General features: G+C 35.6%; 1 protein-coding gene across 1 annotated transcript; it reads left to right on the top strand.

The window, feature by feature from the left end:
• The first annotated feature begins 23,815 nt into the window (after positions 1–23,815).
• ZPLD1 (zona pellucida like domain containing 1) lies at positions 23,816–58,260 on the top strand. The gene is made up of 10 exons (XM_077117575.1): positions 23,816–23,921; positions 34,787–35,007; positions 37,837–38,018; positions 39,390–39,462; positions 43,218–43,315; positions 44,647–44,727; positions 49,450–49,621; positions 50,831–50,939; positions 57,675–57,704; positions 58,085–58,260. The coding sequence occupies exons 1-10, from the start codon at positions 23,816–23,818 to the stop codon at positions 58,258–58,260; spliced, it is 1,248 nt and encodes a 415-aa protein (XP_076973690.1).
• The last annotated feature ends 13,829 nt before the right edge of the window (positions 58,261–72,089 follow it).

The following is a 72,089-nucleotide window of genomic DNA, read 5'->3' as shown; positions in this document are numbered from 1 at the left end:
AGCTTTTGACTTACAGTTTTTGCCTCTCTTTTTATCCTTTTAGTTACCCTTACTTATAATCTTTATTTCTTTATTCTCTTCCGTACCTCTCTCTCCTGTCTTTTCCTTTCCACCTGCAGTATTTCTTGTAGGTCAGGTCTTTCCTTTATTAACTCTCTCAGTTTCTGTTTATCTCTGACTATTTAAAATTCTCCCTCATTTTTGAAGGACAGTTTTGCTGGATAAAGAATTCTTAGCTCACAGTTTTTTTTAAAGTACCTTAATTTTATCATTAAGGTACTTAATGATACCATAAGTATATATGATATGTATGATAAAATATATCACGCCACTGCCTTCTTGCCTCCATGGATTCTTATGAGATACTGGCACTTAGTCTTATTGAGAATCCCTTGTTTGTGACAAATCACTTTTCTCCTGCTGCTTTTGGAAATTGTCTCTTTATCTTTAGCATTTGACATTCTGATTAGTATGTTTCTCAGAGTAGGTCTATCAGGGTTTATTTGGTTTGGCGTATGTTGTGCTTCTTGGACATTATGTTTACATCTTTCATAAGAGTTGGGAAATTTTCAGCAATTATTTATTCAAATATTCTTTCTACTTCTCTTCTCCTGGGACACTCATGACTTGCATATTTGTGTACTTCATGCTATCATCCAATTCCCTGAGACCCTGGTCACTTTTTTCCCATTCTCTTTCTATCTGTTTTTCTGTTGGTGAGATTTTGATTGCCCTATCTTCTAGCTCACTGATTCTTCTGCCTGTTCAAGTCTGCTGTTGTATGCCACCAATGTACTTTTTAAATTTTTCTTTTCTTTTTTTAATTTTTTTATTTATAATATGACATATATACAAAGCAAAGAAAAAAAAAAACCCAGTAATTTTCAACGTACACTTCAACAAATAGTTGAACAGATCCCAGAGCTTACCATGGACTACCATTCCATTATCTCAGATTTTCCCTCCTGGCTGCTACACAACACTGGAGGCTGGAGATAATACTAATATAGTGATTCAGCAGCCACACTCATTTGTTAAATCTCATTTTCTCTGTTATACCTACATGGTACAAGCCATTCAGGGATGAAAATCTTGCTAGTGTACTTTTAATCTCTTCTATTGTGCCTTACATTCCTATAAATTCTGTAATGCTTCTTTTCATACTTTCAAATTCTTCTTTTGCTCACCCAGTGTCTTAATATCTTTTATATCTTTATCCATGTATTGCTTCATGTCCTTAAGTTGATTTAGCAGATTTGTTTGAACTTTGATTAGTTGTTCCAACTTTGTGTCTCTTCTGAGGTGTTAGATTGTTCCTCTGAGTGGGCCATATCTTCCACTCTCTTAATATGGCTTGTAATTTTTGATGATGTCTAGTGTCTCTCTCTCTAGAGTTTTATTGCTTATTGGCTTAATGTTACAAATTTTCTTTGACACTTCATTCAACTTATTCTGGCCCTTTAGAATTTCCAGTGTTTAACTGATCAGATATTTTCAGCCTTCTTCACCTGATTCTTACTTGGGTATGTGGTACAATTTTTAAGTTTGCACTATTTGTACAATTTTTTCACCTCCCAGGAGAAATCTTCCTTTCCTATCTTCATTCTCTGGAATCTTGACCTGTTATGTGTGTTTTTGCTTGCCTCTTTCCATCTTTTGTGCTCTCCTTTCATTGCCTAAGGTTGCTTTTACCTGGAAGTCAAATTCTGGAAAGATGGTTTCCATGGAAAAGGCTTTCCCAAGTCAGTGTATCCCAGAAAAAACATGGCCAGGGATTATGTCATAACAGAGCAGTTCCCAAAAACCCATGTGATGGCTCCCTGAAGCTGCGCTTTACTGGCCTGCTAAACAGCTGGTGCTTGTCAGCAACCTGTTCCCCTTAGAGGAGTCCTGTGCCTTAAAACCTCTGCTGCCTTTGCACCTTTCAGGGGCAGAGTGGAAACAGTGGCTGTGGCGATCCCTGTCTGGGGCAGGGTAAAACAGCTGTTCAGAGCTAAGACCCAGAAATCTAAATTTACCAATCAAAAGCCATGATCAGTACTTAGCTGGGCCCCTGTCCCCCACTCTTGGGAGCTTCCACATCCCTCTCTGTCTGCAGCAGCCACCAGGAACCAGACCTGAGGCAGCCTGCTTCGAGAGTGGGGAATGGCTAACAGCACTCACAGTTATTTACCACTATTTCTCAGTCTCTTTGTCCTGCTCTTGCCTGGATGCTATACAAGGCATTTCTGGTCTCTGGAGTCCAAGAACAGTCGTTTCAGACAATTTCTGCCTGTACATTAGCTGTTTTTGGAGGAGAATTAAGTCCTGTAGCTTTCTACTTCTCCAGCTTCTCTGAAAGTTCTCCAATATAATTCAATATTGAGTAATTACTGCAAACTTGAGTTCTTTCAGCATTATTCATGTGGGTGGTTTATTCTCAAACACTGTTTTTCTCTCATTTGCTTCTTTTGTGAGGCCAATCAAAACATGTTTGTAGGTAGGAGACTCAGCCCATGCACACCATGTTGCTACCTTGCTCTAAATCAGGGGCTTTCAAACTTTTGACCATGGCTCAAAGCAAGACATTTTACATTTTGATCTAGTAGACATACACACATACACAGCATACATACATTTTACAAAACAGGACATACACAGTGTTCTCCAATGTTGTTCATTCCATTCCATCCTAGCCTATCTTTTCCTATTATATCTCATGAAAAATACTGTTCTTGAACTATTAAACTAATAATAGTTTAATATTCGTAATAATGATTGAAAAACATTATTCTATTCCAAATCTATGAATTTCAATAGAGCTTTTAGGTGTATAGCATCTTCCTAAGGGGGTTGGTAAAAATCTCCAGGGGTGTGAAGATAGTTTGAATCAAAGCTATTCTTTGTTCCACTCCACTCTTTTGATTTGTTTTCAGTGAAGAGAAGTAATGTGTTTGGATTTTTCAAATATCACATGTAGGAGAAACATAGGTTTACTTTATATTTTTAAAGATCTAAGTCTTATGCTTCTTCATGTTTCATTTAAATTTTATCATTTTTGAGGAACTGTGCAACAAATAAACCATGCCAAATGCTCATAACTTTTTTGTCAATTAATTATGCAATGCTGATGAAATCTTTTATGTAAATCTTTAGGCCAGAGATATTTTTGCCATGGTCCATCTTGATTTTCATATTGTTCTTGAGAAGAATATTTACCAAAATATAGTGAAATAAATTATGAAGAGGTGAGATTTCCATGTCTACTAGAATTCATGTTCAAATTTTCCAAAGGCATTAATTTGCTAGTCACATGGCAACATTATCTGTTATCTCAACTTAAAAAATATGTCCTTTTTCCCACCTCCATTTTACCTCCAAGGTCATTTTACCCTTTACTAGGACCTACTGCTAGTCCAGTTTACCCTGCTTAATATCACTCACACCCATTTCTTGCATTTGAATGGTGCTTCAGATTCCAGAGACCATTTTCATTAATGATATAGGAACTGAAGGCATGTCTAGAGTTATACCTTATATTCCCAACTCTGGCTAAAGTAGTCTATCATTTTGTTAGGATTGTATTCATCTCACTAGAGACACAAGAGCTCATAAGCTATCTTCTTAAGAAATGATAACTTTCCACCCCCCATAATTCTCATTTTCCAGTGTCTTGGCATTGTAGAAATGTAAGGTTGATTTCTGCCTCCTTTCCACTGATCTTACCAGATAAAAGATGGAATGTTCCTGCAGTCTATTTATAGTTACTTAGTCTCTTGGATCATGTAGGTCTTTATTTTATAGATAATAAGACAGTCCCAGATAGGTAAAGTGATTATTCCAGGTACCACAGTTAGAAAAGACTATCTGTAGGTCACCTATTTTTGAATTTTTACTATAATTTTAAATACACAAAAATTTAAATAATAGTATAACCGCAAACATTTTGCTATATTCCCTCCACCTTATTTTCTGAAAATTTTTAAAACAGAAATGCTAAAGCTACTAAACATTTAGAGTTAATGCTTATTTCTTTCCTTTTATCACTGATTTTCAGAGTAAGGAGTTGGTTTAATGATCACCTTTGGTAATGAATGCTTTTATTTTAATACATAAAAATAGAAGCAGTTTTTATGATGCTAATTGACATATGGGTTTAAATATAGGCACTTAAAATTTTATATTCTCCATGATTTCAATATTGATTTATAAGCAATGCATTTTTGAATAAATGCTAATTGACCTGACTGGCTAAAACTTTGGTGGATCTGATTTTATGATGTCCAAAAATATCATTCTTTGTGGATTCAATTCTGTTGTTAGCAAAGAGCTAAGTTAGTAGTATTAGAAATTATTTCAGTAGTTGCTTTTTGTATCTTCTTTTTTATTATCTCTAAAAGGCATGTAAGTACCCGAAAATTATTTAGCCACTTGGCATCAATTCTTACATTTGAAAACAAAGGTGGCTCTGTTTGCTTCAATTTATTTCTCAGAGTGCTGTCATGAAAGTTAATATTCCAGCTCCCCAAAGAGTTCAATAAAACAATTTTAAAAATCATGAGCATTAATTAGAACATGGTTGAAAATGCATTTGAGGCTGAATAAATGCCAGTATAAATTACGAGTAGCCTATTTTATTTTGTGACAGAGCTTCTGAAAGGCCTTTGAGGAAACAAAAATATAGAAGCAAGGAGAAAGAAATTAAAGTTCAAAATAAATATCAACTTGCATTTTTCAGGTAATTTTAATTTTACCATTTTTGTGTGTATGGAAGGATAGAATCATCCCAAAATGGAATAGCTAATGCTTTTCTTTAATACTATAGAGGTTCGGTGCTGAGGACCCTTGCTGATTTTATTTCTTTTATAATGATGAAAAACAGATATGAAGGTATTTTGAGTGCCGCATTTGCCATCTCACTAACTGCCATGGATAAGGCAAGGAGGCAAGGAAAGATCTCTGAAGTCTGCTAATATAGTTAAGTTCCACATTCTGATAAGGGAGGTAATTTTAGAAAGAAAGCCCAAGGAAATTTACCACTATTTTCTCCTACCATTAAAACATCATGGATTCACAGATTTTTGTTTATTTATCTATTTATATAGCTGGAAGTCATCTCAGTTATCTTCTAGTGCAATACTTCATTCATACATGAGGTATGTGTGAGTGCATGTGGTATAAATGTCATACTATATGAATTACAGAGACAACAAAATACCTTAATAAACTTCTGAAAGGAAGCTGATGGGAAGTCCAGTCTGTAATTTATGATGGTAAAGCAATTTTTTTGCTAGGAAATCTTTCATTATCCCAAGGTCATAAAGATATTCTTCTATATGATCTTCTAGATATTTTGTTGATAATGTAATTAGTATGAAGTTGAAGTTTTTTCCTTTGGATTAAACAAATTTTGAGGGTAGAAATATATTCTGTGCATTTAGTGAAGGCAGTTCAAAAAGGCATTTAACTTGGAAAAATTCAACTATTTATTCTTGAGGAAAAGAAAGAGAGAAATTCAATTAATTTAAATAGCACAAATAGTTTTCCCAAAATTTCAATAAGTTTTTAAATAACTCTATGTGAATGTGAGAGGAACAACATCAGACAGATTTCCTTCAGTTTTAAATTTTCTTGTGCAGTATAAGCACATGGAATATGATCGAATGTTTAAAGCCATGACTTCATTTAACTGATTTCTGAAGGCAAGTAAATTACTTAGTCTTTGTTTAGCGTGAGTTTTTTGATGTCCCACATTGAATTATGGCAAAATATATTCAATAGCTTTTAAGAATTAAGATTCAATTAAAAAGAGTGATGTCATCAATATGATGACATAAAGCACCTTGAAAAAGCCTCCCCAGAGGTCAGCAAATAAAAGGACAGATCCCTCTTGCTTAGAACTCTGGAGTATGGTAGAATCTGGAAAAGGACTACACAAAGCTGAATTGAAGAAAAAGAAAAATATCAGGTAGGAAATTTCTGTTCTGAACCCACCAATCCATTCAACTCCTCCTCACCCAGTCCTGCACAGATTTGAAATCATGCAGAGGCAGTAGTCCAGGTTCCTTCCACGACAGACTTCAGGGGCACTCACAGCAGCAAGTTAGAATCTTATGCTTATCTAGGCACAGGAATCCAAGTCTTCAGAGACCCAGGCAGAGCACAAACTTCTATATTGTGCTGCACACAAAACCTCTGCCCCCACAGAAAGTTTAGAGAGACCACGGCAAGACCGTTGGCAAGAGGTGTGCTCACTCAATCCAGTTTCTGTTTGCTTGACCACCTAAACACAAAATGGACTTCTCTGGAGTGACCCACCTTTCTCAATTGCCCCACATACTGCCCTGGGACCAGATACTTTAGTAGGAAAGAAACTGGAGGTAGAAAATAAAGGGTATGGGTAAACTGAACTACTGTAAGACAAAAGGTTCCCAGAACTGAAAAGTGTAAGGAAAATGGAGCACTGAGTGAGGGAGAGAATTTAAACAAATCATAGGAGCTAGGGAGAAAATTCTGCACCATCAGAACAGATCAAGATTCTCAGAGAAGAATCAGAGGAAAAGAAATGTGCTCCTGGAGGTGAGACAATTGCATAAAAAGTGAGTCTTAAATATTGTACCACACATCCAGGGCAAGAAACAGAAGAGCTAAGAAAATCTGAACAGTTGAAATGGGCTATTGTAAAAGTATAAATAAGTTGGACTATGTGTCAAATAAAAGCCCAACACAAATCCAATAAACAATAAAACCTAGACAAGAGGGAGAGAGTGACCTTCACAGTTAATTCATCAAAATAATCAGACGCCTTGATGTCGGGAAAAATTATGTCATACTAAGAAACAGGAAGATATGGCTCAGGCAAGGGAACAAATTAAAATTTCAGAGGAGACACAAAATTTGTAACATCTAATCAAAAAAGTTCAAATAAATTTCTCAAATCAAATTAAGGATATGAAGGAAAACACAGGTAAAGAACTAAAGGAACTTAAGAAGAAAATGTGTGTGCATAAAAAAGACTCTGAAAGTATAAACAGAAACATAACACAAATTATGGGGATGAATGGCACAATAGACAAGATAAAAAATGCACTAGAGGTATACACCAGCAGATTTGAACAGACAGATGAAAGTATCAGTGAACAGAAGACAGAATACTCTTTTCTCTATTTAGAGAAAAAAATAGAAAAACTGAGCAGGATTTCAGGGACTTCAGTGGCAGCGTGAAACACACAAACACATGCATCATGGGTGTCCCAGAAGAAGAGAAGGGAAAGGGGGCAGAGAGAATATTTGAAGAGATAATGGCTGAAAATTTACAGATTCTTCTGAAAGATGTAAATACATATGTTCAAGAAGCACAACATACTCCAAACCAAATAACCCCCAACAGAAATTCTCCAAGAATATACTAATCAGAATGTCAAATGCCAAAGATTAAGAGACAATTCTGAAAGCAACAAGAGAAGAGTTATTCATTGCATGCAAGGGATCCTCAATAAGACTAAGTGCCAATTTCTCATCAGAATCCATGCAGGCAAGAAGGCAGTGGTATGATATATTTAAGATACTGAAAAAGAAAAACCATGAGCCAAGAGCTCTTTATCTGGCAAAATTATCCTTCAAAAATGAGGGAGAGATTAAAATATTGACAGATAAACAGAAACTTTTGAGAGAGCTCCTGAACAAAAGAGATGCCATATAAGAATTACCAAAGGAAATTCTGCAAATTGGAAGGAAAATATAGCAGAGAGTGGCTTGGAATATTGTGAAAAAATAAAGATCATCAGTAGGGTAACTAAAAAGACACATGCAAAACCCAATATTACTGTATCTTCAATATATCACTATTTAATTCTTATTGGAGTTAAAATACAATTGAACAAGAAAAAAGGCATATTTCTAGATAAAGGGTGTGCAAAATATAAAGTGGTAAAGTGTGATAAAAGCACAAAAAAGAGGGGAACAGAGATATGCGGGAGCAGAGAAAGTGTATGCTATTGAAGCTAAGTTGGCATCTTTTCAGATTAGTAGGTTGTAGATGTAGGTTATGTCATATAACCCCCAAGGTAACCACAAAGATTTTATTTTAAAAATATATAGAAAGAGTAATGACAAAGTAATCAGCCAGATGTATTACAAAAGATCAACTATGCAAAAAGGAAGATTGCAATAAAGGAAAAGGCAGAAGAGAAAAAAATGACGTAAAAACCAAATGACAAAATGTCTAAAGTAATACTGCCTTTACAGTAATAATACCTAATGGTAATAGATTAAGGTCCCCAATCAAAAGATGCAGATAAATGGATAAAAAAGCGTGATCCAGCTATATATTGTTTACAAGAGACTCGCCTTAGATGCGAGGACATAAATAACTTGAAAGTGAAAAGATGTAAAAGATATTTCTGCAAATAGTAACCAAAAGCAGATCTGGAGTAGCTACACTAATATCAGATGAAAATACCCTTTAAGTCAAAAGATGTTATAAAAGAAAAAGAAAGACACTATACATTAATAAAAGAGTCAAACCACCAAGAAGAAATAGCAACCATAAATATTTATGCACTTAACCATGATGTCCCAAAATACATAAAGTAATCACTGGCAGAGCTGGAGGGAAAAATAGACACCACTACAATAACAGTTGGAGATTTCAATAAACCATGATGAGACAATAGTTAGAGTGTCTAGACAAGAGATCAATAAGGAGAGAACTTGAATAATATGATAAATGAATGAGACCTAACATACATGTCTAGAACATTACGTCTCAGCACTGCAGGATACACATTCTGCTCAAGTGCACCTTGATCATTCTCCAGAATACACAAAGTTTGGATCACAGATAATTCTTAATAAGTATAAAAAGATTGAAATTATACAAAATATCTGCCATGATCATAATGGAATGAATCTGTAAATCAATACAGGTGGGGACTGGAAAATTCACATATATATGTATACAAGTTAAATAACATACTCAATCAGTGGTTCAAAGAAGAAATTGCAAGAGAAATCAGTAAACATCTCGAGATGAATGAAAATGAGACCGCAGCATATCAAACTTGTGGGCCAAACAATGCTGAGGGAGAAATTTATAGCCTTAAGTGCTTATGCCAAAAAAGAAGAGAGTTAAAGTCAAATACCTAACTGCACACCTGGAAAACCTATAAAAAGGAAAGCAAACTAATCTCAAGGCAAGCAGAAGGAAAAAAAAATGACAAAGATTAGAATAGAAATAAATGAAATTGGGGATAAAAAACAATAGAAAGAATTTAAAAAACTAAAGCTTGGATAGTTGAAAAGATGGAAAATCATTGGCAAGCCCTTATCTTAAACTGACAAAAGGAAAAAGAGAGAAAATGCAAATAAAATCAGAAATGAGATGGGGGGACATTATGACTGACACCAAAGAAAGAAATAAAAATGGTCGTAAGAGAATACTGTGAACAATTGCATGCAAACAAATTAGACAACCTAGGTGAAATGGAAAAATTCCAGACACCTGAACAAGCTACACTGATTCTAAGAAAAATAAAAGATCTCAACAGAACAATTACAAGAAAGAGAGATCAAATCAGTCAACAAAAACCTCCCAACAAAGAAGAAACCAGGACCAGATGATTTTGCAGGTGAATTCTACAATCATAGCAGAAGAATTATTACCAATTCAGCTTAAGTCTTCCAAAAAATGGAAGAGGAGGGAACATGATCTTATTCTATGAAGCCAACATCACCTTAATACCAAAGCCAGGTAAAGATATCATAAGAAAAGAAAATCACAGACCAATTCCTTTTATGAATATATATGCAAAAATCTTCAACAAAATACCTCCAAATTAAATTCCTCAGCCCATTAGAAGGATTAAACTCCATGATCCAGGGGGTTTCATCTCCAGTATGCAAGAGTGGATCAACATAAGAAAATCAATTTATGTAATACACCACATTAGCAAAAGGAAGAGGAAAACACATAATCATCTCGATTGATGCAGAAAAGACATTTGACAAAATGCATCACACTTTCTTGACAGAAGCACTTCAAAAAATAGAAATAGAAGGAAACTTCCTCGATATGATAAGGGCATATGTGAAAACCCACAGATAACATATTGATGAAAGACCAAGCTTTCCTTTTAAGAGCTGGAATAAGACAAAGATGCCCACTCTCACCGCTGTCATTCAACATTGTACTGGAAGTTCCAGCCACAGCACTTAAGCAAAAAGAAAAAAGGAAAAAAAAGACATTCAGCTTTTAAGGGAAGAAGTAAAACATTTACTATTTACAGAAGATATGATCTCATATATAGAAAGAAAATCTGCAATAATTCTACTAGAGCTAATAAAGAAAATCAGCAAAGTGGCAGGTTACAAGATCAACACACAAATATCAGTAGTGTTCTATACACTGGCAATGAGCAGTTTGAGGAGGAAATGAGAAAGAAAATTCCATTTACAATAGCAACTATAAGAACCAAATATTAGGAATACATCTAACTAAAGGTGTAAAGGTCTTGTTCACAGAAAATTACAAAACATTGTTAAAAGAAATTAAAGGATACCTAAATAAATGGAAAAACATTCTTTGTTCATGGATTGCACTACTAAATATTGTTAAGGTGTCATTTCTACCTAAAACAATTTACAGATTCAATGCAATCCCAATCAAATTCCATAGCCTTCATGGCAGAAAAGGAAAAGCCATTTATCAAATTTATTTGGAAGGATACCTGGCCCCAGATAGCCAAAAACATCTTGAAAAATTAGAACAAACTCGGAGGACTCATACTTCCTGACTTTAAAGTTAATTACAAACTTATAGTAGTCAAAGCTGCATGATAATCGCACAAGGAGAGATGTATTGACCAATGTAATCTAATTGATTGAGTTTGAAAATAAACCCTCACATCTATGGACAATTGATTTTTGATAAAGCTGTCAAGTCCACTCAATTGGAAAAGAGAAGTCTTTTCAGCAAATGGTGCTGGAAGAACTGGAGATCCGAAAGAAAAGAATGAAGGAGTCCCCCTGTTTCAAAACATAAAGAAAGTTAACTCAAAATGTATCAAAGACCTAAATATAGGAAGCAGGACTATAAAACTGCTAGAAGAAAATATAATGAAACATCTGCAGGCACTTGTCTAAGGCAATGATTTCTTAGACTTTATACCCAAAGTACAACAAAAGCAACAAAAGAAAAAATAGATAAATGGGACCTTCTCAAAATGAAAACTTTTGCACATCAAAGGAGTTGGTGATGAAAATGAATAAAAGAGCCTACTCAATGGGAGAAAATATTTGGAAACCAGATATCTGAAAATGCTTTAAAATCCAGAATATATAAAGAAGTCCTACAACTCAACAATAGAAAGACAAAACTCAATTAAAAAATGGTCAAATGACTTGGATAGACATTTCTCCAAAGAGGATATACAAATGGCTAAAAACTACATGAAAAGATGCTCAACATCACTAGCTGTAAGGGAAATGCAAATCAAACCACAGTGAAATACCATTTCACACCCACTAGAATGACTAATATGAAAGAAAACAAAACTGCAAGTGTTGGAGATGATGTGGAGAAATAGGAATATAAAATGGTGTACCCACTGTGGAAGACAGTTGGCAGTTCCTCCAAAAGCTAAGTATAGAATTACTGTATGACTCAGCAATCCCTCTACTAGGTATATATCAAAAATAATTGAAATCAAGGAGTTGATCAGATATTTGAACACTGATGTTCATACTGGCATTATTCACAATTGCAAAAAGATGAAGCAACCCAATCATCCATCAACCAATGAACGGATAAACACAATGCGACATATACATAAAATGGAATATTTTTCAGCTGTAAAAGTGTTAAAGCTCCTGATACGTGTGACAACATAGATGAACCTTGAAGACATTTTATTCAGTGAAATAAGCCAGGCACAAAAAGACAAATATTGTATGATTTCCCTGATATGAAATAATTTGAATAAGCAATCTCATAGTTAAAATCAAGAATATTGGTGTCCAGGCACTGTGCTGAGTATAGAGAATGAGGAGTTAATGCTTAATTTGAACAGAGTTTCTATTTAGGTTGAGTCTAAAGTTTTGGAAATGGATAGTGGTTGTTCTAGTTTGCTAGCTGCCCGAATGCAACATACCAGAGACGGATTGGCTTTTAATAAAAGGGAATTTATTTTGTTAGTTCTTCAGAGGAAAGGCAGCTAACTTTCATCTGAGGTTCTTTCTTACGTGGGAAGGCTCAGGGTAATCTCTGCTGTCCTTCTCTCCAGGCCTCTGGGTTCCAACAACTTTCCCCAGGGTGATTTTTTTTCTGCATCTCCAAAGGCCTGGGCTGAGCTACAAGTGCTGAGATGAGAGATACTGAGCTGCTTGGGCTGTGCTATGTTGGACTCTCTCATTTAAGCACCAGCCAATTAAATCAAACATCATTCATTGCAGCAGGAACGCCTCCTAGCTGACTGCAGATGTAATGAGCAACAGATGAGGTTCAGGTACCATTGGATCATGTCCACAGCAACAGAACTAGGTACCATCACCTGGCCAAGTTGACACCTGAATCTAACTACCACAGTGGTGATAGTAGTACATTATTGGGAGTGTAATTAACAGCAATTAATTAGATATGTGAATGTGGTTAAAAGTAGAAATTTTGGGTCATACGTGCATTGCTGGAATAAAAATTAAAAGATAAAACATAAGACTCTATAACACAGTGAACCCTACTGTAAAGGATGGACTATAATTAATAGTGCAAGTATAAAAATATTGTTTCATGAATGTTAACAAATATAACGTAATACAAGTTTTTAATAGGACAGTATATGGAAAATAATACACTGAATGTAACCTATGGACTATACTTAAAGGTACAATTTTAATATTCTTTCATCAATTGTAACAAAGGTTCCATACAACTGCAAAATGTCAACGATAGGGTCGTATATAGGAACACTGTATGTTTTTAAATGATTTTTCTGAAAACGTACAACTTCTGTAATTAAAATAAATAATATTCAATTAAAGCTATAAATTCCCAAACATAGCTAGTCCTTAAGTTTTAAGTTTAAATTATTTTTCTCTGTAAGTTTAGTTGACTTTAAAAATCATATTAAATAATCTGTAAGTCATGTTTGATCGTGCATGCAGAAGTAGTTAATTGAGGTATGGAAGAGGAAATCAAATATACTAAATTTATAAAAGGCAGTTTAATATGTTAGTAGGAATTTAACTAATTTGCCATAACATACAAACCATCTCAAGTATTTAATGTTTAATATAAAAAAATAATTCTATTAATTTGACTAGTCTTCTATTTTCCTAAACATCTCAATAATATACATATTCTTGGTAGGATTTCAATTTTATATAAACAGTCTAAATTGATTACTTAGTTATGCATTTTAAGTCAGAATGAAAAACTCACCTTATTTAAACAGGTCACATTCTCTTAATCATTTAAGTTACTTAAAGTGCCAAAATAAATAGAATCTTTAACACAAAAAGTTAATTCCCTAGTTTTCATTTTATGAAAAACTTTTATGCCTAAATATTCCTGGGACTAAGAGATGCTATGCAAATAGGAAAACAGTTATCTTCTAAACTGACTGTGATTGCTTAATAACCAGCAGTTTTGACCAGGACACTGGATAAATTCTTATTTTATGATCATAATGCAAAATAACCCTATTGATGTTCTATGCAAGAATGTGATAGCTAGAGAAGGTTGATCTCGTTGATCCAGTCCACATCATTCACCTAGCCTGTATGACTCATGTATGTCTCCTACACTGAAGTCATATACAAAATTCTTCTCCCTGGCAACTCTTAATACGCTACTCTCAATATTTGATCTTTCATTTCTCAACTCTTAAGCTATTTGCATGTATTTTCATCCAGTTTTAAATATTTCTTAATTTGACTGAATCATGCTGTGCTGGTTTGAATCTGTTGGGTGCCCCAGAAAAGCCAAGTTTTTTAGGCCTCATTCCATTTTGCTGGGTGCGAGCCTTTTGATTGTTTCCATAGAGATGTGATCCACCCAATTGTGGGTGACAGCTTTTGATTAGATGGTTTCCGTGGAGATGTGTCTCCATCCATTCAAGGTGGGGTTGCTTACCGGAGCCCTTTAAGAGGGAAACATTTTGGAAAAAGCTCTAGAGCCCACACAGTCAGAGGCCTTTGGAGATGAAGAGGGAAAACACCCCTGGGGTAGCTTCATGAAACAGGAAGCTTGGAGAGAAAGCTAGCAGTCATCGCCATGTTCACCATGTGCCTTTCTAGCTGAAAGAGAAACCCTGAGCATCACTGGCCTTCTTGAACCAAGATATCTTTCCCTAGATGCCTTATATTGGACATTTTCATAGCCTTGCTTTAATTTGGAAATTTTCATGGCCTTAGAAGTGTAAACTTGAAACTTCATAAATTCCCCTTTTTAAAAGCCATTCTGTTTCTGGTATGTTGCATTCCAGCAGTTTGCAAACAAGAATGCATGCATTTCCTCATATTCTTCTAGTGTGATAGTATCACACAATCCTCACAGAGGTAGAACGGTATCTGAGCAGTAGGATTTTCTGAATTACAAGAGATTAAAAGGATATGACAATCAAATGCAATGATAAACCTTTGCATTTAGTCATGTTATCTGTTTAGTATCTTTGTTTGAATCTGATATTGGTGGTGAAAAACTGAATAATATGTTTCTGGTGGAAAAGTTTGATATAGAATGGTATTAAATATTATGAAATAGCTGGTTTTCTTAAGATTGATAATAGCACCTTGGTTGTGTGGAGATGGTCCTTATTCTTAGGAGATGGTGCAAAATGTTAAGAATCGAAATGCCTAAAACGATTCGACAATGAAAACAACAGGTAGATAACTGGATGAATAGATTGAGAAAGTAAGGTAAAATTATGGGAAAGTAATACCTAATTGGAGTTGTCACACATCAAGCTGATATTGGAGTCTGTGGTGGTCCCTGCTTCTAAGAATGTAACACTGATGTATTGATCTCATCTCTAAAGCTAATATTCTATTAAATTGTGAGAAAACAACTAGTGGGAAGAGCTCTTTGAGAGATTTTGTGTTCTCCTTACAACAAGGTTTTGTACATAGAACTAGTTTCTGCTTGAATATACCCAAAAAACTTTTGGTATTTCTCTTTTACTGAACTCAAATTATACAAGAGGCTGCTTTTCTGGCCATGGCAGGAAACACTTAAGCATGCTGTTTCAAGATTGTGTTTTAAAATTTGGTTTTTTCTTTGGGGGTAGCTATTCAGTCATAGTCAATGTTCTTAAGCCCTTTCTCCTAACCTTTTCATATTTCATATGCAGAAAGAGAGGGTAGGGAGAGAGTATAGTGCAGGTTTGAGCACACAGACAGGCTCTGGGACCAGATTACCTGAAGGAGCTCAGACCCCATATCTATCATTTCCTACCTTAATGCAAGTACTTAACTTTGCTTCAATTCCTCACCTGTAAAATGTGGACAATAAATTTTAAAATTGTAGGGAAAATTAAAGGTAATATTGATAAAGCTCTAGAACAGTGCCTGGAACATGGTAGTTATTGTATATATTAGCTACTTTTATTTTTATTTTTCTTGGTTTCTTGACACTGGTGAGGGCATTTAGTCCATTTATCATTCTATGGTCCTATCTGCCCTCAGTTGAGAATTCTCATCTGTTTAGTCTCTGGGTACCATCACTGTACTTGCTGTGTTCACTATGACTGTCATCATTTATGAATTCTTTTCTTAAAATTGTGAAGGCACAGTGATTTGTCCTATTTCCTGGCAGTGACATCTATCCTTCCCTGCACATTTAATATCTTACTGGTTCTTGTGGTCCTTAGAACTTCTACCATGTCCCCAATTGTCCCCTGGTTTTAGCCCATCCATCTTGTAGCTACCCATTACCCCTTGGCCCCAAGCAAGGTATAGCGTGTTTCAATTTTCAGTTATCTTCTCTATCTCTTGAGGGGTTCTGGAAGCTTTTAAAGCTATTCTCCATGGCAGTTGGAAGACTGTATGGGAAGCTACTGTAAGCCGTCTCTCTGTCTAGCTATGTCCTAACAACACTCACACCCAACCCTGACATCCTCATGTTCACAAGGGCACTCTGAAAGACACCTCCTATGAAGTGTCAGGCAGAGAGCCACATGTACTTTCTTTCTGCTGGTAAAGTCCACATATCTATCTGAGTATTTTTATCCACAGGGGGGAATAGAAAGAAATGGAGTGTTTAAACGGAGTCTAAACACTCATGCTTCTCCCACTCATCTGCCACCTCTTTCCTATGGGACAGAGCATTGCATTTATGACATATCCTAGCTCACATCTTCTCTGTGACTTTTAGTGTGCACCTCATGCTCAGCCCTCCAGGCCTGGCCCTTAAAGTTACATATAGTCCAGGTATTGGTGTCTCCTTTGTCTCTAGCAGTCAACAGCCGTGGATTTTTCAGGCCATTTTATCCACTTTGTGTTTAAAATAAGACTTTGAAAGTCAGAGTTGTGCAGCATATATGTATGTATATACTTTTCTTTTCATACACATTCTGTTCTCCTCCTACCACAAATGGTGGAGAATTGTGGAATAACAAAAATTATCAGGAATGATAACACATTTAAGATTATTCCACTACTTATGAATTCCACACAAGGTTGGGGAATTTAAGAGAATTCAGGGGATAATTTTGACTATATGAAGTAACTGTAGATCTGAACTGCTCTATAAAATGCCTTTCCCCTGAATGTATTAGAAACATTTCCTGTTAGTACACATTACATTTATATAAGACCCTACTGTGCTAACCAACAGAGGCTTGCTTTTGCAGTTTAAAACAAGATTGCTATGCTGCCTCTCTATATGGGATTTCATATTTTATGATGCCTCAGTTTCAATATGGAAATATTAGATTTCAATGCATTTGTGCTTAATCCACTGATATGTTTGTCCCCCTTCCATCCAGTAAGTACCTCTTCTAAGTTTTTTCTATTATAGTATATGGTATTATCATTTGCCTAGTTGACCAAGGCAGAAAATTGAGAGCAGTCCTTGACTCTTTTCTCTCACTTAATCAGCACACAAAATTCAACCTCAATCTTGTTAATCCCCTTTCAAAATAATATCTTAAATTTGTTCAGCTCTCTCCATTTCCAGTATTACAATCCTAGTCTTGAACTCAAAAGCCATCAATGGCTTTTCATTACACCTAGGAAAAATCGGGTCCCACGGTTTCCCTGCCTATACTTTACACTCATTGCCTGGCCCTCTCCTCTTGATTGGCACCATGAACCTTATTTTAAATTTCACAAAATATTTAATATGTTCACATTCAAGGTCTGTGGTTGTGCAGTTCGCTTTACCTGAAGAGCTTTTCTCTAGTGTTTTTTTTCTAACTCGCTCAAATTAATCTTTTAGTTCTTTTTAGCCATGGCACATCTCAGGTCTTTCCCTGACACCTTACACCTAAATTAGGCTCTCCTGTTATTCTTCCTTAAAGCACCTTGTGCTGTTCCTTCATAGCGCTTACCAAAATATTTTGTAAGCATATTTTATGGGTGTGACTTTTAGTTTAATGACTGTTTCCTTCAGAAAACAGTAGCTGACATGAGGGTAATGATGACATCTGTTTTGCTCATCACTGGATCCCCAGTTCCCTGAGTTTCACACTTAGAAGGTGCTCAATAAATATTTGTGGGATGAATGAATAAATAAATAAATTAACACGGGATTTTCAGGTAGCGGAGTACTATTTGAAAAGGTCTGTTTTATTCATAGGCAAGAGGTGACCAAGATACGAGTTTATCTTTCTATTATTGTTTTTGGTACCTATGCAAATACCTTTGATTATTAAGAAGTGAGTTAATATTCACCTAGAATAAATCAGTTTGGAATTCCATCTGATTAATCAATTACAGTGCTGTACCTAGTCATAAATATTTTGAATCCTGTCTCTATTGTGAAAGAAAGAATTTTTATTCTGAAATAATCATACTTATAGCCAATTGTCCATTTAGTTACAGGGGGAGAAGAATTTAAGATTACTAATCAAATTATCATTTTATTATTAATTGCTTTCAGTGTACTTCATAAATGGAAGAAGGAGGTCAATCTACCAATATATCCTCAAAGCTGTTTCAAAAAAATAAAATGTACAAGTATCCTGAAAACAGACCTGGTTAATTAGTAAAAACAAGATTTTAAAGTGACAGTGTAATCTGCCAGTCTCCTCATCTTAAAAAAAAAAAAACAATAAACACAAACCCTAAGGTATAGAATAAATGTTCTAAACTGAACACTGTAGATCATTTAAATGCTGTGTATTACTAGATAAAACCTTCAACAGAAAGATACATGAAGAAAGCAGGCAAAGGGAAATAAATGAGCATTCATTTTGTGTCAGAGAAAATTAGAGTAAGTTTTCTCTTTGGAAGCTTTTGCATTCACAATTCCTTAGGGTCTACATCAGTATCTTTAGAGCCATAAAATTTCTGACTGTCTTCTTGATGGCTGAACATATTTCCTTCTCTGTCTATGGCATGATTCTGAAAGTATGTGTGTTTTAGTCTTTGTTTAACAAGATAAGGATACCCTACATTAAAAAATACATCTGTATATAATAATGGATATTTCTGATGAAGGTTTCTTATTTTCCTTTTTCTCGATAACAAATATGTTTCTTCTAGTCCAAGTGAAATATAGAAATAAAGAATACAGAACTTCAGTCAAGACACCCCTTCAGAAACCATGTTTCTTCATTAGAGTCCTAGTTCCCAGTACTTTATAATCAGTGATATTGGAGGTCAAGCCAATGTGTCCTCTTTCTAGAGGTCCTACTGTGTGCTGCCATATGTCAGTGCCTCTTTGCCTCAGATCTTACCTGGGTCCTACTGGCAACCACAAAAGTGGGAGTAGGGTTTCATTCCTTTAACTTAAACTCTGCTCTCTATTAAATTACACACGTTTCTTCTCCCATTTCCTTGGAACTTTAAAAACTGTTTCCAGGCATTTAAAGTTAGCTGTGAGTGGTTTCTGAAACAAGCACTGGGAATGAGGGTTCTCCCTGTAGGGACTGCTATACGTGTGCCAAGTAGCTTGTCAGTAAGTATGGGAGGGGGGTGGGGATGGGAGGAGTGGGGTGGGCACGAAGCCCAGTGAGCCCATTTCATAATTCTGTGGTCTGTGTGATAAAGCAATCTGCTTTGGTTTAGTGAAGAAATGCATATATCTTACGTTGATGATTAAATATCTGGAGAAATTATATTTAGTTTGAATGCTCTATTTTCCTCCCAGCTGGAACAGAACTGCTTACATGAATTCTATAAAATTAAGGAAATATGAAACTTTGATAAATTGTTGAGCCTATTTGTCTCTGAAAAAGTTATTTCTTGAGAGTAAAGTCACTTTTAAACATATTCACACTTTTCAGGTCACAAGGGTGCTATTTAATAAATTACATCTCTCAGGTACTAAGAGCCACCTTTATTCATCTGAAAAGGTTAATGCGGCTTCCCAAAGTGTCCAAGTTATTCCTAGAAGATAATTTATTCCCTGGAAAATCTGTTGCATTTGGGAAATGCATAAATAGGAAATAAAAAACTAAGTGAACACAAGTTAAAGACTGATAAATCAGGTGATTCATAACTAAAGTTGTTTTTTATTTTCCAAAAGTTCATTTTCTTTAAGCACTCATTGCCTAAATGGAATAAAGAATTATGACAACGATGTAGATATTAAAAAATTCTTTTGCCTCAAGCATTGGAATCACTTAGTTAAAAGCATATTTTAAACATATATTATTAGCATAATTTACTTTCAGAAAATTAGCAGGACATTAATTTTATTTATTTGACAAACTCCAATTAAGTCAAACAGAGTAGTGTAATAATTCCAAAGGTCGCGGTTGATTTTGAATTCTGCTCTGCCATTTACTAGGTCTGTGACCCTGGGCAAATCAATTAAAAATGTAAGACTTGATTTCCACATTTATAACATGGGTGGAAATTATATCTATGCCACTAGTTGAATATTAAGCACAGAACGGAGCCTGGTACATAACAGATCTCAATAAATGAAAAGTTGAAAAAAATTCCTTATCTATAAAATCTCAAGACCAGTGTTTGTTACAGAACTATATCAATTTCCATAAAATTGAGTAAGAATGGAAAGTGAAATTAAATTTTTATGACTCCAAATTCATTCTAAAGCAAATAAATTAGAAATCCATATTTGGAAGAAGCTCATGGTATCATATTTAGAAGAAAATTTACATGAGAAATATTAACATATTAGATAGCAAATCACTTAGCATGTCACTTCCTTCGTATTGCTAAGTATAAAACACATGGCCTATTAGCCCCGCTTTAGGAGATGTGGTTGTTTCTTCTTAAAAAATCAATACCTCTAAATTCCTTGATATTCAGTGCAGTATATACATCTTCCTCCTCCTCCTCTTCCCAATTAAAAAGTATTTACAGAGATACTAAGTTAAGAATCATGTGCAAAACCCTTCTGCACAGAGATCTTCCAGGTCATCATTATCTAGGTAGTTTCTTAGTAATATTTTATAATAATGGCTGTGCTAGGCGGTTTTGTTAACTTTTGTTAGCAATGCAGTGGGAACCTTATTGTTGCACTTAGGTATAATGGAAAAGATGAAAAAACGCTTCTGCTCGGTTTGTCTAACCAGAGTTTGCTGAAGTTACGTGGGCCAGCACGCACCTCAGGTCATCCCAGAGTGGATCACAGAAATGGCACCCACCCAGGAGCTGAGGAAACCAGGCAAACAGAGCTTGATGCTTTGATGAGTGTAATGAGTCTCAACACAGTCTACAGAACCTAGACTGTGGCAAGGTAGCAGCTCCAAGCTTGCTACTGTGAGTTGATGCTCAGGTATTGTGTAAGGTAGGGGAAATGATGGAGATAGAGTTGAGGATGGAAGTTTGTAAGTTAATTGTTCCTCATTTTGTTTTAATCTGTAGGTAGAATGAAAAGAGCCTCTTCCAGTCTTGAAAATGCCTTGAGCACTGCCAATGTTACGGGAATTCAAAATGTGGAGACTGCCTACACAAGAATTGTGGGTGGCTTCTTAAAATTCCCTTCTTCATGTACCTTGATATCTAAATATGCATCATTATGAATGTCATCTTAATATAGATATGCAATTCAATGAATCAGGGCTGCCACTAGCACATGGAACACCAGTGTGGTGAGCAGTCTTACTCCAGAGCATGTGACTTGATCAAAGTGTCATAGTTCCCCTCCATCGGATGTCCTTGGTCAGGATACAACCTGCACATTGTGTGGCAGCCCTGAAGTGAATACTTGAGTGCCTTCTGTATGTTCAGACTATGATATATTCTCTATGCACTTACACTTTGTTGGGTCTTATGACCATCATCTTGATTTTCAAATGACAAATTTAGTGAATGGCTCAGGAATGATTTGAACCCATGCCTGCTGACATCAAAATACACGCATTTTTTTACCATAGCAAGCAGTCTTCTAGCTCTACCACCTCTTTATAAAAAAAATACTTATTAAAGATTTAATCCCCATAACAGTGCTGAAGTCTCTGTTCAAAGAGTGAAGGAGAGAGGCATACCTGCTTTGGACAACCTCAGATCTGATCTTAAGTTGTAAAACAGCCTACTGCTCTTATAGGCTGTTTCAGTTGGCACGTGTTTCTCAAGCATTTTTGGTAATTAAGGTATGTCCAGTTTTGTCTATGTTTTCACAAAGTAATTTTTCTCTCTCATTATTCCCATATTATAAAAGATATCTGTTAAACAAATTGTATCCATTACATAAGAATTTGTTTATTGATTTTCAAATGAAAATGTCTATTAAAATACGGTGCATAATTTAATAAAGCAAAAGAAAACAGCTGACGATAAATGGCAATCAGAAAAACACTAAGTTTATTTAATAATACAGATAATATCTAGGTAGCTCACACAGCATACTTTATTATCAGAAATCACCTGGGGTTGAATTCTATTTCCTCCACTTGTTTTCCATGTCACTTAAACGTCCTAAGACTCACTTTGTTTCTTCTATGCATGGGGAAATAATTCTGTCCTCACACAATCATTATGGGGAATAGAAGCAAGAGACTTTAGGTAAATAAGCAAGTACACAGTGCCTTCTCTGTTACTTTTATTGTGAGTGAGTGTAGAAGCTAGAAAGCTTTTCAGAATAGTGGAAACAACTCACTAACTACAAAATTCCAGACTCTGTGACTCCCTGGAGATCTGTGGTCTCTAGATTGGGAAACAACAGTGTGGTCCAGAATCTCTAATGTCTTCTGGGAGCTAACAGGGCCCACCATGAGATGGGAGAGGGAAGACAGAGAATGTGTGATGGGGTGTCCTGCTCAGAACCAAGCTGCTGTCTTCCCCAAGTAGCCTTCCAAAGACTCCAAAAGAGCAGAACCTTCTAATTCTCCTGAAAGGCAATGGAGGCAAAGTTGTGACCAAAACAGGCCCAGGATCTGGCTTACTTTTTTGTGTGAACGTTTGTTTTATGGACTATCTCAGAGGATCAGCGTTAACCAGACATATGAATCTTCTACCAAAAGTCATTAGGTTTGTGCTTGAGTAGTGTGCTATAATGCTGAAGGAAGGAAGTTTCTGTTGAATTCATATTCTTTTCAATCTATTTTTGAGAATAAACTCATGCCTTCCTTTCCCACATCCTCACCAAAGTGACTTTGTTCACCATAAATTCGGCATTTTAAAATGATTCAAATGCAATATGTATTTCCTTCCTTTTGCTGAAGACTTGATTAATCATCTAAAAGACGGCTCTTTTATGGACAGATAAAATGCCACTTTTTTTCTGAAACCCCAAGCTTTTAAAATGCATTAAATTATATGATTGCACTATTTACAATTTTAGTTTCTTTCTACTTTTTATACATAAACCAAAACCGCCAACTCAAAAGATTTTTTTTTCAGTACATAGACAGTGCCATGAGGAGAAGTTTGGCATTCTGAAAGCTGCTTTAACTTCATAAGGATAATAAGGGAACAATCAGGAAAAAAATCATTAAGGAACAGATTGACTGATGTTTAAATGTTTAAGTCAATTTCTATTTTTTGAATGCACCATAAACATTTTAAAAATACCTTCCATTACTTTCTCATCAGGATTCAGTATTTTCATACATCAGTATCAGTTGTTATTATTTGCCAAGGAACAGTCATTAGGAGAACTATGATGCCTTTCCAATGTGTTTTCATGTTCTTCCTTTTGCTTTATCTTTGTGTTTTCTGAGAAAATAATGCACAAACCATTGATGTCGAGAGACAGCAGTAGTCTGGAATTCCTCTGTTGAAGAGTAAAAGGGTTTAGTAACTGAGACAATTCAGTGATTAAGAGCATTGAGAACTCTCTCAGAAGTCAGTATTGACTATTTGAATCCCTCTGGCTAAGCTGGTGTATTAAATTGGTCAGCCCGCTTAGCTAGGAGATACTTGGTTTGAGTTCTTTCTATTTATAAGAAAGAATTTTTTTTGTTTTGCAAAACTTTATCTCTGATTTATACCTTAGCTCTTCTACTGCTAAAGCTTGACTTTATCATCCTTAGGAAACTGAAGCCAAAGAGTAAGAATAATATGGAAATATTGTAACCAAAATTTCTGCTTTCATGGCTGGTAATTATTGCTGATAATCATCAGGACTTCAGTGAGCTTTGACAGCATGGATGTAAACCACATATCACTGAAATCAGTGGGGTAGAGACCAGCCTCCATCTTTCCAGGGAGTGGGAGTGAAGGTTGGTGATGTTCACATGATACTCATTCTTTCGTAGGTTTTGCAATGGAACAAATATGGTTGCTGCTGCTTCTAACAATTAGAGTGCTGCCAGGGTCTGCGCAGTTCAATAGCTACAATTGTGATGCCAATCTCCACAGTAGATTTCCTGGTAAGTCTGAACCTAATCGTTTCTCTAATTGCATCTGCAAAGAGTGATTATGTTTGAACAGTAAATTATTTAAATATATATGGAAAATGGAGGACCATCTCTTTATGTTAAGCGGATATTAACAAATGGCAAATGACAAAAGACATTTTTCTGGAGTTCAATTTATATCCACATTAACATACAAAGTGTTCATCATAGTTAATATTATTATAATGACTGCTCATAGATTTGAAAAATATTGCCTAGTGAGTGGTTAAAATTTCATTAAAAAATTTACCTAATTGATGCCTCTTTTTCCCTCATAAGATAATTCAGATTTTAAACACTGCCCATTTATGCTAATAAATGTATTTAGGAATAATATTTAAGAAAATAAAAGTAAATATTATGCAATATTAAAAAATACAGTTTCAGTGAAATGTTGTTCACCACCGAAGTGTACATACCAGCCTCAGAATGACTATATTAAAAGCTAATTGCCTGCCAATAATGTAACAGATTGGAGATTTTGACCATATTGATGGACGTGCTCTAAGGTTCTTAAAATCTGCACTGAGAAGGAACCCAACACTTCATTTAAGTACCCACCATTTTACAGTCCTTGAAGTTATAGAACCCAGGTCAACATTTATAAAATAAATATTAGCCAATTTGGAGCTACCTTTCCAAGTCTACCATGCAAACAGAAAGACTTTTTGCCGTGGTTTACATTCTCCAAACCTACCATCACTTCAAGGTTTGGAACATGCTAGAGGAACAACACACCTGCAAAAAACAATGAATAGGTGGTCACATAGTTGATATTAGATTTCTAATTTTTTTGAAGAGAGGTAATCTGGCTTTCTCCAGAATAAAGACCAGATCATGTGAGAATGTTTTCATGAACCCAGATGTAGTATGCAAATACTTGGCATGTTCAGTAAAATATAAAGGTAATGGTGGGGAATGACTAAAAGTAAAGCTAGAAAGGTATGATGAGGCAGGGTTGTTAATGGTTTTTAAAACTACAAATGGGATATTTTTTCATAGAAAATTCAAACACATAAAAATTAGAGATTATACATACTGATCATCTAACTTCGTTTCTTCTCTCTCTCCTTACTATCACCATCCCTGGAATACTTTAAGGTAAATTCATTTTATCTGTGCATGCTTCAGTGTGTGTATATGAAGAACTTAAACATAATTGCAATATTATGCATCTAATAAACAAAATGTAATTCACTGGTATAATCTAATACTCAACCAAGTTGCAACCACACATTGCACATCAATTCAAAACAGTTCCTCATCTGTCCCTTGCTTTTTAAAAAAAATGTTGTGTCTAAACAATTAGGTCATTAGTCTCGTAGTATCCTGACTCTTTGGATCTGGCTGACCGTGACTTTGAGGTGTCATTTCACAGGCTCCTCATTCACTGTACATGTAAAGTAATTAGAGCGAGAGGTGTGAGTAAGTTCAGTCTCAGTTGTTTTGAAATATACATTTTGTGCTATGCCATATAATGAAAACATTTTGCCTTCATTCTGTAGGTGATGAAGAGCCATTGAGACATTTTGAGCTTAAGTGTATATATAACATGGTCACATTTAGTTTTAGAAAATGACTCTGGAAATGTGTCAAAGATAGAATCAAATTAAAAAGGACTAGAGATCGAGCAAAAATATCATGAAGGCAGTCGCAGTGGGAGCAATAGAAAAATATTAAGGGTAATTTTTATGATGGACTCAGCAGAACTTGAGCACTGATTATATTTGGCATATGAGAAAAAGACTAGAGGAGGTTCTGAACTTGGACAACTGGATGCTGAAATTGTTAACTGACTCCCAAAATACAGGACACTAGCATGTTTTTGAAGGGAAGTTTGGGCTTGGAAATAATGAGTTCAAGGTGTTTTTAGACCTACTAGAGGCAACTTCTCTTGAGCAATAGGAAACACAGACTTGGATTTGAGGAGAGAGATGAGAAAACAAAGATAGCTACGTGAGAGCAGACTCCCGGTTTAGTGAGGAATGAATAGAGGGTAGGAAAATGAAAGCCATGAGAAAAGACTAATGTTTAGATAACTTTGAGGGTGATGGAGTAGAGAGGAGTAACCTGACTCATGAACTGAATGAGGAAGTGTTTCTCTTGGATTAAAGAGACCTGAACATACATGAGCAAAGAGAAGTATTCAGAGCTTATAAATAATAGCAAAGAAATAATTGATGTAATGAGGAATGAAAATATGGACAACTTCATGGCCCAGGTGGTAGATTTAACCAAGGAAAAGTTGAAGATTTTTCTTTATTTTAAGAGTGAATGCTAGAAAAAGACCCAGGCAGAGAAATTGAAAGAGACAGCTGTGGCCACTTAATAAAGGAGATGGTGACCTTTGTGAGTGTACAGGGCCAGAAGCATGGCTGGGGCCACGGAACTGTTGGTCAAGTCATGATTTTGTTATGGATAGGTAAGAAGGCTGCAAAGTAAACAGGTGGGTCCACAGAAAGGTTCAATCTGATGTAATTGTATATTTATAAAGATAAATAAAACATGTCAATAAGCCAGAAAGTGATGAAGATAAAAAAGCAAATATTTATCATATGGTAAATAAAAAATCGTAATAAAACACCCATTTACAATGGTGTCCACTGACCACTTTCATCAAAAATCATCTGGGGTGATTGTTAAAAATGTGGATTCCATGGCATCACCCCAAACATGTAGTGTCCGAGTCTCTGACTGTGCTGGAAATCTGCATTTTTAAAGCCTGCAAATGAGTCTAATGTTATTTACATTTGAGAACATCTAACATAGTATATACTGTTATTTTCTTGAGTCCATTATTTCAATTAAAAGCACAGACACAGGAGCACATTTAGTACTGCCTGGTTTAGAAAACCCTGGCTTAGAAACCAAACAATCAAACATTCCAAACACATACATGAACATTGTTGCAATTTAAAATCTGTATTTTTTTTAAACCTAAATTCCAGATAAAGCACAAGAAGTCCCAAGACAGGAATTAAGTCTCATAGGGGCATTATTTTCAAGTAAGCCCATTTTTGCAGGCTTGCAGAAAACAGACCAGAGTGAGCACATGCAATATAAAGGTTAATTACTCATTTTGCTGTTGATTTGCGGCTTCTCTTCTACATCAGGTCAGGATCACCCTTGGTGTCATCAGGGAGCTGCAAAAACTGCTCAGATACTAGGCAATGGGATGGAGTGAGAATGAGTCTGGCAAAGGAGAGGGGCTATCTAAATGCAAAGTAATATTAATAATCATGAGATTAATCATCTCACCCCTGACCTTTGCTATTTCATGGCATTAGAACTATTTTCTTTAATATCCATTGCATTTATCCTTAGATGAAGGGAACTATCATGGTCTAATTCATTTTCAATTTGGAGGGATACCATTTAATTTTAAAGGTAGTTAACTCTTGGCTGTCCAAGCTAAAGGCAAGGGACAGACTCATGGACACTGAAATTAAGTTGTGCTCTTCCCTGAACAGAACTCAAAAAAACAAAGTTAACTTTCACGATACGAATGAATTATTTTGCCAGACTGAAATAGGCTAAGTAAAATGTTCTTTGGCTCTGGAACTGCCCCCTCTTTTGGTCGAGGCTAAACTTTCAGACTTCTTGAGAAGTCTTTAAGGATACAGGCAGAGCCAAAGCTAGAAAGAGGTCTTTGGCAGACGGAAAGTTTGTGGTCTGATACAGTTTTATGGTGAAGTAACTAATCATGGGAAACTGAATAAAAAGTCGGTGTTTCATAATTTGTTGTTACCTCCGGACACTCTGTCCTGCAGAGAGTTTCAGGGGAGCCACTTGAAAAGAAAGAAGTGAGCTTCTTGAGAGGCAAAAAGCTGTTTATTAGAGTTACTCAGTTGATGATGCACCTTTGGTACTGTTACTATTTTTAGAACAGTGTTGACATCATACATGCTAAAGGAAGACATGCAGTACATGCACACATATCTTAGACGTGTACGGGAAATGTTTTTACCTAAAAGCTTTTTATCAAGAACCAGCCATGAGGAACACTTTGTAAGAGGGGGAAACACATTGTGAGAGGGAAAAACAGGACGCCTAGCTGACGCCACCCCACAAGGCCAGGCTGTTTTCAGCCTTGTTGTGAAGCTTTCCATCATTCTTATGGGATCTTAGCTGCTGGGCGCTCTGCCATAACTTGTCATTTGGCATTCCACTTAAAATAACAATAATAGGGAAGAAAACAATAAGTTCCATGTACTGAGTACTAGGCATGTTACATCACTTTCTCTTTTATTCCTTACAACAAACCTACAAAATCCTTTTTCCCCCCTGCACCCTCATCTTATGAAGAGGAAACATGACCAGATTTGGGTCAACGTTGCAAAGTTAGCAAGTGACAGAGATATAAAATAGTATTTCTTCCACCAAACCATGATGCTTTAAAAAGAACATTGAAAGCAAAGTTTAAAAAATGATGAATAGATGGAGAATCACAATGGAGATCATTATTATGTTAAAGAATCTGAAAAGTCATGTGTTTGGGAAATTTTGTCTAGCTTTTCTGGAACTTGCTTTGCTACAGAAATATTTTTTTCCAATAATGCCTGTTAGTATTTCAGTGAACAACAGTGTTCCACAGGAAAAAAAAATCGAGAGACATTGCTTTAATAGATAGACCCGTGGGTAGATCAAGCAAAATGAACTGCCTACCTTGTGTTAGGTTTTGCTTGTCTGTTTCATCGTGCCTAAAGACTAAGTAAGACTGGATAATGGAGTAATTATCCCTGGGATTATGTTCAGGTCCTCTATGTATACTAGAAAGGTCAATTTTCCTGCCTTCCTACTTAGTCGTGTTTTGGTACCCGAGTTGTCAAGAGGATGTCTGTGATCCTTTTTTGCACCTGTGGCTGCAATTGCTAGATGGGATGAGACAGAAGAACCAATGCAGGTCACTATTGCCGATCATATTCTGATTAATTGACAGCAATAAAATGCAGTGGAGAGCAGAGCAATTAGTCAGCAAGTTTACTGACACTGACTAATTCAAGGTTCATACTCTCCTTAATTTTAATAATGAAGTTCCTAATTGTCTGAATTTTCCAGTTCCTGTGCTTAAGTAGATAGCCCATATACTTTTTAATTTTCTGATTGAAAAGAAATGACCAAACTCTTCTGATCCCACAGAATGTGGAGCAGCACATGCAGGTCTTCCTCTGCGTTGGATTGCAGATGAATTTCCTACAGCACTGGAAAACAACAGCTTGCTTTTGCTAACGAGAAACAGATGTGGTGATAAAAAAACTGAGGTGGCAAGAAACCTGTTCAATATAAAGAGAGAACTTGAATTCCTAATCCATTTTAAATTCTTCCTCAGCTGTTGGTATTTTGTGTAGATGAAATATCAATACTCCTTTAGGACTTCTTGGTTTTTTCGCACTAGAACCTCAATATTGTATAAAAATTTGTTAAGAGAAAATGTAACTTTAAAAAATGAGTAAAACAAAATGTGTAACATCTGTTCTCTAAGCAATTTGTAAGCTTATGTAGTGCCAGATATTACTGCCCTCATTTTACAGAGATAGAAGTGGAAATGATATATAAATAGCTCTTATAATCTACTAAGATGGTATAAATTAGTTTGGGAACATTTATTGGATTCTAGGAAGTAAATTATTTTCAGGTGAGATTTCCGTGGCACTACAATGCAATGTACTCTTCACTAGGCAGAAAAGATTTCTCCTACTATCTTGCATAGTTTTTGTTTATGCTACTAGTTTAAACTAATACTGTTTTCAAGTACATGTATACCAGGTTGTGGATACAGCTTAACCATATTCACACGAGTACCTGAATCTCAACTGCACAGTCTCTACCTGCTCCCAGGAGACTCATCCCCCCCGTCCCAGGTTTCTGCCAATTGTGTTCAGAGTTCCCAGGGAGGCATCTCATACATGTTCCAGAAAAATGTATTCACATCCTTTTCCTGTGGAATCCTTGCCAAAGTTTCCCAGCTCCAGTCTTTGCTAGAAGTGCTTTTAATAAAAACACTACTGCACTTGGCATAATTGCTCTCCAAGGTGGGCTGTGCGCATCCTGCAGTTATTAAACTGCTGTGATTTGAGGAATGGGGTTGAGATGAGAGCAGGAAAAAACTGACCCTCCTCCCAATTTGGCCTCACACTCAGCTACCTGAGTACTAAAGTAGATTTACTTAGTGCTTAGTCTCACAAAAAGAACAGAGTTAGATATGTTTATTAAGTATGTGCATGATAAGCTAAAAGTATATTGCCAGGAATTCTGTCTAAAGGGAAAGGCGTAATTAGGGATTTTATCATTCTTTTGGTGTTTTATGAAAGGAACTTCATTAGGGATAATGAAAATGATATTTTTACTCACATATACAGAATAGAATGTTTCCTCCTTCCCCCCACTTAGATGGGGACCCGTGTATTGTGAACCCCAAATCAGGATACATTTTTACCCAGTTTTTTACAGGGTTGGCAATGTGATAGGATATTCAAACTTTGCATAATTTTAGAAAATGAGAGACAGAAATGTCCCTTGTCTGACTGGCAGGTGAAAAGAGTATATTTTACCTAGAATTCAACTGAGTTCTGTAATTGTATTCCTGTGAAAACCTCAGCTTTTGATTAATAGGAAAAATGATCATTTTGGCAATATAACTGTGCATAAGCTCAGTAAACAGGCTTACCAATTTGAACATATATTTAAATTTAATACTGAAAACAAAACATTAAAAAAATCCCCAAACTTTAAAGTACTTATTTCTCAATTGTCTGTGTTAGCTTGTACTTACTAGGTTGTTTAATATGCAGTTATTATTCAGAGGGATATCACACTTCAGACCTGGGCTGGGAACAGAAAATTCTCAAAAAACTTAATTATTGAGGGCAACTGATTCAGTGACTGAAAAAATATTTTTCTTCCTCTGGCAAAAGTTGCCCTTTGACATCTTGAAGCATAATTTTTTCCCTCAAAGCCTCACAAATGATAAAGTTGTGCTGAATGGATGTCTTTTGTATTTACAAGCAGGAAAAAAATGTACTCCTCTGAATGGATAGTGAAAAGTCTTTAGAAAATAGGGTTAGAATGGAGTTGAACAGCTCTCTTTTCTTCTACTGCAGAAAACCTTCAGTTTGTTACCATAGCTTCAAGTGGGATCAACTTGTAGTGAATTCTGTTCCCTTGTAGAGATTACAAGTTTTTAGATATAAAGCAGAAAACGGAAGTTAGCTCTACATCTGGACAGAGTAGTCTTCGGTATTTTTTTAGGAGATTCTAAGCATCAGTCAATTCTCTTGAAGAGAGATGAAGAAGCCAGTCTTTAGCTGGTTTATATTAAGTTGAATGATATCTCTCTGTTGTTATATATTTATTGATATATATTTACTTTGATGTATTTTATCATAAGCCTGTAATACAGTGATACCCATTCTCTATTCCAATGAGCTTAAAATGAATTCTTAGTGAGAAGTTGACTTGTAAGTCAGGTAGACATTCTGTTAGCTGAAAGACACCATTTTGTATGTAAAGGTGTTCTATGATCTTGCCTGTACCTTCCACTCAACCTCATTCCTTGCCATTGCTTTTTCTGTATTTTATATTTTACTGAAGAAGGTACTTTCAGATACCAGCCAGGTCAGGCATAGTTCATACCTGGAAAATTATTCATGCTTCTCTCTCTGTGCTGTAAATTTCCCACTCCCTTATGTTTCTAACTGCTACTAATACTTCAAAACTCAGCTCAAGACCATGGTCTCCTGGAAGGCTTTCCTAGCAGCTGGTTTGGGTTAGCCTTGTTTACTACGTTACCCCACAGCTCTCGGCATACCCGTTTTGTCAGTGTGGACCACACCAATCTGTCTGTTTTCCCTGAAAGGTTGTGAGTTATTTGAGAACATGGACCACTCCATTTTGAATCCTCAGTGCACAGTCTAATGCTCCAATACATTATGAGATTAGTTAACTGTCTACTCTGCAGGACATTGGTGAATATAATAGCCTTCCGCCTCTGGAATTTCAGTTTATTTGAAGACAAATATGCCAATACATATATGATTGTATGGATACGATGGTACAAAATGAAGGGGGTGTTATTTAGATTTAGGATCATGCAAACCTTTGGGAAAATGACAATGTAATTTGAGACCTGAAGGATAAGTAGAAGTTACTCAGGCAAAGAATAGGGGTTTCTGTATTCCAAGCAGAAGAAACAGCACTGATTGAAGGCCCTGTGTGTGAATGTATATGACCTTATTAAAAAAAATTGTGACAGTAATTTTTGAAGAATGTTATATGTAATATGATGGGCCAATCTTAAGAGTACAGATTGAACTTTTAACACATATATACGATTGTGTAACCACCACCCAGATGAGGGTAGAGAACATTTTTATCACTCCCAGACTTTTCCCTGTGCCTCTATCCCAGACAGTTCCACCCCAGAGATAACACTCTCTGGTTCCTGTCACCCGGTGTGTTGCTTTCAAGGAAATGAACTAAGGTCAGCGTGACGAATGGAGGGAGTAGGTCTGATAGAAGAGGAAGATGAGTACGCAGAGGCTGGCAGATGCCAGATCAAGGAGAGTCTTGAGGATTTGTTTCAAGATTTGGACTGATGGCCTAAGTGAAATGAGTAGCTATTGAAAATCTAAGCCAGAGGCTAATACTTTTCAATTTACATATTGGCAGCTGTACTAATTGAAGGGAATTAAGAGTGGAAGTTAAGGAACCAGTCAGGAAATGAATGTAATATTCCAGCGGAAGGATGATGGCGGCCTGGACCAAGTAGTAGCATGTAGATGGAGAAAAATCAATAGATTTAAGATTTATTTTGAAGGTTGTGGACTCCAAATAAATATTTTTTAAAAATGAACTGTAAGAACATCATTTAAACATTTTAGCTGCATTTAAGCAATTAATGTTACTGAAGGCTAATAGAGTTTCCCCCCAATTTAAAATCATATCTGTTATTTTTTATGTTAACAAATGCACGTCCCAATTAATTTTATTTTCTACAAAACAGGAAATATTGCTAGGAGTTTTCTATGACAATTAACCCAATGTTTGCCTTTTGGACATGAAATCGAGCTGTTTTTCTTTTTAGATAATTGTAATAAGTTTAAAATCATAACCAAAACCATACATTTCCATATTGATTTATTCATATCCTCAAAACAGGATTCACCTTACTACAAAAACCTAGTGTAGAGAATAGTCACTCCGAAGAGATATGCTGTTGAACAATTCTGCCCTTCTATTGGGAGTGGGTTATTAAAGGAAATTAATTCTATGCCAAAAATTCTTGAAGGACATTCATGTATCATTAAGGTGAATATCCTGTCATTACCAAGAATATATTTCATTTTGCTTGGTTTTCCATTTTTGAAAAATCAAGGTCATTTCTACAAATAGCTTGTTATGGGTTGATATGATGAAGTCCTAACAGCCAGTACCTTAGAACATGACTTTATTTGAAAAATAGAATTGTTGTAGATGGAATTAGTTGAAATGAGTTTACAGTGCAGTATTATGAACCCTTAATCCAATATGACTGCTATGCTTATAAGAAGAGGAGAAGAGACACAGAGACACACAGGGAAGATGGCCAGGTGAAGACATAGGTAGAGATTGGGGTCATGCTTCCCAAAGCCAAGGAACACAAAGGAATGCCAGTAATCATCAGAAACTAGGAAGAGGCAAGGAAGGATTCTCTTCTACCATCTTCAGAGAGAGAGCATGGCCCTGCTGACACCTTGATTTCCATCTTCTAGCCTCAGAACTGTGCTGAGAGAATAAATTCCTGTTGTTTTTTAACTCACCCAGTTTGTGGTCCTTTGTTACTGCAGCCCTAGAAACCTAATATAATACCTAAATTCATCTTTGTTGTCATTGTTTCTACATTTCGAAAGCCTGATGCTTATTTTGGGTTCTTTAATTGGTAAAAGCAGAGTGTTGAAAAAGTAGAAAGATTACCAAAACTGTTTAAAGTAAAAGCTTCTGCCCCTAGGAGATATCCTATCAACCTACCTCTACATTTTCTATATACATTTTCTTCATTATATGTAGGAAAAAACCAAATAGAGTTAGGCAAACATTTTGTGAGTATGTGCATCTTCTCACCTCTACAGAAATGAGATGGTTCCTAATCTGACAACTCATGGAATGGAATTATAGAGAACTGTGCTAATTGCATTTTCATTTCCATGTCTAGTTCATCCCTTTTATAGAGGCATAAGTGTTGGCAAAATTTTCCTAGAGTAGACTATACATTTTGCTCCTAATATCAACACATTTTTCGTTCTCTTTCTCTAATGTGATTTAATGCACTAGAATTCTGATGGAGGGTTGTTGTTTCTACATGGTAAATAAAAGGGGATTATCCAAATATCAAAGTGCTTAACCATTTGGTGTAGGAAGATTTGTTTCTTCCTTACAGTTGGAAAATGCATTGATTGTAGTGAGTTTCACTACTCCAGAGAGGTGATCTGGATAATTCAGTTACTCTAGTTCTGAATTTCCTCAGTAACCTTTTTCCACTCAGTTCTTCAAGTATTCAACAAAACTCAACTGACATTAATGCACATGTACTGAACACCTGGCACAAGGAAACAGAGAGGAACCATAGCCTCTGTTCTCAGAGATCTCTCTCTAACAAACTAAATCAAATACTATTTTTTTCCTGACTATTTTTCTTGATAAATTGCACTTTGGGCTACAGCATATTCAAACACAGAAATGAGTTAAGCAGACCAAGGAACTGAATATATAAAGGAATGCTAAAATTATTCTTGTAATTTTTCTGTGCCTCTCCTGTGTTTTGTGGCTTACATTTGTTTTTTTTTGGTATATTTTTATTTCAGCTGAAAGAGACATCAGTGTCTACTGTGGGGTCCAGGCCATCACAATGAAGATTAATTTTTGCACAGTACTATTCTCGGGTTATTCGGAAACGGATCTGGCACTGAATGGAAGGCATGGGGATTCCCACTGCAGGGGATTCATAAATAACAATACCTTTCCTGCAGTGGTCATTTTCATCATCAATCTTAGCACCTTGGAGGGCTGTGGAAACAACTTAGTGGTAAGATTAGTGTGAAGTTGTGTGCTAAGTCTGGGGTCATAACTAAAATTTCCTCCATGTCATGATATAATTTGAAGCCCAATCTATCTTCCATGAAAAAAAATTCCAGTAAAACTAAACAAAGTACTTTCCTTTGCTTGTTTGAGGATTCTGCTCAAACATACAATTCTATCTTGCAATAATGGTACTGTTTACAGTAACTGAGCAGTTGAAGGGCCTGCGATGGGCTGTGCTACCTTAAGCAACATTATTTTGTATGAGTGACATTGAGGGATGTTTCTCTACAGTTTATCACTAGCTGTTTTCTTCATGCTTTTTATGGAAGCATCTGATCATACAAAAAGGGATTGTTCCAGTTAGTTTGGCAGTAAACCACTGGGCCTACGCTTCTTAGTGACCTCACAGTCATAAAAAAGATAGCAAATAGGATGAGAAACTTGAGATCTTCTAGATTTGATGTTTACCATGGAATGATCAACACCAGTGCTTTGTAAAAGAGGGCTGTGGCATTTCTAGGCTGAAATTCTTCATGGTGTGGGACTGCCCTTTTTACTTCAAAATGTTATCATACCTGTTCTTAATCGTAAATCCAGTAGAACATTCTCTCTACTCATTGTAAAAATCAAAATAGCACTCTAAACACTTCCACCCTGAATGGGAACCACAGGTCTATACCATGCATTTATTTGGGCACTGAACCCTCAAAAATAGCATTGAGAAAGGAATCAAGTCTCCAGGGCATTTAAATTACCTGAAGTAAAAATACTATGATTTTTTGAGAATTAATTATACCAAAATTCAGTTAGTACCATTTCTCATTTTGTTCATTAAATTATAATCTTATTTGTAAAAGGGGCGTGGGGAGGGAGAAACAATAAGTACAATCATTTAGACTGGTGAAGAATGAAAAACCGGTTTTTAAATCTTCACAAACTAGAGTTTAGATTTAAAGAGGAAGGTTAGATTGTTTTTAAGGCAAAATTTCTAAGACTGGCTGGTGGATGAAACATAGGAATAGGAATGTGATTTGAGTTTTCTTCTTTATCTTCCCCAGAGGGCAGTTAGAATATTGTGCCTGTGACTGTTTCCCCTACGGGTTGGGTATTGTTGACTCTTTTTATTAAAAACATTTATTCATCTCTCTGAGTTGTGTGCAGAGAGGTTATGAAGTGGAGCCCAGGGAGAGAGACACAGGTTCATTATTATATGTCTGTGCTTCCTCCTGGAAGGAGAGAGCTTTTGTAGAAATCATTAGTATTTCCGTCCCTTCCACTATACCTCATCATGGCACTTTCTTCTCTGGATTTAAGTTACCTTGTCCTTTTGCCTAGAAAATAATTCGGGAGAAAATCCAGGGAAAGCTTTTGTATATGTGTGCCTTTTACTTTTTTTGAAAAGCTGAATAACTCTGGTATAAAAATTTCTGTTTGTACCTTTCTTCCTTTCCTTCCCTCCTGTCTCCTTTCCTTATCCCCACCCTCCCACTCTCCCTCCTCTCCTCCCTCTCTTGCTTCTTTCCTTCTTTCCAGAAACAGAATTGGTATCTTTAGCTAGTAAGTCAAGTAAGAAGAGAGAGGAGGGAAAGATTTACTTATTTTTCATTTTTGCCACAGATGTTATAAACTTTGAAGTCTGCTTTAAGGGAAATCCTGGATGGGCAAAATCAAGTGGACTACTGAATGTTTGGATTATGATAAAACTTTTTCCATCCATTAAGATTTTTGTTTAATCATAAATGTGCAAATAATTGCCTCAACTTGCCCATGAGCCATTAGGCCCTTGCATAAACTTTATTCTGTTGTTGAAAATAAAAGTATTACAGTTCTCAGTAATGTCTGCTTAAAGTTTTTTATTGAGTGCCTGTCATATTCAACGTGGTAGAAGAAGCTGTGTCCTGCTCTGGTCATATGAAGGTCAAGAGCATTATTTATTATCTAATGAAAGCTAAGAAATATTGAGAAAAATACACACATGGACAATATTTTTACATAACTTCTGGTAGTTTATGAGCTCCCTGAAACCCTTCAATGAATTCTGGAATGAGAATCTGTGTGAACGAGGGGACCACACCAAGATGCCCAATCTTTGGAAGTGTGTGGCTGTCATTCATTTGTTCAAAAATTATTTATGGGGACCCAAGCTGCTAGTGACTGTGCAATGCTGAGGATCCAAAGGTGAACAACAGGGTCCCTGCTCAGAAAGAGCTCCCTTTAAAGGTGAGGGGACTGCCAAGTAAGTAGGCTACTCATGTACTGTGACTGCTGCTATGATAGATGTAAGCATTATAGGCAGAGGAGTGAGGAAAAGGTTCCTGGGTTAGTTGAGAACTAAGGAAGAAGTAGGATGGTACCATGGTGAAGTGAGGGAGAGGAAAAGGCTGAAGGAGTATGCCCAAAAGCTGGAGCAAGGAGGGAGGGCTATAGTTTATCTGTGAAATCTCAGGTCTGGAGCACTATTAATCAAAGGTGTAACCTGGACATACGAAGCTAAAGTGGAACGTAAAGTCAGATTAACAAGGGGTCTGATAAGCCATGCCACAAAATTTGGACTGTATCTGTGACTGTTATCAACTTTCTTGTGTAGCACCCTGAACATAGGAAATCTGTTGCCTTTCACATTTTTGAATTGTAGAGTAAAGAATCTTTGAAAAATATGAATTTCCACTCAATCACTTATAAGCATTCTATAAATATAATTTCAAAATCACGTCATATTACACTTGAAACGGAACCTAGAAATTATCTTGTCTAATGTCTCTATTTTGCAAATGCAGTTTCTGAATTTCTATACAGCCATTTAATCATTGAAATTGATCTGCCATTCCAACAGGTAACCACAATTCCTGGAGTCAGTGCTTATGGAAACACAACTTCAGTACAAATTGGAAATATTTCAGGATATATTGATACTCCAGACCCACCAACAATCATCAGCTATCTACCTGGGCTTCTCTACAAATTTAGTTGTAGTTATCCATTGGAATATTTGGTTAATAATACCCAGCTTGCTTCGTAAGTTTGCATTTTACTCTTGCTTTTCCATATTATCTTAAGTTTGAGTCATTTCTTATCCTTTAAGAATTTATGAAGATAGCAAGATTTGTTGAGAATGGCTGAACTCAAATAATGGGAACTATGTTAAGTCATATGTATATATGTGCATAATTGATAGGATCCATATCTTCCAAATAAAAACAGGTTCAAACTCTGACTCTGAATTAGTTAAAAGTCAGGTATCTGTCTTGGGTTCCCTTACTCTCCTCAGACTTGTCCAAGAACCCCATGTGAATGTGCATCCAGAAGGCCCCACTGTGTGGTTCTAACACCAGAAACATTCAATCATTACACTAGTGGACCCTGCCTGGCTTCCCTCTCTGCCTTCCGTTAGGCAAAGCCCTTTCTATCCAGACCCCTGCATGGTGCTGATGATTCCGCAGGAGAGACAGCATGATGCAGAGCAGAGATGCTCAGGCCATGGGACCTTGAGGTTACAGTCTTTACTCTGTGGTCACACATCCATTCAGTATTCTGAAGCACATACTTATATCCAGTATTATATCCACAGGACAACATAATCCTCTGGATTGGGCAAATATTTTTGACAAAATAAGGAGTGAGCGAATGAAAACTTTCCCTCTCCAATCTCTGGGGTTTGATCACATGAAGGCCTAGTTATCGCTTCGTGGTAGTCACAAGGTGTCCTGGGGGATGTGGAGGCCATGGTCTGCTTCAGTTAAAAAAATACTCAGAGTTGGTTTTAATGACACAGTGAAGATAAACACCTTGGTCAAAAGCAAGGCTTTGATGTGGAAAATGAGAAATGAAAGGTCTTGAGTCAAAAGGATACAGGCATAGATGGAAACAGGTCATTGGGATGTCGAAATCCTTACTCCTTATTTCCCGTCCTATTCCCACTAAACTCATTCCCGAACTGCAATATCCATGGTGAGTCATTCATTAGCCAACAAATATTTTCTATAGACCCACTATGATTCATACATTGAACTACGTGCTACAAGCCCCTACTCTTGTACTTCTATTTTAGTGGAATTGATGAACGTGTATTTGCAGCAGACAGATTCAAATTCATATGAAATAAAATTTTCTGCAAAAAGTCTCAGATATGCTATCTAAAATGAAAAAAAAAATAGATGGCTTTATAAATAAAAAGACCATGAAGAAGTGTTTTTCTTTACTCGGTCCCTCTTTCTTTGGGATTATTTAACTGTTCAGCGTTTTAAACAATGTGCCCCTCCCCAGGCCTAGTTAAAAGTGTGTCAGGCTTACAGAAGAGTTTTGGAAGCTTACATCGAAGATTCAGTTAAACTAAAACTTTTGATTTAAAATCTCATCCAGGCATTCCTTTTTCTAAACCTGTTTTAGGTCCTCAGCTGCTATTTCTGTGAGGGAGAACAATGGCACATTTGTCAGCACTTTGAACCTGCTCCTTTATAACGTAAGTTGATGGGTGAAGGATGTTATTTTCTCTTTCACTGTTGTGAGGAGCCATTTAGGTGAATGGCTTTTATATAAGAATCTACTGAAAGCCCCAGAATCCTCATTATACTTTGGTAACATCTATCCATCTTTACTACCATTTTCATCCATCTTAGTAATAAAAGTATAAGAAACTTCATTATTTCTAAAAAGTTGAAAAATGATTTAAATTTCAGATCAAAGATGTGATTCTGTATAGTTACTTGAAGTGTCTCTCTACATTCATTTGTATATGTGTGTGTAAATTATAGTCAAGAATTTGAGAATAATATTTTTGTGATAAAAATATAGGAAAAATCCAAATGATACATCTCTTGGAGGTATGTTTGGTGATGAATGTGTTAATATTTTAAAACAGGTTTGTGCTGATGGTAATTCTGTCACATCTGAAATAATTTGGATTGACTGCATAGTATTGTCTAAACTTTTGTCATGTAAATATGGACAGTGGCAGCAAAACGTGAAAAATACATGGATTTCTATTTATAACTGTAACATTAATCCCCCAAATGATATTTCCATGTTGATTAAAAATTTTTATTCATACATTTTAAATGCCTGATTTAAATATCAATTTTTCAATCTATCAACCAACATTTTTGTAAATTATGAATCTGATTTTTGCATTATTATTCATGACATCATGGCACTGAGTTATAATTCATACAACTGATTTAAAAGTCAGTGCTTTATACTTAGAATATAATGAGCTATAAATATTGTAGTAGGACATTTTCCAAAGGCATTTAAAAAAATCATGTTTATAAGTTTGTAGTCTGACACCACAGAGTTCTAAATAACAAATTAAAATGTGTTAGGAATGAAGATTGCTTTTCTGTCATTTCTAAACTTCTTCTGCAAGGAGAAGAGCCAAGTTTCTTGGTTCTCTGATACTCAGCAAATATGCGCCAATATTTGTTTCTCATATGGACAGAAATTTACTATTATTGTGGGCGATAGTTATATAAACAACTTAAAATGGGAAACTTTCTGTCAATTTATACAGTTCTCTGAGGTATAATTGGGGTGACCCAGTTGGATTCAGTATTTGTTATAATACCATGAAACAAAGATGAAAATCCTGCTCTTAAAAAAATGAAAAATATAGCCACATGGCATTTAATGATGTTATTATTTTCTGTGAAATTAAACTGTTCTTTCTCCACCAAAGCAGAAAAGCAAAATTTAGGATTTGAGGACGTATTTGTTATTAAAATATCTCCCTTGTCATTAGAAATAGTAATGTAACCCTGTTGCAAATCGACATTATCCTTCAGAGAGTTTCTGGAGTCTAAATGTTAAATCAAAGATTATAATTTGCTGAATACTTTAGGATTTTAAATCTATGGTAAAACTAAAACTAATTTTTAATATCGGACTGCAAATGAAATAAGTACTACCAACATGCTTATCATTTTAAAACAGCTTGCAATAAAATATTATTAGTAGTTGAATTAAAAAAATTAAATTGAATCTAAAAAACCAGATTTTTAATAAAATTCAACCATTTTCCAGCAAACTAATTTTCGAATGGGGCAACTTCATGGCAGTTTGCTGTTATAGGACATTAACAAATTAGTAATTTACTTTAGAAAATTAAATCAAAATTTGGTGTATTTTTATTAATTGGTCTAGAATTATGTTTATTATTAGTTTGGAACATTAACATTTAGATACCTAAATAGAATTTAATTGTAGCAATTCAAATTAAATATAATTTTTTATAACCATTAAGGACCAGGTATTTGATTTTTAACCCTTGGGCCATAAAGGGAAACTATGTCATGTTACACACCAACTATCACTATGCTCTGATTAATTATTTTGAGAGGAAAAGAGATGTATCCAATTTAGATGCAGTACAATTGTTAATTTCTAAGTGATATGGGAGTCAATAAATGTACTCACAAGAATTACAATTATAAAAAACTGACATTTTTGGCTGTTATATCTGTTTATGCAGATTATAGCCATTAGACTGGCCCTTATTTTTATGTAATATGTATATAGCAGTTTTCTCCTCTGTTGAAGGGGAAAGAGAGTATATATTTATATATTTGAATTATAATTAAATTTTGGTAAATCTGAAGTGAGGCATATGAAAATTATGAATATTTTTTTTAAAGTTGGAGAAAATAATCTAAACTTAATAGGATTAATTTCAAGACAAGTGCAGTACTAGGAAAAATAAAAGCAACCTTCACAAAATAAAGTTAGGAAATTATCTCTTAGAAGCAATTTCAGCAGAAAAAAATTGATGGTTATTATTAAACCGCAGCTGGATCATATATCATGTGCAAATGACTCAGCAGTGGAGAACTTCTAAAAAAAGTAAACATTCCTCTGGCCAATATTGATGTATCAAATACATGTGAAATAGGAAGACATGGTCCTTAATGATTGTAAAATATTATATTTAATATTGATGCAAGATTAAGATAAAAGGATTTATAGTTAATGAAGTGTGGCTTTCTTGAATAAGTTGGAAATGGATGCCTAAAAAAAGATCATTAAATAAAAATACTATCAGAAATGATTAGAGAAACTATTATCACTTCTTACAAAAATACAGAAAAAAAAAGACAGAAAGGGAGTGGCTTCCAAGTATAGCATATAATCCCTCACTTACCTGGTTTTATACGATATTGAAATGTTCCACATAAATGCAGTTTATTAATAAATGAATCATCCAAAGTACTATTGCTTTAATAAAATAATTCAAAATACATTGCATTCTTCCAAGGCTTCCTAAACAAAGTATTTTCTATGTTTTAGCTTTCTTAATAACTCTGGGATTTCATAATGAACATTAGAAACTTCTCTTTGCTGCCAAAGAATCTATCTTCAGGGTTACTCAGTTTTGGGGAAGCAATTTGCCCTTATGCTAAATAGCTCAATACCGTTTGAATTTTGACATTCAGTACTTTTTCTGTTTTCCTTTATTATCAAATTGTGCCTTTCACTCCTAAATTTATAATTTGCTGCCTTAATCTGTAGTAGACTGGGGAAGGATATAAATAAGCTCTTTGGATGGTCTTAAGTAAGGGTGAAGAGGTTAAAATGTGGGTCTTAGACACCCTTCTCTAAGTAACCTCTAAGGAGTTTGATGCAGGAGAGCCATGGCATGCATTTTGGCAACTTCAAGTGCGTATTGGTCTCTTTTCTGGTTTCTTATTAAATTTTGATAATTTCAAACAGCCAGATACGTGATTTTGGGTGAACCAGGGATTATCAAGAGAATAAAGAGCCACAGTGGTAAAGGGCTTAAAATGAAGCAGATATAATTATATAAACTGAATATTAAGCACTAATATAATTTAAATAAAATGGAATTTTAATCTAAATAAATCAAATATTGACTTAAACATTATTTAAATGAAATATTAAAAAATCAAATACTGACCATTGAATATTAATCTGAATATTAACACTGACTATTAGCTATTGACTATCATTTAATGACTGTTAGCCACCTCAAATGGTAAAGCTATCGAAACAGAAGATTTATTGAAACAGAAGAAATGAATTTAATGCATGGGTATGTTTTAAGAGCAGTTCTGACAAGGAACTCCATGATTAACTAGATCTGTTTTGCAGGTGGCATCTTAAGATGTTGATTTACTCCTTTTTTTTCCCATAGCATGTTGTTTTAAGTGGTAAATGTGCTGTTGCTGTTATATGTGATGGATTAATTGTATATTTTTTCATCGTTAGGATTCAACCTACAGTCAACAGTTAATTATCCCTAGCACAGGATTACCTTTGAAAACCAAAGTATTTGCAGCTGTACAAGCCACTAATTTGGATGGCAGGTATTTTTATACTTTTATCTTTTGTTAGTTAAAGCACTTTGCTTGCCCTAAAACCTTATGAATCATCACATTAGCTCATTCATTTTAAAATTCAAACAAAAATACTGTCATTGCCATAGCATTTAGACATGCTAATAAACAGAAATAAATTGCAAAGATTAAAGGGTGACATTCATTTTATGTCATTAATTGAAAAATACAACTTCTTCCCATAAGGATAGAGGGGCAGTGACTGGAAAAGGCATGAGGATGTCTTCTAGGATGTCAGGATGGTCTACTTCTTCATCTGAGGTCATTAACTAGATGTAGTCACTTTGTAAACACTTATAATATGTGTGCTTTTCTCTCTGACTGTTACTTTTAAAGTAAAAATTTCTTAAAAAGTCAAAGAACTCTTCCCATAGGGGTCTGAAACATCTCTGCCAAACACAAAATCAATTGTTCCGTATGAAACCTAGAAGATTTAAACAGTTTAAAGTTGAAAGAGAATTCAAAAGTTGAAGATCCAATCCTGCCCTATAAAGACAAAATTGTATCATGCAAATGGTTTATTTTCAACTCCTCTGCATATTATTATTTAAACTTTGCATACTAAAAAGATCAGCAGAAATTTGGTTCTATTCTGCCTTCTCCCTTTCTGTCCTCTAAAGTTTTTTCCATCCTTGGAAATTTGAGATTTTCTAAAATTTTCTTACAAAATGCATATACTTTTACTTTTTTTTTTTGCATTCACTTCTCATAGGTTATGTACTATATTTAATAACACCCAGAATGAAGTCCTGAAAAATCTAGGCACAACCTGTTCTTGTAGGAAGGCTGTGTATTTATTTGCCTCATGGCTATCTTCTATCTAACTCAGTGCCCCCACTGATTCTGGCCAAATTTATATGTGTATACTTTGTGCCCCAAATGGCTTTGCTGTAATTAGTATTACAATATTGTCTGTCTTCTGTTGAAGATTGTAATTTAGGGAAACAAAGAGCCATTGTTCACAAAGAACATAAGCATCTATGTAGCTTCCTTCTTTTCCCCCTTCAAACTTTGGCCATTCAGTTTCCTGTCTGCAAATATCTTTGTACCATTAGCACAATGATTTTTGTGACATTAGCCTTCATTCTAGTTGATGTGGTGATGGCAATTCTTTGTTCCTGAGTTTTAAACACTTTGAGTTTAGGAGAAAATTTGAAAAACAAGAAATCTGCACATTAACAACTAATAGAATACTATATTCCCAAGGGGCAATTCTTTTGCCAATATTTTCTTCCCTTGGATTATTAACTAATACCTCAAATGAGATTCTGACTCTAGACTATTCTTTTGTCCTTCTGCAGATGGAATGTTTTAATGGATTATTGCTATACCACCCCATCAGGAAACCCAAATGATGATACACGATATGACCTCTTCCTTAGGTAGGTGTCTAAATATAGTATTGGTACTAAAGGTTTACTTAACCTAAGTCTGACAAACAAATGACAGGACACCATTAGAGTGTCTGAATTTAAGGTTTTACATTTTGACCCTTTAGCCCTCATAAAGCTGGAAATATAAAAGTCAAGAACAGTTTTGAACATGAAATGCTGATAAGGTTATTGTTGAATAAGAATTGCAAGCAAGCTAGGTCCATCAAAAATGTTTTATTCATGTTTAGGAGATGTGGGAATATTTCACTGTCATAGGAAAAGCATGGCATGGATATTGTTAATAAGAGAAAGGTATTGGGAAGGTACTATTTATCCACAGCTAGATTGTCTCATCATATGTCAAGAGGGGAATAGCATTAAAGTAGTGCTCTGGATAATTTAGACCCAAATGCTCTTGTACATTTATCAGTATTTAATGTGAAAGTATAATATAACCTATTACTCCTATTCTATCAGAGCAAATAACTTTAACTTCATTCCCAATAGATAGTGATGGAGTGAATGTAATCTACATTTGATGAAAAGGGGACATTGATCATAAGGACATTCAATCACCCCAGTTTCCTTTCAGCATTTTTATCTGACAGCAGACCAGACTTGAGAGTCAAGCAATGGCTTCTAATCATGCTTATAAAATGCAGTTGGCTCAGTTCACTGTAGCTCATTGACACATGATGGGAGTAATATGATGGGGAACCAAAAGAATATGTTTTATTGGCTAATAAAAGTTAAGAATGTATTCAGAGGGTATGGTTAAATGGAGTCTGATATCCTATTGCTGGAAATGTTAATTTGGATGACATTCTTGGGAAAAATGTCAGTAAGTATCAAAAGCCATAAAGATTTCATATTTTTTGAGTCTATGTTTACAAATTGGGAAACATATTCTAAAATCCTTATGCTGTTCTCATCTACCAACGAAATTTAACATAGCAAAATTTGGGGACAAACTGTATGCTCGGCAATAAAGAAATAACTAGGTAGACTACGTAGACCAATAAGTTCAGAGACCACACAAGCACTATAATCATGTAAAGTTCTTTATAAAGTGGGGAAATGCTTTTATTAAAAATGAGGTGAAAGGATCAGTATGCACAATTTTATATACAATGGACCTGACTTATGCTAAATTTTGATAGAAAAGACTGTAAGGAATTTACCAATATGCTAAATTTTGATAGAAAAGACTGTAAGGAATTTACCAAAAGGCCCACAGTGATTTTTTTATCACTTGTGGGTCATTTTGATATGACATTTCTCTTATTTTCCAAATTTTCTATAGCGCTCACAGGTCGGTAATCTGGAGTACAATAATCAGGTGCAAATATGGGGAAAGTTTAGTTCTGAATGTTTTCTTTATTCTTATTGGAAACCTTAGAGACCAAAATGGGCAATTAAAAAGACCCGTCAAACTCCAATTTAGGTGAAGTTAGGAGAAAATGAAAACTTGACAATTCTGAAGTGTGTGCTGTTGTTGACAAAAGCAGTTAAGATCAGAGTGAAGTGGTGCAGCAAGAGATTTGCAGGAAGCAGCATGGTAAGAGGCAGCCAGTGTAGCAGGAAAGAGAAGTGAAAGCTGAAGGTCCTCCAGGGGGCAGATTACAAAGATAAACACTCCTAGCAGGAGAGGGCACCACCTTGAGGGAAAGCTGCTAGGAGCAAGCCACAGGGCTAGGGAAAGTGGAGAATGAAGGGGTCTTACAGGGTGCCCAGGGCCTCAGGAGAAAAGACATTGGGGGACAGAATTAGCTCATTGTCTCATGGTAATTGCTGAGAGTCAAAGGTTATCATTAATATCAGAGAAATTACCTATTAGAAACACAAGTATAGTTCGCTATCAAAAGTAAATACTAAACATATAATTACTTTTAACCATAACTGGGTAGTGATGCAAAGAGAAGGTAGGAAGAATAGAAGAGGATACAACTAATTGTTTCAAAGTTTCTAGTAGGGACCTAGAGAAAGTTTCAAAGAAAATAATAATTGGGACTAATGGTATTGCTACAAGTTGATTGTGAATGTAATTACTAAAACAGTTAGAAGGTAGCCTAAGAAGAACTTTAATAAAAATTTAAATGGACTACATTGTGTGAGAGAACATAAGATAAAATGACAAAATTGAGACCAAACAATATGCCGTATCAATGAACATAAATGAGCTTGTCACTTCTTAAAAGAAAGCTATTTTCAAATTGAGTCATAAATAATATTCGCAATCTGTGCAATATACATAAGAAAAATATAAAATAAATATATATGTATATATAAATTAAAAATGAAATAATTTAGGGAAATTGGAAATAAAAGGTTGGACTGAGTTATTCTAGGAAAATGTAAACAATAGAAAATAATGTCTCAATTTTAATATCAGGCAAGAAGGAATTAGGCTAAAAAAGCTAAAAGAAAAAAAGAAGACGACTTGATAATGACAAGGATTTAATTCACAACAAAAATATAATAGTTATCAATGGATAGGTCCTGGATGGAATTAAAGCTTATATAATGTAGAAACTAGGGAAATATATAAAGAAACATATTCTGAAATACAGTAAAAGTAGGAGACTGTAGCTCATCTCTCTCAGGATACTCAGTCCTAGTGTTCAAAATTAAGGACATAGAAGATCTAAATAACATAATCAATTGTATATATATATATTTAATCTTCTGAATTCTGAAAAAAAAGAATATACCATCATAATATCTTGAAAACTGGCCACATATTAGGCCACAAAGGAAACCTTAATGTATTTTACAAAGCAGAAATAAAGTAGAAATAATTCGTAATTCTCTTATCACAATGCCATAAAACTAGCAATTAATAACATCAGAAAATAGAAAGTCCCCACCACGTGCAAATTTAAAGACTGTTTCTTAAATAAACAATTGAGTCAAAAGGAAAATATGAATGAACATTCACAAGAAAGAAAAAACACTTTCTTAGAAAAATAAATAAAATAGAGCATCATAAACTAATCTAATAAAGGAAAAGGGGATAAAGGACAAATACACAAAATGCAAAAAGAGATGGTGAAAGTCATCCTAAAATTAGAGAGGGAGGGTGTGGCTCCACCAGATAATATAAGCTATTGAAAAGCTCCAGTTATTAAAGGAATGCAGTATTGTGCAAGATTAGACACATAGACCAAAATTACAAAATAGTAAGTAAAAAAATAGGTCATCAAATATATAAGAAGTTAATGTGTAATATAGTATGATATCACAAATTAGTGGGGTAAGTGGGAATTTTTTAATGGTACTAGGACAATGGGTAATCGTTAGAAAAAAAATTGGATCCATACTTCACTCAATTTACCACAATAAACTCTAAATAGATTATGCATTTAAATGCAAAATCTACAGCTTATAAAGTGGTAGAAGAGGTATGCAAAAGACTGTTCAGATGTTTGAGTGAGCAATGTCTTTCTTTCTTTAGCTCAAATAGCAGAAGCCAGAAAATAAAATTTCAAAATTTCATCTACCTGAAAATAAAAACTTTGATTCTATATTGGGTAAACACACAGCTGTTCATGGGTGCACACACACACACACTGCGAGCGGTGTAGAAAACCAAACAAAGAAGCAAAAAAAATACATTTGCAACTTATATAACAAGCAAAGAGCCACTCTTCCTAATATATAAAGAACATACTAGAATCAGAAAAACAGTAACAACAAAACATAAAATTGGGCAAAATTGCACATACACTATTCTCAGATAAAGAAACACGAATGACTCTAAAACAGTAAAAGATGCTCAAACTCGTTCACCATAGGAAAAATGCAAATTAAAATCACATGAAGAATGTGCTATCATCAGTTCTGACAAATGTTCCACATCAATGCAAGATGTTGGTGATAGGATGATGTATGGGAATCCTGCGTTTTATATGAGGGTTATGCAAACCCACAACTTCTCTGATGCAAAAATGATTTGATAACATTTTTCCCTGCTATCAAATTGTGAACAATTCAAGTTCAATGTGCTTTGTGATATAGCTCTGGGAGAAATAAGAATTTTTTCAAATATTATTGAGAAATTCAAAATTGAACAATTCTTTTAGAGGACAAAATGACAATAACTATTAAATGATTTCACAAATGTATTATACAGGTAACCCTATCTAATTCAATGTGATTTATGTACAAAGTTATTATTATTGCTTTGTTTTGTAAAAAGCAAAGTTTCAAAACAATGCAAAGGGACTAGTTAAACAAGCTTTGGTGGGTGTGCACAATGGAATAGTATACAGTTGTGGGAAACTAAGACATTGTTAAATAAAAAAGAGTGAATTGGTTTAACTAGGGGTGAACAATAAGAATATGTTGCTTCTGCTTATATTTGGCTATACCCTGGATGGATGCAATAATAACGCTATTACTATTGGCAGGGTTTGTATGTGTGTGTGGGATGGTGTGCAAAGGCAAAGGTTGGAGGAGGACTTTTTGAAATATATGTTTTATATTGTTTTGATTTTGAACCATATGAAAATATACACCCCATCCACCTAAAACTCTACATTTTATGATCTAGGTCATTTTTCTCATATCGACTGAGTTAGCTTAGGCTCCTACTGTATATTTGTGACATTGTAAGCTTTTGTTAGCTTTTAATAAAATGGAGTTCCCATAATACTCCAGAAATGAATTTACAAATCCCAGCAGCTTGGTACTTTCCAGTGATGTACTCTTTTTACATTCCCTGAAATGTAGCTGTGACAAAGATCCTCAGACCACAGTCATTGAAAATGGCAGAAGCCAGCATGGTCGGTTTTCATTCGAAGTGTTCCGATTTGTGAAACACAAGAATCAGAAGATGTCCACTGTCTTCCTGCACTGTGTCACCAAACTCTGCAGGGCCGATGACTGCCCTTTCCTTATGCCAGTATGTTTTTAACAGCTTCATTTTAAATTGCTCAATCAACGTAAGCTGCACGGTTGTCAAATGTCATGAATTAATTTCCATAAAGTGTGTGGATATGCTTCAGATCAAACTGTTTGAGGTAGGATTTGTTCATCCAATAAATATCTATGGAATGCCTACTTTGTGCCAAGCATTATACTGAGGATACAGAGATGAAGTGTGCATGAATTCTAAATTTAATTAGCTTATATGGTAGGAGCATGAGGTCATCATGGAAGAAAAACAGACAGAAATGCATGGAGCAAAGGCAGCTATATAAGGGCTGTAGGAAGAGATGGCCTCCCCTTCATGGCAGGGGAGGTTGGGAGGATTGATAGAGGAGATGAGTCTCCAATTATGACTCTGAAGGTGCGTGAGACTAGAGGGGAAAAAATTAAGAGTCTGAGGGATACTCTATGCCAAAAGATAGTTACAGATACATAAAATCAGATGATCAGAAAACTTCCAGTCCTTCAGTAAGGCTGTGGAGCAGAATATATGGATTGATGGGCAGTTCTGGGAAAGGAGCAGAGCTGGCGCTAGAAAGCTAGATTGGGCCAGATGGAGTCATTTTGGGTTAAAAGCTATAAAAGGTACAGCCACCAAAAAATTACAGATCCACTTGCTAGTGAACAAAAAAATTCTATTTCTGGAAGGCCTTCTAGGGTCACATCAATATTAACCTAAGAAAAATTCAGACACTTTAAAAAAAAGTTGTAATGGCTTTAATATATTTATATTTATGCTCAATTCATGCAAAAATGGGGAGCTGTCTCTTCATATTAGTTGATTACTTTGGTCTTAACTAGCAATGTCAGATTGGGTTAAATGGAAATCCACATTACCTTGCTTCTGTGCTGACTAACATTTCAGGAAAGAATTTATTAAAGGCTTGAGAGAAATAAAAGTAGAAAAGTTTGATAAACACAGCTCTTTTTCAGGAGAGCCATTGAGCTATGTAAATTAATGAGGCAAAGCGCAATTACAGCGAGAGGAAATAAGAAATGTGGCTCAAGCCAGGATAAGAAACATTGTAGCCGTTATATGCAAAGTAATTAAATAAACGCACAGAAGGAAATGAATAAAATTAAACATGTGGTATCTCTTCCAAAAGAATCTGCTTTCCAAATGGCCATAAAGAAACAATTTTGTGCCGGTGTGGAATTTCATTTGTTTTCATTAACACCTCAGATTTGCGGCAACAGAAAAAGGAGAGATGCAGAGAGGAGGACGACTTGGAGCCCCCAGAGCGCTTCTGGAAATGCGATCCTCTCTGCTGGTCCTATCATTACTCGGAGTGGTATGAGTGCTCCTTATTTTGCAGGCGATAATAGATGTTTCTAGAATGGCTTGTTACTTGATGCGCATTGAGAACTCAAAGGGTTCCTAAGCAGCCCTAATTAACTGTGAGAGAGGATAACTACCAAGCAACTTTAATTTCACAGTAGTTTCCTGTTTGCTCAACTTTCACACAAAGGACAATATTCTCCTGGCTGCATTTCCCTACACACACACACACACACACACACACACACACACACACACACACACACACACAAATACACCATGTGGGGCTTGTTTCATTTATTCCTCCAGACACACTCTCTATCCTACTCCTTGTATCCTTAGGATGACCTTTGTGGATTTCATTGACTTACTCCTTTGCCACCTAATTTTTGGTTGACTTGACTAAAGAGCAGGGCCATCAGGAAATGGGAACAGTGTGTAAAAAAAGTGGTCAACCCTAGCTTCTGCCAAGTAAAACTGCTCTCATTGGATTCTGGAAACCCTTCCCTTAGCCCTAAGCCCGAGTATCTTGACTCTTCTTTGTGAGTTCTCTCCATCTTTGTAAATAATCCCTTTATTAAACTTTCCTTAAATTGATCAGTTTGAGTGTTGTTTCCTCCCAGGACCCTGAATATTGTATATCCCCCCTCAACGCACTTGTTCATGTTTATGAACTTGCTTGATCTAGTGGATACAACTGTCAATACACACATACTCTTATGTATGCAAATATATGTGCAAGTGTGTATGCATACACATTCCTACATGCACACACATATACACTGTCTCCAAAGAGATATTACATTAAAATCAGCACAAACCGAGAGACTTCTAGAGGCTGTAGCATAAAACAAAATGCAGGGTAAAGAACACTGAAATAATGTCAGGAGAACTGGTTCCAGGTCCAGCTTTTATCTTAACACACCGTGTAGCTTGGGCTTTTCCTTCATGCCTCTGAGCAAATGTTTCTTCATTTTTAGATGAGGAATTTGAAAAATAAATATGCTTCAAAATTATTTCTAACTCTATAATTCTGAATTTGTTTTTAAAAAAAGAATTCTGGTCTAGATTTTATGTTAATAATATTTTCCTACTTCACATTAGCTGTAAGGCAGTTATTTTGTTGCGGTGAGATTGTCATTACCTCTTCTCCATCATCTCCCATCCCACAGTGAAAAGAAAACTTTGCCTGAAAAGGTAAATAATTCAGCAAAAAGTGGTGTAGGTCTAGAAATTAAGGCAATTGTTTTAATCATTCACTTCCCTATATTTGTGTAGACATACAATCATTTAAAAACGAACTAGCAGGCCTTTTAAATAATTCAGTAATATGCTAAATAGGAAGTTTCAAACCTAGTCCATATTCCCTAAGGATCTGATAGGTATATGTGCCTTGAATGGGTTGAAAATGACTAGCTGTGGTTTGTGAAGGCCAGTTCTTATCTCTTTACAGCTATCAGAAATAGCTCAGAATTACACTGGATGGAAACTGAGTTCTTGTTGACAATAATTAAGTATGCTTTTGGGTAGGTGCAATAAAATTTTTTTCTATTTCTATGGAACATCTCTAGAGTTAATTTGCTGTAAGAAAAGTACTTTGAAAGTGATGTATATCTCTTCTGTCTGTCTTGGGTAGAAATGTTTTCCTACTTAATAATTTTCTCGCATCTTTGAGCCAAGGCAATATTAAATAATTTGTTAGTGTAAGGAATCTTTTTAAAAGACCAAAAATTAACTAAGATTCCCAAATCTCAGTAAAGATTACTTAGTAGAAGTTTCTAATCCTATCAGAGTTAACCAGCAAACAACTTCATAGATTTCACTCATACCATGTCTGGTAGTTCTAAATAACTCTGCTGTACCATAAGAGGGCTAATATACTGTTTCTGACATCATGTCTGGATTTCTTCCTTTGCAATTTATGACCTGTTTCTACCTCAAAGATTACATTTTATTTACCGACACACTGATTGTCTCTTCATCATCTTAACCTCTCCATGAGGAAAGTCCCCGAAGGAGCTCGTTCAAACATTCCAGGCCCCCTTCCTCGCGCTCTCTGTAAATGTATATTTTATAATTTTGAAAAGCAACAGTAGGAAAGTTCACTTTTCGATGATCATGGTTGCCTCACTGCTTAGGGTCCCATAAATAATGTCATAATTATACTGTAATATCCATGCAAAATATATTCTTTAAACCCACATAGAGTAAGCACAGCATGATATTGAAAATGTCAAAGAAAGCTAAGAGACTTCTACTCTCTGCATTTGTGATAGTAACTTCTATACCCACAATTCAAAAGAAAAAGGTTTTTTCTTCGAGGGCAGGCTTAGGGACTTGGAGCCCAGCTTCTTGATCCTTTTGCACAAAATATAACATAAAAATGACAGAAGTTATAGCCAAAAGCAGTATTGCACTATATCAGCCTTCCTTGCAATGTGATTCTTGGAACAATAATCCCACAAAATGCGCTTCAAAAAAGCTTCCATGAATCAGATATGATAGGGAAATGCTTTCTGTACATAGATATGTTGCAGGCAGCTCTGAGAATTCTTGCAGTTAAGACAGTTTATAGCTTTTCAACTCAGAGTTTCCTAAACTTATTTGACCTAAGCAGTACCCTTTTGCTGTATACTTATCACCATCCTATGTCTTCCGTACAGCACATACCAAATTTCTTTTATCTGTCAATATGGAGTTTACAAAACACTTTGCTATTCATTGGGTTCATTTTAAGATGCGTATTTCCTCTGTTACATAGATGAGGACACAGTCTGTCTTAATTTGCCAGATCTTCTGTGACAAATACCACACACAGATTGGCTCATGGTTTCAAAGACTAGGAGTCCAAAATTAAGATGTCTGCAAGGTCATGCTTTCTCCTGAAATCTGTAGCTTTCTGGTGCAGGCTTGCCATAATCCTCGGGTTTCCTTGCTTGCATCCATGCCTCCTATTACATGATAATCTCTCTCTTTGTGTCTGCTCTGGTTTCTGCTGACTTCTGGCTTCTGGTTCCTCTGGCTAGCTCTTCACAAGCCTCCAGTAACCCATATTAAGGCCCACCATGATTCATTTTGGCCACAAACTAAATAGGATATAGAAGATCTTCACAAATGAATCTACACTTTAATTGATAACACATCTTTATAGGGCCAGATTTAACATGGGTTCATACCGACAGGGACAGGGATTAGGATTAAGATCATGTCTTTTTTTGGGGGTGCATAATTGAATCTATCATACACCCCAGAGATTGGCTGGAGGTCAAGCAGTTAGAATAAAGTGGAGATGTACACAGTGGTGGCTAAGCCTGCGGGCTCTGGTTTATCTTCTGGGTTCACATCCCCAGCCAGCCGCTTACTATTTGTAAGTAGTGCACATCTTTTCCATGCTTTAGTTCCTGTTCCTTAAAATGCGAATAATGGCAGTTCTAAAATGTGCAGGGAGCTAGCTGTTAGAGTTAAACTACATACTGCGTAGAACACTTGCAGTGATTCTTGATCCATGAAAGCACTGCTTAAATGTTGGCTATTAATACTATTATTACTTTAACCCAGGCTTTTACTGTTCTACTTTTGAGGGTAGAATTCAAGAACTATTTTCATACTAGGTTGAACCACGTGCAACTGCTGGTACTTAATCACTTAATCAGTTCTGGCTTGAGAAGTCAGCAAATTTATATGGTTCACCCTAATAGAATGTGAGGATTCTCAGTGCTCAAGCCATATCCATCCACTTAATTTCATGCTTAATGACTAGGACTACCCTCGTTCCTTAGTTTCACTTTGTTTTTACTTTGTTAGTTAGAAAGGTCCTTATGGCCAATTTTTTAGTGAAGAGTCCAATTTCAGTTTGGGTTTTCTGTCTTCAGAACTCTCTAATGCTGAGAACCTTTCTTCTGTTAACTTATTGAACTATGCCTTTCCCTTAGGCATCTGGCTTAGGTCAAGTTCAGTAAGTCCTTAAACCTCAAGACCTCTGGTTTTGTTTTTTTTTTTTTTTTCAAGCAAAACAAACCCATTCTGATTGTTTTTACCCAACATTGTTAGTCCTCTTGTTAGCTGATCCGGGGACAATAGTCACATCCTCAGAATCCAGAATCTTAAAAATTCCTAAGATGTTCTTATTGAAAGTTCTCAAATGCCATAACTACATGGTGTGGGAAGTGCTTATTATGTGTAACAATTCAGTAATTTTAAATATGCAAACATTGGAGACACAGGGCACCATATTCCTGACATAAATTCCTATGGAGGAGCCCCAACATATATATTTAGCCCCTTAGACAGGCACTCTTCTAGGAACTGAGAATACAATAGAAAACTTGCTACAGGCTTTTCTCTCAGGGATTTAAGAGATCAGAGATAGAAATAGACAGTAAGCAAGCAGAATACAATGGATAGTAGAAGATTGGAGTCCTTAACTTGAAATAAATGGCCCATTTTTCTGCATAATAGTTAAGGATTTTGCTAAGGGGAAAATATTCACTCTGCATATATCTTTGCACGGATGTTGTTCATTTTTTTCCCATTTGTTTATACTTTTATGAGAGTGAAGCAGAGAATGACAATGTAGCTGCCACTCTGGCTTTCAAACACTGTGACATTGCTACTGCTTCAGGGTCTCACCAGCTATATATATATATTTTAAGAGCCTACCTAGTATAATATCCCAATCTGTTCTTCCTCTAATTCCAGAGGCATCATTTGCTTCTTCTAGCATATATACGTGTTAAGATCAAGTTGATAAGAGGGAAACCTGAAGTGTGTGGTAACAAAGGCACCTGTAACATGTCTGCTTCCCTTTCCAGGATACACAGGGCTTTGGTTAAAAAAAAAAGAAAAAAAAGAAAAACAGTAATGATATGACAATTGTAGGGTATCAGAAACACCACCCAGTAAATTATTCCTCTCTATCTTTATCCACTATTAAATACAATTCCAAACAATATTAAAATATTACCCCCTTTGATTTCAGCCAACTACCAGTCATGTAACCTGGAGATGATATCGTTCCATTGTTTATTTGGCAGTAGGAGTGTTTCGTCCCCATCCAGAGAAGTTTTGTCCACAGCCAAGTCCCAGTGGGTGACACATGGGATACTTTTCTTACAGAGGTGGTGGTGGTAATATGGGGAGCAGAGGGAATAGTCTGACTTCTTTTATTTATTGGGGTACAGATAATACTGGAGGCATCCCATCATGGCACCTTTTGTCTTATTTTGGACATTTAAGGGGAAAGGGTTTTCTATTCCTTAATGGAAACATTTTTTTTTTTTAAAAAGCAAATGAATGTGATTTCTAAACAAAGAATAAGCTTTAAAAAGGAATTTTAAAGCCTTACATAGTCTTCTCCCAAGTTCCAGTGAGGCAGCTTGTTCAGGGAAAGGTGCAGTCTGGTCTTTTGGATGGATCCCTCACAGTCCCTTCAGCCTCTCCAATATCTGTGGGAGGAAATGTCTTCTAAGGTGCTGTTTGTTGGTGGTTAAGATTTTCCTAGGGTTGTTTCCCTTTTTGTCCTTTTGCAGTGCATTGCAACATTCTAAAGTATCCTTTGGATGATTGTTCTTAATTTTGGGCATTGTGCTTAAGGACCAGGCAGCAGAGTCAATGTTTCTGTCCAGACCAGTGTGTTATAAATAGCTCACCAGGTTCAAATATTTCAGATACTAATTTTGGAACTTTCTATCTTGAGATGTTATCTCTATAACCAAAAACATTTTCCATACTTGGCTAGTGTATAGTCTTTTAAATAAAGGACTGAGACACATCTTAGATTTAAACATATGTTTACATTATCATGGAGGCTATAACAAATGGAAATTTCTTCATCTGTAAATTGGGGGTAGTAATAATATCTAAACCATATGGCTGTTGTAAGGATTAAATGTGATAACATATGACACAACACTTTATAAACTGTTCAGCATTACATATACATTTATTACAATAATATACTCCAGAATCAGTCAACCATACATATTTTATAATTCAAATAATGAGCAAAATTCACACACATACAAGCCCACAGATTAGTACACACTTATGAAATCTACTAGGCATACCAGTTCAAGGGTTAAATAGCTGCATGTTTACAAAATGGGCCCAAATATTGGGAAACCAAGTGAATATTCATTGCATCCATGAGATTGCCAGGAAAAAGTGAAAAATCAACAGCTTCAGTCTTGGACTTAACAGATAAAAATAAAACTACAACTCAATCTCAGGAGTCATGTTTTTCTTCCTTTTAATTATTAAATATAAATTTATATTCTTAGAACTTAAAATGATGTTTTTGCAGACTAAGATGGGCAAACTGACAACACTTAAATCGAGTGGCACTAAATAATGAATATTTCTCTGTAACAGAATAACAAATGGCAAGTTATAGAACCATAAAAAATGAAATAGCTTTTCACAATTATTTCCCCCATTGACTTGCCTGGAGAGGTAATGATGAAGCGAAGTTGTCAGGAAAGAACACAAGATAGTCTATTTTCAGATTATATTTGTACATTCAGGACAGCAGCAGGGTGTGGGATTGGCGAAGAGATGGAATGTGAACCTAGGAGATGGAGCAGAGAGTGGGGAGGCAGAATGGCGTAAGGGGAGGTTCATTTTTCCCGGGTGCTTGTGGGTAGAGATGGAGGGGCAGATCTGGTTAAAATGTAATTAAGAGTCAGAATAAACAGTGGTAAATGTTTGGAGAGAAAATGTCACTTTACTTTTCCTGCTTTCTTTTTCCCAGATGAGACACCAACCAACAATTCACAGCTTGGTAAGATAGTGAAATATAAAGAAAATAAAAGTATAAACTCTTAATTTTAGGTGTTTTTTTTTTGGTGATCAATTATAAATTTGCCCTAAAGTTTGGTATATTTTACATAAAAGTTCACTGATTTAAAAAAAAAAATCAACAACTCATATAGGCTCTGTTGGTCAAATTTTTTTAGCATTTTGTTGATGATTTGGGGATGGGGTTGCCTATGGAATCCAGTCTTTTAAATCTTATAATTCTTTAGGTTTTGGGTTGAATTACAGTTATGTGCTTTTATTCTACAAGATAGTGGTGACAGATGTTTTGTAGGTATAAGGTGAGATAGAGTGAGAGAAATTAGATACTGTACTTTACCACTGTGTGTGTTTATTTACTTGCAGGTTCTCTAAGTGAATCTCCTTTCCAGCTGAATGCCGTCACCAGTGCACTGATCTCAGGAATGGTCGTTCTTGGTGTCATGAGCTTTTCCCTTCTCCTGTGCTCACTAGTGCTTCTACACAGGAAGGCACCCACCAGTTTGGTGTTGAATGGCATAAGAAACCCAGTTTTTGACTGATTATTACAAGTCCTGCCCTCGGGAGTATCCTTCGCTAACCATACTGTGTGCAACCCCATTCAGTGTTCCAAATGGAATTGAAAGCCAGTCAGCCCTTGATTTTTGTATGTTTGTTAGACTTCACAGACTAGCCCATTAGCATGATGATAATGAAAAAATTTTGATAATATTACTATTGTCACTTGGGTATGTGGTCAGCCCTACCCATATGATACCAATGGGTTGGATATGCTATCGACAAATAAAACTATTCAGGACTTAGATCTTATGGGATGAATTGTTTTTCATTTTAATGAATTATCTTTTGATTGTTAGTTATAGAGATAAAAGGCAAGCATATAAAAATGGAATTTGTTGCATTTTTTTTTCCTAAGTATTACATCCAATGCAGTGGCATGTAGATTTGCAAATGTGGTCCTAAAATAAAAGTTGCTTTTTTAATTTTATTCCAGCCTGGGGATTTGTTTTTATTGGACTGGCCCATTTGAACACCTGAGATTTAATTACATAGTGTATGACCTCTGGTGTTTTGGCTGATTTCCATGTCTGATAACATTCATTAAAAAAATAAAAAAAACCTGAGAAATGTGTTTTAACCTGGAACATCCATTTGCGTCTCAAATTGTTAAAACCTCCGAAGAATACATTCTAGTGACCCTAGATCATTACACATTTCTACAGGAATGGCTGTGACTGGTTTTCTTCCTCTGGTTCATGTGTGAACACCCCTATGTGTTAGCTTTCCTCCCAGGTAAAGAATTCAGCTGCTGTCACAGCTGTGCGTCCAGCAGTGAGGTGACTGTGAAGAATTTATTCTTAATTCCAGATCATTACATTGGAAAACAAACAGTGGTTTTGGGAGGAGGACATTGTCACCACTGCATAGAATAGTGTTCCTATGTGGGTTTTTACTAACTAGGCTCCTATTTTTCTCAGAACAAAGAGAAAGCTTAGGTTAAATAATGGATTTTGCAAACCTTGTTGGCATCTATATGGAAAAAATGTTCTTTTTCCCACAAATTTTTGATGCCAGACAAAACAAATAGTCTGTGTCTTCCTTAAGGTATCATAATTGCTATAGAATAACAGTGCTTTCCCCAGTAGTAAACTGCGAGAAGCATTTGATCCTGTATCAGTTTTGAAGTCTATGAAAAGTTTGAGCTGTCTGTTTTTTTAAAAAAGAAATCAACCTTCCCTTTGTTTGAGCTAGTCATACAATTGAATAAATAAAAGAATTCAATTACAAATACCCAAATTCAGCACATACATCTACCAGTTCTGCATTAACTTAAAAAGTTGCTGTAGAAACTAATTTCTGTTCAACATTTGTGACTTATTATTTTGACCTAATTTACTATACTACATGTAAATCACTATATAATTTTAGATTTCTTTAAAATGAAGTCTCTACACCCTGGAGTTAAAATTAAATCAATCAAATAAAACTAGTACTTTTCTCCAATTTGCCTGAATATTTCAGAAGAAAGTGTTTGTATTATGATAAATAACTATATAATTGTCTGAACTTTCTATTTCAAGGTGTAGACAGTCAAAGCAAAAATGAGCCATTGATCCAAAGACTAAAATCTGGGAATAGGATATTATCTAGATCATTGAAACCAGTTTGTCAGTTTGAACTCATGCTTTTGTGATGGCTGCTGTTTCAGCTGTTGGCCTTTTAAGTCTATATTCCATTTTATAAAACTAAATAATGAACATACTGTGCAAGCAACTTATGTTTCATTTTTTTTACCACTCTTTCATCATAAATGGGAAAATTGGAGCTGTAATGAGAAAAACCTGGTTACTCTTATATAGCTTTCTTCTTCTAAATGTATAGTTATTGTGAAAACATGTAATATCTAGCTACTAAATATTCTGGTTGCTATAGTGTGAAAACCTTATGAAATATGTGTAAATGTTCCTTCAGTTTTAATACCTCAAACTGTTTTTTTTTTTTTTTTTTTTTGCATTTCAGGGGTAAGATTTGATGACATGTAAAAGCTGATTATTTAATAAAATAATTGAAAATGAATACCTTTAAAATATTGACCTGATTATTTAAAAAAATATTTATCCTTCCTATTCTCAGCATCTTATTCCTGCTTTCACAACTATTGAGAGTGGTTTAATGTAAAATCAGCTGCCTTATGCAACAGGGAAAGGGCAGTAATTTCTGAAGGTAGATGAAGACTGTCCTCTCAATGTTGAATTTCTTGGTTTAGGGCCTGTGCTGGGAGACATATTCTTGGGATAAAAAAAGTCCACTTTACCTTGAGTTTGAATTCTTACTAAAACTTGAATTTGATAGTTTTAAAACGTTGGTGGAATAGTATAAACTAGGAAGACAAGGAGCTCAGCTTCTGCCTGGAGTTTCATCGTCTCTCATAGAGAGCTCCATTGGGATCTGGTTGTCATTTCTTGGCTGGAAAAAGGGTGAGTAGGGAACTGACCAGCACAGAGTTGAGGAAATCCTTTCTCTGACTCAGAGAGAATCCAATCTTAAAGAACTGGGAACTACACTGCAGCCTCCAGTATCAGTAATTAGCTTGGGGAATATTAGGAAACATGCTGATTTATGAGGGGCATTGTGAGCTGTGGAAAATGTAAAGCTCCATAGGTAGGAATTTTCCAGAAGCAACTCACAAGTTTCTTGTGAGTGTATGTGAGGTACACTTTGAAGAATTCCAAGAAACATTTGATAGGAGAGCATTGTAAGGGGGTGGAGGACCTTCTATTACGATGTTGGGGGCTACTAAGCCCACAGCCCATTTGCTTTCATTCACATTTATAAGAAAGACTGCAAACAGACGCTAGATCAGTTGCTGTTGGAAATGAGTTTCCTTGATTATTTAGAAATGTAGAGCTATTTAATATAAAACAATCCAAATTTGTAATTTAGGAAAACAAATGCTTGAGCAATGAACAAAATTTATCAGCGTTAGCTTTGAAACTTGGTGTCTTAGTCTCCTAGGGCTGCTCTAACAAAGCTGGGTGGCTTAGAACAACAGAAATCTTTTCTTCCATCCTTTTATTTTTCAGCTTCAGTAACCCAGATGTTCTTTAGCCTGTGGAACATAGCTCCATTCTCTGCCTCCATCTTCGCATGGCTGTCTTCATTTTGTATTTGTTTCTTTGTGTCCATGTTTCTCTCTTACATGGATACCAATCATAATGGACTCAGGGTCCACTCTAATCCAGTGTGACCTCATCTTAGTGAATTATCTTTGCAAAAGATCCTGCTTCTAAATAAGGTCATAGTCTGAGTTCTTGCATGGGCATAAATTATGGGGGACTATATTCTATCCATAACACATGATAAACTTGAAGAACACTCCATCCATATGTATGTCATACTAAAAAAGAAAACATCCTATTCAATCCAGTGGAATTAATGGAATGAATTTAAAAATGTTAAAAAAAGTTTGACAGTGGACAATTGAAATTATTTTGAAATATTTAATGTCTGGCTGGAAGGACTCATGAGAAGAGGGTCCTCTGTATGTTAGCTGAATAATGTGAGTGAAATGAAAGAGAAAAAGAACAGTGAGCAGGTGGGCAGTGAGGAGCTTCAAGGTCATATCAGAAGACCCTATGCTACCTGGGGAAACAGGGCACGAGGAGGGATGGTATACAGTACCCAGTGGACTCACATCCTGCAGTATTGGCATTGGGGATGCTAGTAGACAAGGAGAAGAGTGGTAGCATCAGCAATGCAAACAGACCAGAACCAGTGAAGAACATAAAACAGGTAGCAGAGATAAAAGGGGGCAAATGCAGGAAGAGAAATATGGATTCTGGAAGGGGATAAAGTGTCCTAGAGGGAGCCAGTGTGCTGGTGCAAGATCAGAACTAGATTCTTCTAGAACTGTTACCCACGTTCCCCATGGTGTTGGCCACTTCTCCTCTGGAGGCGCAAGGTAGATGGAAACTGGATAACTCTAAGTTACGTTTTCATGTGTGAGAATATCTTCCCTTATAGCTTATTAGCAAACCACAGCAGTCGCTGAATTTGCATAACATGGGAGAACTAAAATAGTCTTGGTTAACGGCACTCTTTCCTGAGACAGCAGGGAGAATATTGGTTTGGGGGACTTAGACTCGTGTATTAGGCATAATACTTGGAGAGCTCTACTCAGGAAACTTCATTCATAAAATGTTCTGTATTTCTGATAAAGTGCAATTGAAAACTCAGAGTATCTGCATAGTTCAACCCTTATATTCCTTTTTTGCCTCAAGTATCTGGATATTTTCTTTGTGACTTAAATTGCCAACATAATTACCTCAATTTTCCCTTTCTTTTCTATGTAGAAAAGAATAGTGCTATCATTTTATGGAGCTTCAGTCACAGATAATATTGCACAGATTTTGAGGTTGGTTTTCATCAGGAACATGACTGTATTACAAAGCAGAATCCATTACTGAGTAATCCTGAGGGTTTGAGTAATCAACAAATACTTGATCCTGGAGAGATGTTCGACAATTTCACTGCAATTTTGACTCAAAGTTATATAGGTCCTAAAGCTATTTCTCCTTGTGTAGTTTCATGACTTTTTTTTTCACAGTATGAACAATCTATTAAAATGAAAAATTACCGTAATGTAAGTAGGGAATGTAGTAGTTTGTAGACATTATTACCTATTTGGAAATAGAAATATTAAAAACAAAACAAATAATGGTTGTTATTTAAAAGTTGGTATTTTGCAAATATACTTTTTGTTGTGATAAAATATGACAGAGAAGGATGCAGGGGACCCATAGTGAAAGAAATTGAACCCAGTAGCACCTATTGGATTCTGGAAAGATGAATCATGGATGCTTTTTTTGCACCCCATATCACTCTCTAAATTCAGTGTGGAACAAAGGTGGTTCACTATCTCTCAACAGAAGATTTATCAAAACTTTAATACTTTTCTTTCCAGTTCGTCAATGGGTATATAATGAGAGTCTCTCATTTCAGAAATTAGTCATCTATGTTCATTTGTGCCTCTAGAACTTGATCAGAAACACTCTTTAAAGTTACCATAAGCAGTGTGATTAAACTAACAGGAGAGTGTGGCTATTTATAAATAAACAGTTATAAAGATGTTTTTATTATAAAGAAGTGTGCATAGATTTGGCTTGCATTCACAGTTGTATACAGCAAGAAAATTGCCTGGTCACCACATCAATGGTTTCACAGTCCATGTGCTCCACTCTTCCAGGATGGATCTTCATTGACCAGGTATAAGATTCAGTTAAGTGGGGAATCTATGCCATACATATGCACAATTTGAGTTAATTAGAAAAAGGTGGAGCTGGTGATTGGGATTAGAAAAGAGAGGCTAAGGGCATGACAAAATATAAGAGAACCTAAGAGTATCCATAACTTACTTTCTTTAATCTAATTCCTGTCTTCTGGTGTGCAGAGGGAATCACGAACATAAAGTTGGTGTGCCTCCACTCATCTTTGTTTTTATATTTACTACGTATGTTTATTTTCCAAACAACAGTTTTAGTGTTAGCATGCTGCATGTTTCCTGATCATACTGTACATTTTCTTTTTTATCTTGATTTTTGAAGTCAGCAGAATGTTGAGCCCTTCATCTTGATAAAGATCAGTTTCAGGACCTCTTTACATTAATCTGTTTACCCGTCATTGCATCAGTAACCTACTGCTTTGATTACTATAATCTAACAATAATAACTTTGTAACAGATCTTGATATTTTGTAAGGAAGACTTCCCCTTTAAACTTTAAAATTTTACCTTGTTTGTGTAGGTTAGCGTGACCCTGATACATCCCAGAGTAATTTGGGCAGATAATAAAAAAGTATTTGCAGGTGGTACAACGGTGGCTCAGTGGCAGAATTCTTACTTGGCATGTCAGAGACCTAGGTTTGTTTCCCGGAGTCTGCCTATGCCAAAAAAAAGAAGAGTATTTGCAAAGATCCCTTGAGAGACTGGGGAAAAATGTGGAAATATTAAACTTCCCCACCTGGGGAATTCTAGATACACTCACGAGCATTGGGGACAAACAATTTAATAGGCCCAGCCCTCAATTTTGTGGTTGGCCCTTATAAAATCCATTCTTGCAAAAGAGAAGCTAAGCCTACTTATAATTATGCCTAAGAGTAATGCCCAGACAACCTCTTTTGTTGCTCAGATGTGGCCTCTCTCTGGATAGCAGGTAAACCCACTGCCTTCCCCGTGTGTGGGACATGACTCCAAGGGATGTAAATCTCCTGGCAACATGGGACATGATTCCCCGGGATGAGTCTGGCCCTGGCATCATACAATTGCGAAAGACTTTTTGACCAAAAGTGGGAAGAGAAATGAAACAAAATTAAGTTTCAGTTGTTGAGAGATTTCAAAAAATGTTGAGAGGTCATTCTGGAGTTTATTCTTATGCATTATATAGATATCTCTTTTTAGTTTAGTGTTTTTTTTTTTTTTTTGCATGGGCAGGCACTGGGAATCAAACCTGGGTCTCTGGCATGGCAGGTGAGAACTCTGCCACTGCGCCACCATGGCCTGCCCCTCGTTTTAGTTTTTATTGGATTGGAAGAGCTAGAAGGAAATACCTGAAACTGATGAACTGTATTCCAATAACCTTCATTCTTGAAGACGCTTGCATAACTATATAGCTTTTACAGTGTGACCATGTGATTGTGAGAGCCAAGTGGCTGACATTACTTTTAACCAGTGTATGGACAGATAAGTAAAAAAAAGACAAAGAAATAATAGAGGGCATAAGGGACATGGGATGTTTTGGTGTTCTTTCGCTTTTGGATTTTTATTCTTATATGTATTTTTTTGGAGTAATGAAGTTATTAAAAAATTGATTGTGGTGACAAATGTGCAACTATATGGTGATTATGAGGATACTGTGAACCACTGATTATACACTTTGGATGATTTTAGGGTATGGGAATTAACTCAGTAAAACTGCATTAGCAATTTACCTTGGCTATTCTTGGATTGCTACTTTTATGTATGGATTTTCAAATTTGATTTCCATGAGAAAAAGTGTTAGAATTTTTGTTGGATCAGCATTGAAGTTCTAGGTTAATTGGAAGAAAATTGCCATGACTTTGATAATGAGAGATTTCTCATCAACAATCACGGCCTATCACTCCAGTTACTTAAGTCTTCCTGTGTTACCTTAAATTAAATCTTGTACATTTCTCTATAAAAATTAATAATTATCTTATACAACTTATGTTAGATTTATTCTCAGGTATCATATATTTTGGCAGCTGCTGTAAATGAAATATTTTTTAAAACTTGACTTCCTAATTCCATATTGCTACTACATGAAAATCTTAGCTATTTTCTCTTTATGTTTTACTTATCAATGATTGATAGAGTGTGGAGTTTGGGATATGACTCCTCTCTTTTTGGATCCCTGAGTGCTCACAACCTCAGACCTGCTTAAGTCAACCAAAAATTGCAACCAATAAAGACAGCTGAATGGGGCCTTGGGCAAAACGCTTTCATTCTAAATACTAATTATTTTCTTCAGTAAAAATCTTTGATACTTTTATTTAATCATGCTTTATTTTCTCTACCTCTGAAATGGTATTTTTATTTAAATGGATTTTTTTTTTTTGAATGGTATAAATAGTGTTAATTGGGCCACAGTGGCTCAGCAGGCAAGAACGCTTGCCTGCCATGCCAGAGGACCCGGGTTCGATTCCCGGTGCCCGTCCATGTAAAAAAAAAAAAAATTAAATAGTGTTAATCATTCAGGGAAATCTTTTTAAAAATATATTCTTATTGAAAAATCTTCACAAACATATATCCATAGATGGTGCACAATCAGTGCTTCAGAATATCATCACATAGTTGTGTATTCATCACTATGGTCATATTTAGAGCATTTGCACTGCTCCAGAAAAAGAAATAAAAAGAAAAAAGTTAAAAACTCACACATCCCATACCTCTTACCCCTCCCTGTAATTGACCACTAGTATTTTCATCTATCCAATTTTTGAACCCTTTTATTTATTTATTTATTTATTTATTTATTTATTTATTTTTTATCCTTATTTTTTACTCATGTGTCTGTACTCTGGCTAAAAGGAGCATCAGACAGAAGATTTTCACAATCACACAGTCACATTGTAAAAACTATATCGTTATACAATTGTCTTCAAGAATCAAGGCTACTGAAACACAGCTCAGTAGTTTCAGGTACTTCCCTCCAACTACTACCATACACCATAAACTAGGAAGGAGTATCTATATAATGCGCAACCTTCTGGATAAGCTCCTGACTCAGTTTGAAATCTCTCAGCCACTGAAATTGTACTTTGTCTCATTTCTCTCTTTCCCCTTTTGGTCAAGAAGACTTTCTTTATCTTGATACTGGTTCCTGGCCCACCCCAGGAGTTCTGTCCCATGTTGCCAGAAGATTTATACTCCTGGGAGTCCTATCCCATGTTGGTGGGAGGGCAGTGAGTTCACCCGCCAAACTGGTTTTGAGAGAGAGGCCACATCTGAACAACAAAAGAGGTTCTCTGGGAGTAACTATTAGGCATAATTATAAGTAGGCTTAGCTTCTTCTCTTTTGCAGGAATAAGTTTTCATAGGGTCGAACCCCAAGATCCAGGGCTCGGCCTATTGAATTGGTTGTCTCCACATGAGGAAGTAGAATATTTCCTCTTTTCTCCCCAGTCCTCCAAGCAGACTTTTATTCTCTGTCCAAATTACTCCGGGATGCATTGGGGCACCTCACTAACCTGTACAAGCCAACAAGGTTTATTCAAAATTCCATTTTCTTATGGTGTTCAACTAAACTGACCATACAAGTAAATTAGGTAATACACTACTCAAAATATAAATTTTGAATGAAGCTGCATGTGAGGTATAGGTTTTTTGTTTTTGTTTTTTTTTCTTTCTATTATTGTTTTAATTCTTATTCTGTTGTCTTTTTATTTCTTTTTCTAAATCGATGCAAATGTACTAAGAAATGATGAATATGCAACTATGTGATGTTATTAAGAATTACTGATTGTACATGTAGATTGGAATGATTTCTAATTGTTTTGTTAATTCTTTTTTTAATTAATAAAAAAAAAAAAAAGAAAAAAAAATATAAATTTTGCACCAAATAAACATCTCTCCCTTGGTCTCTCGCAGAAGTTGAAGTTTTAAAATATGGATCATATCATCCTTTACCTTGTATTCTTATTTACCTTAGTCCTATCCAGATAAGCTTCATTCATATTTCTAGTTGAAGTCTGTTAACTTTTTCAACTTTTTAAACAGTTCCTATATGGGGTACTGCTGACTTTCATCGCTTTAGAGCTCTAACTCTGAGTCTCAGGTGTGACATAAATACTCAAAGTTTCTGGGAATGACCAGGTTATACACAAGCAGCTCAGTATTTCAGAATTTAGAAATAACAGTTACACCTCCTGAATATATGTAACTGCTGTAGGAGTTTATAATCTAGGACCCTTTACCGCAATCTGATAACCCATGCTCTTGACTTCAATTCTCTGAGTTTGTACATTATAGTTAGCCCATATGAGTGGAGTATGATATTATTTTCCTTTTTATTTCTGCCATTTCATTAAACATACTGTCCTCAAGTTTCATTCACCTAGTTGCATGTCTCACAACTTCATTCATTCTTGAGGCCGCTTAATAGTCCATTGTATTTATACTCCACAGTTCTCAGGGAATTTTATTTTGTGTATACTCCACAGTTCTCAGGGAATTTTATTTTGTGTCATGGAGAAATTTGCAAAATGTTATTAGTCCAAAACTAATTCTGAAAATAAAACTTTCTGCCTGATGAGAGTGTGGGGTTGCTAGTGATCTGAGGACACCAATCTTTACCCAATTCTTACTGACCCTTGGCCCTCTCAAGACTTCATTTACAAAGCTGGCAAGGTGTTCAGAGCCCATGTCAGGAAGCTAATTGTCAAGTACTTATCACCAAAGTAGGAAATCCAAAACTTTAGGATTCAGAGTTACTACAAACTTTCTAGCAAGAAGGCACCTAGCCAGAGGCAAGATTGAGAGATAGCAACTGAACGTTTGGTTGGTGGGTGAGTAACATACTGAATGGCATCATATAGTCTTGCTCCCTGTTTCTGTGTGTCCAGAGCTTGTGACAACTGTTTGTGTTGATGCCTTTTCATCATAGTCTTGCTAATTGTGGAAAAGAAACTACATTGGGGAATGTGTAGATGGACAGGGAAGAGATAACATTCATTCCTAGGTATTCTTCTATAACTTCCAGACAGAAAACAGCTTCTCAAGCTGGTGCATATGTAAGGAGGGAGAACACCAAAATGCTGGACTCCCAACAAAGGCTTACTCCCCTCGGCCCTCAGGCATGCGAGGAGGAGGAGCAAGGTCTGTGACAACCAGTTGTCCTAGAACATTTCTGGGGTATTTTGCTGGTAGTAATGTTGATGATGATGAAATTGTGTATCATAATAGGGGAAAACTCAACATTGAAGTAATGTTAGGTAAGGTATTGCCAAGATTTTTTTTGGCAATGAGCTTGGGTTTGGGAGACTTGTGTTAAACTCTCTGCTACTTATGAACTATGTTCCTTGAGGTAGATAATGAACCACTATGTGTTTTGGTTTCCTCACTTGTAGAATGGAAATAATAATACTATTTCTGGGGTTTTAATGAGAAATGTGAGAATGTCCATGAATGTATTTGGTAAATACATAAATGATAGTCATTATTACGTTCTTTTATTAAACTTAACCTCTGTTATAAAAACTCCTTTCTAACAGAGGTTAAGGGTGAGGAATGAAGATATCTGCCATAGAGCAATGTACCAGGAGTGTACTAAGAAATAAACCCAGATGATGTCAATGCTCCCCCATTAGAGAGGGGAGTGCTATGGGGAAGCAATCCCTGCACTTGGGACACAAAAAGGTTGCTTGTGCTGAGAAAATCTGTTTCTTCTAATGAGAAAAAGCAATGCTGGAATGGAGGGAAGTCATCCTTAAGGTGATAGTCTGATGTTGAACCTGTTGGCCCACATTTACTGAGGGAGCGGGTGGAAGCAACATTGGTACATAGCAGGCTGGGGACACTAGGTTTCTAGAAGCTATGATGGTGAGTCTTGACTCAGAGTGTGAATGTTTTATCTGCAGCTTAGATGACGGTGACTTTTGTTTCTTAATTTTACTTCCTTCAGGTTGGTAGGGCATGGGGAAACACATTATACCTCCAGGTTGGTTTTCTGTCTTAATTTCTGCCCAATGGTCAATAGTTATTTATAAATTATCCTCTGTAAATAAATTATATTGAATTCATTTCAAAATCCTTATCTTAAGGATTAATAATGGTATCAGTCTTTTCCGAGCTTGGGAGTGATAAAATCTCTTCAGAGTTACTGAAGTATAACTTTTTTTTTTGAAGTTCCACTCTTAAAAGTTAGAATTTTTAACTTATATTAAATCTTTTTATTATAACTTTTCCAGAATTTCAAATTCAATCTCGTAGATTTTTTCAGATTTAACTTTTTTAGGAAAAAGTTTCAATTTATCTATGACCAACATTGAATCACTTAGCATTTTCTATTTTATGAAGAACATTTTAAATGTATCTATATATAAGGGAAAGGAATGGACAGGGACAATGACAAGAAGATGCTGGTATATATGATGCATATTGTAATGACCTGATAAGTAGATGTTATTATCCTAATTTTATTTAGAGCAATTTGAGCCATATTTTATTGAGTGTATTTAAAGCATAAGCTGTCTTCTAAGTTAGATTAATTAGTTAATACACCTTTTAGAGTCACCATTCTTTTAATGTCTTAAATAGCTCCCTTGAACAAGTTCTCATTCACCACCGGGGACATGGCAGAAATGAAGAGAAAAAATAAATTCAAATTTAGTGGAGTCAATCAAGGTTCCTTATGTATTAATTATTGTGTACTAATGTTTGTGAAAAATGAATGTTTAAGAACTAAACATTGATTATCAGGGAAATTTGTCAGCATTGATATGGTTTTGTAAATATTGTGCAATTAAGAGACAGGAGAACAAACTACTAAAACCTTGATTTGGCTGTGTAATAAAATTATAATGATTATGCACTGCAGATATGTGTGTTAGATTACTTTTTTTTGTTTGTTTTTCTTTTTGCTTGGGCAGGCACTGGGAATCAAACCCGGGTTTCCAGCATGACAGGTGAGAACCCTGCCTTCTGAGCCACATGATGCATATTGTAATGACCTGATAAGTAGATGTTATTATCCTAATTTTATTTAGAGCAATTTGAGCCATATTTTATTTGAGTGTATTTAAAGCATAAGCTGTCTTCTAAGTTAGATTAATTAGTTAATACACCTTTTAGAGTCACCATTCTTTTAATGTCTTAAATAGCTCCCTTGAACAAGTTCTCATTCACCACCGGGGACATGGCAGAAATGAAGAGAAAAAATAAATTCAAATTTAGTGGAGTCAATCAAGGTTCCTTATGTATTAATTATTGTGTACTAATGTTTGTGAAAAATGAATGTTTAAGAACTAAACATTGATTATCAGGGAAATTTGTCAGCATTGATATGGTTTTGTAAATATTGTGCAATTAAGAGACAGGAGAACAAACTACTAAAACCTTGATTTGGCTGTGTAATAAAATTATAATGATTATGCACTGCAGATATGTGTGTTAGATTACTTTTTTTTGTTTGTTTTTCTTTTTGCTTGGGCAGGCACTGGGAATCAAACCCGGGTTTCCAGCATGACAGGTGAGAACCCTGCCTTCTGAGCCACATGCCCTAGATTACTTTTATTGTTTGTTTTATTCCATCAGAAATAAGCATTGTTTGTATTGGTAAGGATCACATTAAGCTTCAAGTAATAGAGACCCCAAATTGTAGTAGATTAAATAAAATAGAAGTTTTATGTAATTGTCCAGTATAGTTTGGCTGCTCTGTACCATGAAGTCCTCAGGGACCGAGGCTCAATAAGAAATGAACCCAGATGATGTCAATGCTCCCCCAATAGAGAGGGGAGTGCTACGGGGAAGCAGTCCCTGCACTCGGGACACAGAATGGTCACTTGTGCTGAGATAATCCATCTGTTTCTTCTAACGAGAAAAAGCAATGTTGGAATGGAGGGAAGTCATTCTTAAGGTGATGGTCTGATGTTGAACCTGTTGGCCCATGTTTACTGAGCGAGCAGGTGGAAGCAACATTGGTACATAGCAGTCTGGGGACTTAACTCAAAAGTGTGAATGTTTTATCTGCTGCTTAGCAGACGAGTCTCTGCTCTACCATCCTGATCTGGAGCCTTTATCCTCATAGTCCAAAATGGAAACAATGTGAAAAAAAAAAGAAGACAAACGCATATACCATCCATGGTTTAAGGAAGGTTCCTGGAAGCTGCCACCAGACACTTCCTCGTACATTCCATTGGCTAGAAGTTAGTCATAGAGTAACACTATTCTTGCCAGGGTGTCTGAAAAAAGTAATCTCTGCTGTAAGTATCCGTGTGACCAGCTAACATCAGAAGCTCTGACTTACATTTAGGTAACATTTACTCACAGTTTTAAAATGTTAGCGTGATGTCTATAAAGATATATAAGGATGTCTATCACTGTATCATTTTTAATAACAAAAGCATTAGATGCCACTTAAATGTTTCCAAATAATGTATTAATATATTTTAAATGTATTACGGTACTTTTCTGTGACATTATGCTATGTAGAAATTGAAAATCAGTTATAAGAAGACTTTACTGAATAGGAAATGCTCATGCTATAGCATGAAAAGAAAAAAGCAGGATCAAGAATTGTATATATAATATGAACCTATACAGAAAAAAGGAAGAAAATTGACAGAGATGTTAGCTATG

This window comes from Tamandua tetradactyla, chromosome 10 (assembly GCF_023851605.1).
Source record: "Tamandua tetradactyla isolate mTamTet1 chromosome 10, mTamTet1.pri, whole genome shotgun sequence".
NCBI lineage: Eukaryota > Metazoa > Chordata > Mammalia > Pilosa > Myrmecophagidae > Tamandua > Tamandua tetradactyla.
This window is presented reverse-complemented; position numbering and strand designations above follow the sequence as displayed.

What these genes read in the sequence shown, in the direction of transcription:
- ZPLD1 (XM_077117575.1), top strand. Translation starts at nt 23,816, where the DNA reads ATGGAACAAATATGGTTGCTGCTGCTTCTAACAATTAGAGTGCTGCCA. An exon ending in TCTCCACAGTAGATTTCCTG is followed by an intron (nt 23,922 to 34,786) that starts GTAAGTCTGAAC and finishes TTTTTATTTCAG; the next exon opens with CTGAAAGAGACATCAGTGTC. An exon ending in CGATATGACCTCTTCCTTAG is followed by an intron (nt 44,728 to 49,449) that starts GTAGGTGTCTAA and finishes CCTGAAATGTAG; the next exon opens with CTGTGACAAAGATCCTCAGA.